General features: G+C 39.4%; 8 protein-coding genes across 17 annotated transcripts; 6 read left to right on the top strand and 2 right to left on the bottom strand.

Moving 5' to 3' along the window:
• The first annotated feature begins 302 nt into the window (after positions 1 to 302).
• LOC143355735 (uncharacterized protein KIAA0513-like) lies at positions 303 to 14,814 on the top strand. 6 transcript variants are annotated; one of them, XM_076790830.1, is made up of 11 exons: positions 303 to 600; positions 1,329 to 1,536; positions 5,277 to 5,548; positions 7,289 to 7,572; positions 7,972 to 8,013; positions 9,841 to 9,942; positions 10,030 to 10,190; positions 10,289 to 10,475; positions 11,671 to 11,893; positions 11,983 to 12,077; positions 12,780 to 14,814. In XM_076790830.1, the coding sequence occupies exons 3-11, from the start codon at positions 5,277 to 5,279 to the stop codon at positions 12,842 to 12,844; spliced, it is 1,431 nt and encodes a 476-aa protein (XP_076646945.1). In that variant the 5' UTR covers positions 303 to 600; positions 1,329 to 1,536; the 3' UTR covers positions 12,845 to 14,814. The 6 variants fall into 6 exon arrangements, with proteins under 6 accessions (XP_076646945.1, XP_076646944.1, XP_076646947.1 ...); XM_076790829.1 differs by having other exon boundaries at positions 5,274 to 5,548; XM_076790831.1 differs by lacking the exon at positions 303 to 600 and adding an exon at positions 680 to 1,151 and having other exon boundaries at positions 5,274 to 5,548.
• A 1,080-nt stretch (positions 14,815 to 15,894) lies between these two features.
• Cct2 (chaperonin containing TCP1 subunit 2) lies at positions 15,895 to 19,315 on the top strand. Its single transcript, XM_076790823.1, has 7 exons — positions 15,895 to 16,051; positions 16,451 to 16,760; positions 17,018 to 17,457; positions 17,540 to 17,617; positions 18,063 to 18,287; positions 18,345 to 18,726; positions 18,803 to 19,315. Exons 1-7 carry the CDS (start codon positions 16,049 to 16,051, stop codon positions 18,973 to 18,975), a joined length of 1,611 nt encoding a protein of 536 aa, XP_076646938.1. The 5' UTR covers positions 15,895 to 16,048; the 3' UTR covers positions 18,976 to 19,315.
• Positions 19,251 to 23,219, bottom strand: LOC143355734 (NADH-cytochrome b5 reductase 3). Of its 3 annotated transcripts, XM_076790825.1 has the most exons (5): positions 23,068 to 23,219; positions 22,951 to 23,000; positions 20,628 to 20,960; positions 20,367 to 20,555; positions 19,251 to 20,171 (listed from the first exon to the last, which is right to left on the bottom strand). In XM_076790825.1, the coding sequence occupies exons 2-5, from the start codon at positions 22,990 to 22,992 to the stop codon at positions 19,788 to 19,790; spliced, it is 948 nt and encodes a 315-aa protein (XP_076646940.1). In that variant the 5' UTR covers positions 22,993 to 23,000; positions 23,068 to 23,219; the 3' UTR covers positions 19,251 to 19,787. The 3 variants fall into 3 exon arrangements, with proteins under 3 accessions (XP_076646940.1, XP_076646939.1, XP_076646941.1); XM_076790824.1 differs by having other exon boundaries at positions 22,951 to 23,217; XM_076790826.1 differs by lacking the exons at positions 22,951 to 23,000; positions 23,068 to 23,219 and adding an exon at positions 21,573 to 21,886.
• Positions 23,220 to 25,204: 1,985 nt separating this feature from the next.
• LOC143355732 (uncharacterized) lies at positions 25,205 to 27,681 on the top strand. Of its 3 annotated transcripts, none has more exons than XM_076790822.1 (5): positions 25,205 to 25,336; positions 26,356 to 26,607; positions 26,850 to 26,984; positions 27,065 to 27,167; positions 27,225 to 27,681. In XM_076790822.1, the coding sequence occupies exons 2-5, from the start codon at positions 26,356 to 26,358 to the stop codon at positions 27,377 to 27,379; spliced, it is 645 nt and encodes a 214-aa protein (XP_076646937.1). In that variant the 5' UTR covers positions 25,205 to 25,336; the 3' UTR covers positions 27,380 to 27,681. The 3 variants fall into 3 exon arrangements, with proteins under 3 accessions (XP_076646937.1, XP_076646935.1, XP_076646936.1); XM_076790820.1 differs by lacking the exon at positions 25,205 to 25,336 and adding an exon at positions 25,375 to 26,241; XM_076790821.1 differs by lacking the exon at positions 25,205 to 25,336 and adding an exon at positions 25,380 to 26,002.
• Apc4 (anaphase-promoting complex subunit 4) lies at positions 27,615 to 30,829 on the bottom strand. Its single transcript, XM_076790819.1, has 6 exons — positions 30,598 to 30,829; positions 30,082 to 30,464; positions 29,686 to 29,886; positions 29,327 to 29,608; positions 28,437 to 29,232; positions 27,615 to 28,172 (listed from the first exon to the last, which is right to left on the bottom strand). The coding sequence occupies exons 1-6, from the start codon at positions 30,701 to 30,703 to the stop codon at positions 27,763 to 27,765; spliced, it is 2,178 nt and encodes a 725-aa protein (XP_076646934.1). The 5' UTR covers positions 30,704 to 30,829; the 3' UTR covers positions 27,615 to 27,762.
• A 1,944-nt stretch (positions 30,830 to 32,773) lies between these two features.
• Positions 32,774 to 48,053, top strand: LOC143355729 (uncharacterized). The gene is made up of 7 exons (XM_076790816.1): positions 32,774 to 32,985; positions 35,919 to 36,009; positions 42,564 to 42,767; positions 42,832 to 42,973; positions 44,116 to 44,315; positions 45,105 to 45,257; positions 46,128 to 48,053. Exons 1-7 carry the CDS (start codon positions 32,952 to 32,954, stop codon positions 47,383 to 47,385), a joined length of 2,082 nt encoding a protein of 693 aa, XP_076646931.1. The 5' UTR covers positions 32,774 to 32,951; the 3' UTR covers positions 47,386 to 48,053.
• Positions 47,415 to 50,889, top strand: LOC143355730 (uncharacterized). The gene is made up of 2 exons (XM_076790817.1): positions 47,415 to 47,561; positions 49,502 to 50,889. Exons 1-2 carry the CDS (start codon positions 47,415 to 47,417, stop codon positions 49,691 to 49,693), a joined length of 339 nt encoding a protein of 112 aa, XP_076646932.1. The 3' UTR covers positions 49,694 to 50,889.
• A 2,280-nt stretch (positions 50,890 to 53,169) lies between these two features.
• On the top strand, positions 53,170 to 54,338 carry LOC143355998 (U11/U12 small nuclear ribonucleoprotein 35 kDa protein). Its single transcript, XM_076791291.1, has 4 exons — positions 53,170 to 53,407; positions 53,589 to 53,804; positions 53,869 to 54,082; positions 54,172 to 54,338. Exons 1-4 carry the CDS (start codon positions 53,405 to 53,407, stop codon positions 54,276 to 54,278), a joined length of 540 nt encoding a protein of 179 aa, XP_076647406.1. The 5' UTR covers positions 53,170 to 53,404; the 3' UTR covers positions 54,279 to 54,338.
• The last annotated feature ends 6,610 nt before the right edge of the window (positions 54,339 to 60,948 follow it).

Below are 60,948 nucleotides of genomic sequence, written 5' to 3'. Positions count from 1 at the left end.
ATCCACTGCTAATGACGCAGGTAAGATGATGCAGGTTCTGGTCCAGGCTAAACATTAGACCAGAGGGCAGCACTATACCGGAGACACTAAAATCCCGGGCGTGAGCACTCTCATTTCCTCTCTGCCCCATATAGTGATCGGTTTACTCCTATACTACGTCTCTGGTGTGACAGAAAACTACATTGGACGATTGGTCTATACACATGCCTTGTTTGTGCTAACTCAAGAATGATTAAGAGGTGGAACCAATGTTATCAAAACCCGACATACTGGCATCGGTGCGTGATTGTCGACCGGTAAAGGTGATATTCTCGTGTGCTATTGTATCGACGAATTTCCAAAGCAGTCAGTGGTAAATCCTTAGAAAGCTGTATTGATCGCGACGGACGCATGCGTGCGGTATAATTGGATCACATGCGGGAGGATAATATGCATCGGACAGACAGCAGTGGAAACAACTGCGCTACATTCACAGTGCACGGTTTGTACTCAAGTGGTTGCGGTGCGAAGAATTGTTCATAGTCAGGCACGTGTCTCAAAGTGATTGTGTCAAAACCGTAGCTGGCTTCCCCAACTGGACCTTCGCTTCACCATTGAACGGTATCTACTTTTGATTGTTACAATAACAAACATATTTTCATTTTGCGACAACATGTAGCCAATATCTTGGAACTGAAACGAAAACATTGAAAAATATACTTTTTCCGGAACGAAACGTCGAAGCTTGATGTCTTTGGAATTTTAAAAATCAAATTCAAAGCTTTATTGTTTCTTTTTTTCCGATTGTATAATATTATGACTTTACTGAAATCAACGTAATATATAAAAAGATGAGTGTTGAATACATAACTGAGTGATAACGAGAACGAGATTGTTAAGGGAAAAGCTTTCCCTTGAAAACAAACGGAATTGCACATCACGTTTCATATATGTATTATGCGAATTGGCAATTGAGTAATGACCAATATGGTGCAGAATAGCACGTTATATGTAAAGCTGCATTGCAGTAATATCCTGGCTGTGTGTACCCGTCATGTTTTCAGTGAAGTCAGTCGATCGTTTGTTAACGATACAATCTCATTCGACGGTTCGACGGAGCTCAATCGTCTCACAATCTGAGTCGCTTTCCATCAGCTGTCATTATCATACAGGTCATCCAGTATTACATTTCTAAAATAGTGCAGCGTAAACACGGTGGAAATGTTTTCGAAGCCCCCAATTGCCCGCACCAGTTGATTTCTTATGGCCTTTCTAAAATATCAGTCTTGCAGAAAAAGTCCAAATATTTGTTAGTATTTCATTAGCACGTTACTTGTCCATATTTTTAGGTGTATGCTGCAGTAGATTGGCTACTATTTTTCGTTATTGTCAAGTTGTATGAGATTTTCATTAATGTGCTTGCGACTGGAATGGTAGAGCCATCGAAGAATATTGACTGGAACATTCATAAAATCGCAGTTAGAATTCCAATAGCCTTGGCATGCTTGTTGCACGATATTGCATCCGCCTCATCGCCACCTCCACAAATGTTCGTGGGTAAGTTAATTTGAAATTCTCGCGGTATCGAACAATGAATGGAGATGTTGGCACGATCGATGATCCACTTTTAGATGTGCCCAACAATTTTTAAAGATATTTTCGCGGAAATTTCACCTTACGGATTTCTCGGAACAATATGTGAAACGCAATGGAACGCGTACACGCGTCCCCAAAGATCATTCAGTTCATTATTATTGCTTTTAATAAAGAGCCCTTAAATACTGGTATTCTGGAATTTCGTAAAATGATTTTTCTAAGAACAGTTTGTATACGCTCCCGTTCTCTGCTCGTAACGTATCGTAGTACCATTGTAAAGTCATTAAATTTATTTGCAAATGCAAATGAAACATATCGAACAATACTTTCCTATTCGATATTTCCATAATAAAAACTCATGTGAAATTATACGTTTACAGTCGGTCCATAGACAAATTCTGAATTTATTTATTTAACATTCTTTAGTATATATTCATTCACATCACGTATATATTTCATACACATAGTCATTCGTTTCTATTATTAACAATTATGCGGGGCTTAATATCGATGCTACGACCGGTGCGGTTTCGGCAATCCAAGTTATCTGGAAAAACATCCGCTTTGTATCGCGTACGCTAATTGCAAAGTCCTCATTCACTTCGTCTACGTGTAACGAACGTATGATAACGATAACGTGGCGGTAGGTAATCGTAGCGAGCGTAACCGCCGGCACAAGTATCAGAAGCTACATCATACAACGCGGATGAAGTTAAAGGAAAAAGATGAAAGTATTTCTTGAGGACTTTACGCGTATTACGGTCAACTATTTCATTTCCTTATTCGTAGGAGCGTTTTTTTTTTTTACAGTGCACGGAACAATGTATAATAGTTTCTTACCACGTTAGTAGTCGCACGGGTATCCCCAGCAATTCCCGAAACCATTTCTGGCTTTACGGCTTCTCCGTATCTCACTGGTAATCGATGTTTTTCACTCTAGTTCCCATTCTATTCAGAAGCTTTCAAGCTGAAGAATACTGTCGATAATTTCTGAAACTCCATCCTCGATAGATCTACCTCCCTTCGCGATAAGGTACCGAATCCGCGATCACTAAAGAAACGCTATCACTGTATTTTGCGCGAAATATCTATACCAGAGCCCGAGAGAGTTCTCGAAGTTTTTAATATAAGCTGCACATTGAAATCTTGGAAACGTGGAACTTTTTCAAAAGAATTCTCGAGATATAAGTTCCGATGAAAGCAGACATAAAAATATGCTGAAAAGTAAATCTGAATGGAAGTAAAAGATTTTCTGCAACAGGATGTAACCGAGAAGGGGGTGATTTTCTACATGAAAAAGACGAATCGAAAATAAAGAATAAACTTTTTCCGTTCGAGGCTTTGTGTTCGAGAAAATCGAGTTTGAAGATCCATCGGGTTCGCGTGCTTTAGTCGGAAGTAGAATTGGTTGATCATGATCAGACGCGTCAGACGATTCCCTGCATTTTCAAACTCGAATTTTTCATTTCGAATTTTGCATTTTCAAACTCGAATTTTTCATTTCGAATTTTGCATTTTCAAACTCACATAGAATCACCCTGTGCACGGTTGTACCAACAATACCCGGACACCCTGTATAACGTGTAAACGCTGCTTGAATTTGCTTGCTGCCAGACACATTATTGATGACCGCAGTATTATGTTTGCTGTTTATACACAACGTTGTCATAACTTTTGTATGCATTACATTTCCGATAACATAAATTATTAGGAATATTGACGCACAAACTTTTGTTACAGAATTCCAGAGACTTTGAATGATATGTATTATTGTAATATATTTTTGTCACGGGCTCCAAATGTCGTGCAACAATGTGTCTAATGTGCACTGTCTAATTATAATAGTACCTCCACGTGCCGACTTATCGTGTTTGAAATATTACATGACTTTCCGTTACGGACATCGAAGCGATAAATTTACAGACTTCAAAGAAAGTTATACAATATTATAGAAACGAGTTTAAAAAAGCCCATTCTTACAAATAGCTGTTAGAATTTAATGAAAAACAATTTCGCAAATTTCGAGACAGTATGGTTATGATTAATATTAGATTATTCGGTAACGTCATTATGCCATCGCATTGACCGTTAATTCGCTTCTCTCTAATTAACAGCAAATGCCATATTCTATTATCTCTCGTATGAGATTGAATAGATATGTCTATAAATACCGCTAGCATTTGCCGATTGCCACTGATAATAAAATTCAATTCCAATACAAAAAATGTTAAATGTTACAAAATGCCACATGTTAAATGTCGAATGTTAACAAAAGCGTCAAGCGCAATCACTAATCTTTCAAATTGGTCCGTGTCTAATTTTGATTGCCTTTTAAATTGACAAGTACACACGCACACACATATCCAAAGATTTTTATATTTAAAAGTGTGCGCAAACGAAGTGTTTAAAAATTCTGTGTGAGATCACAGTATATGTGACTAAATGTTATAAATATTCAGAGTTAGAAATGTTGTTTCAACACCGATATCGATAAAATATTTCGACTTTATATGTATATTAGTGCCTTGTCTCCTTTTCGTACCGCTATCTTTATCGCTCTTCGTACAATGCTTCGATATTCCGCTGGCGCGTGTGCACGTATGTATACCTGCATACATACATATGTATGTATAAACGTCCACAGTGACCTACATTCGATCCCAATGCTAATTTCTGTTCTTATCCGAAATTATTGTCTTCTTCCATTTTGAAAGAAGCGAGTTTTTCCCGTCAAATAATTTTCATCAAATAATTGTTTGAAAAATTCAATAACACTACGTTGGTTTCACAAAGTCGAAAATTCGAGGGCGTTTTTATGTAAGGTTCGGTTTAAAAGAAAACTAAAAAAGGTAAAAAGCTTGCTCGCATGTAAGGGAAGTGAACATAACTGCAAGATATTTTTGGCACCGTTTTGAAAAAATTCTTCCGCTTGATTTAAGCCATCCGATGACGGTTCAAGAATTGCCGCAATTTCACTAGGAACGTTTCGACCGCCCACCCATGTTCAGCCCTGACCGCCTACATAGTGATTACCAGATTTTCTGCATTTCAAGCGATGGCTTGCATTGCGCAGCTTTAAAAATGACGAAGGATTAGAGAACGGCTTTGTTCAATAGCTGAAACCAGAAACGGAATATTTGTTGAATCTGACTAAAGAGTTTTCCACATTTTAAGTACGCAGTTATATTTCTCTATTTTAAAACGAACTTATCGTACAAAATTTTTGTTGCTGTAAACACTAATTTCAAACAAGGCTAATAAAATGAAACCATAAAATGAAACCTTTTTGCCGTGAAATTGTCATTTCTCATGCCACTACTATTAAACAACCATCAAAATAACATTCAGAAATTCATATATAACAAATTATAATTCGCCTGTTGAAATTCAGGCAAATAGAAAAAACATGGACAACTGACGTAAACAGAAAAATTACCATTGTGCAGATAACGATGCTACAAGCCAGCTGAAATGGTTGGAGTTCTGCGAACGTGAAACACTTTTTTCCATTGTTATAAATTTTCCGAAAAGTAACAGCGCTTGCGTAAAACTGACACAGTGTCCTCAGCGCACTCCCACTCTTCCATTAAATGTCTAGTTTATTAATGACTTATTTCCTTGGCTTTATGATGTTTATGAAGCGTGTGCTTATGATGTTGTTGAACTTTGAAGATGCTTATTACACGTGTTTGTTGTAGAAGATGGTAGACGTAACAACGGCTCTACCATCCACCGGTGGAGCGACCCTAATTGGGCGCACCAGAGGTGCACTCAGGTCTGTCAGGTCTGCGTTGGGAGGGAGCGGAGAATATCTCCAGGGTTTGGGAAACAGGATAGGCTCAGCTCTGAGTAGCAGTTTAGAAGAAAGCGAAATTACCACTACCCCGTCGACACCGCCCTCTTCGCCGCAAGCACCACCTCAGACTTCTAAACAGGAGGACCCCCTGGCCAGAAGGAAATTAAGACTCCCCAGGTACATCTCTGTCTAATAACTGTTCTTTTAAATGACTCCAGTCCTGACCAAAAGACCCGATGTTATTCCTATCATATTTCAATGGACATCGCCAACAGCGAAACAAATCAAATTTTCACCCTTTCACTTTGGATAGTAGGTGTCTAACAAATTTCAATTTTTTGTTCTGCGCGATTCAAATAATCAATCAACGATTTTGATTGTATAGATTTAATGTAGATTTGTATAGATTCTCAGGGGCAAAGTGAGCCCTCGCTCGCTTTGAATATTCCCATCGTTGACGCCCCTGTAGATCCAGAATCGCCAGATTAGGGGAATTGACTAGAATTGAAGGGAAAAAGTTACCCCCTGTCTCTCTGCCAGTACCGGATTAGTCACATAACATTGTGACACGGAAGCGTGGGGGAATATTGTCGTAGAAGGGGACGGTAGAGTGGGGAGACAAGTCTTAATCTGGCGTAAACCTAATGCAGTGCTGGGCCCCTCAAACGCCCGCTTCCCCCATCAACCTTTCTTGCGTGCAGCGCGCATCTTCGTGGCTACTCGCGATAGGCGAAGAGCGTCCTTTCTCCATGGTAACGGCCCTTACTAGAAGGGGACAATGGGTGCTACGGTGGGGAGGTTTTGGCTCAATCGAGGCAAATGTACCCACCACTGACCTAATGTTTAGGCCAGAGAGGAAATGAGAGTGCTCACGCCCGGGATTTTAGTGTCCCTGGTGCAGTGCTGCCCCCTAGTCTAATTTTTAGCCTGGACCAGAACCTGCATCATCTTTTTAGCCTGGACCAGAACCTGCATCACCTTTTTAGCCTGGACCAGAACCTGCATCATCTTACCTGCATCATTAGCAGCGGATTCCTAATAATGCCAGAGTGGATGCTACTTCTATGTTAAAAGAGGCTCTTCTATGTAGGCTCTGATCCAGCCTAAAAGATGATGCAGGTTCTAATACAGGCTAAAAAGATGATGCAGGTTCTGGTCCAGACTAAAAAGTTGATGCAGGTTCTGTTCCAGGCTAAAAAGATGATGCAGGTTCTGTTCCAGGCTAAAAAGATGGTGCAGAAAAGTGGGGACACTAAAACCCCGAGCGAGAACATTCTCATTTCCTCTCTGTTTAGGCTTTGATGTGTCGGACGCTACATACTGTGTGCGTCCGCTTTAGTCAATAGAGCAACTAGAGCCGAAAATGCGTGTGATTCCATACCGTAGTCTTTCCACGAGACTTCTTGCGAGGCACGCAGAGTAAATACAACGGTATATTTTCTAGTTACATTATGAAACATGTTCGAACAATGAAGAAAGCGAGACGCCTTTCTCGCATCAATTTTCTCGAGCATTTTTCAATTTATTCGGAATATTAAGGGTCTCGAATCAAATCTAACCACATCGCACGATGCGAATCGACCTTTTTCCTTTGGAAAGACAGAAGGTCTCAATTGAGAAAATAATCATCCACGATGATCATCGAGAATAAAAAAGATGTAAATTCAACTTAATCCTCACTGGGCCTTTTGCAAGACTGTTTCCATTGACAAGCTTTACGGTAATTTATACAAATATAAATCGAATAAAGATGCGAGAAAAATGAATATCTATGTTTATAACGATTTATAATAAAGCGCCGTGAATTTTTTATTTTCAAACTGATTTATAAGTAAAAAAGGAAAAAAAGATTGATCAAACTGCACGGGAAAGAATTTTATTCGGCGGAGTTAATTTTTCACTGTCGTCCGCTGGCAGATTCGGGGCTGGATTATCGTACGAAGACTATGAAGCGATGGCGAGGCACAAATTGGAGCGTCAGGGTAGCGCGAACATGTCGAGATGTTCGCGGAAATACCCGCCGGGCATGACGTACGAGGAAATAGCATCCTCGAGATCAGCCACGAACAAAAAACAGGACAATAAAGTCGAGGAAGATAATAGCCCGGATAGAGACAGCCAGGAGAGCATAGAACCCCTTCAGGAGAAGGATATCAAAGCCACGGGGCCGGATCCATTTGATAAATTAAATTACAAAGCAGGTGAGTAACGAAGTGGATGTTTCATTAAAATGATTAAGAAGATTGCATAACCACTCGGAAAAACATGAGCCAATTTTATCGACGAGGCTCCTCTTTTCCATGTTTTGCGAAATATTCATTGCATACCGGGATCTACGCCCAGAAAAGAAAATATTTAAACGTTTTACAGTAAAAAAAAATGTTAAACTGTACCGAATAGTTTAATGAAACTACGAGATATTTTATTCATTGTAATTCATAGAACGGAAATAAGGTTTGCATCTCTTTTGTGTAAACTTAGGATGATTGGGAACACGTTATTTTTTTTTTATGAAAAAGTTATTTCTCGTCGTTATTTAACGTGAAAGCGATTTTTTATTTTTATAATATAACATATGTCACTGTTTTTTTGTCACAAAGCCAGGGCCCCGAACCGCTATCAGACGGTCGTTTTTCGTTTAGGTAAATGAACGTTGATGTGAATGTATTGTGAACCACAGCAGGCGTCATTCGTATGCCACCAAAATCCTTGTGTCAACCTCTTCCTGCTGCGCTGAGGGAAAAGTTTCATTCGGAATCTCGTCTGCGTGACATTTTCACTCGCGCGTTTTTCATTAGTAGTCGATCGGAATCGATATGCGAAACAGAGATAGCAAAATTCGTGGTACAATCGAAAAAGCTTTATGCTAAAAATACTTCGAGCGAAATTTTTTTTTTCATTTTCAGTTTATTTTAAATGGTCCTTGACGTGACCTTGGCACTTGACGTGTAATTTGCTCCGTATGGAGTTACAATTTTCGAAACATCAAATGTGGGAGATAATGTTAAAAACAATAATAAATCGCAAGCTGATAAAAAGATGCAGAGAAAGCACGTATGTCAAAATATTTGGAGAGAAAGCGTAACAGAAATTGCATTCATTGTAACTGGAACACAGCAAACGTTAAGCAGTAGGTGTAGGATTGCAAGAAATTAGAGGAGTCACACAGGAAAAAGTGGATAATGGGGAAAAAACTCGAGGAAAGTGATAAATTAGTTGAGTCATACTATTTTTTTTTTTCATAGAAAGTAATAAACTGTTATACTGAATTTATAAGAAATTCAGAACTTGAGAAATATTTTATCACAAGAATGTATTACCTACAAACCGAATTCTCACGTGAGAAATGTTTGTTTTATGATAACCACGTTTCTACATTTCCACGAAGAACGTCATCGCTTGTACCTCGAATTTTGGTCACCTTTCTTGCGTGGCCGTGGTAGCTGATATGTCGAAGCTTTCTCTTCAGTGCGGACACAATAGTGTCTATTTAGACTCATGCTGATTGTGTGAAAAATATTTTCCCTTGGTGGAAGGATGCTTTTGAACGCTTTCACGCGAATTCACCCTCTGCGTAAAGATGTTGTTCATACTTTACTGTTCGTTGTTGAGTAATTCCAAGATGTAGTTGGAATTTTGTAAAATCACACGCTTTTTAGTATAATATAGCCAGATAACCGATTAACGTATAAAAAATCCGGCAGATGAACGATTAATAGGTAATAAAATCCACCTGCAACGAAATTATATATTTAGTCAAATTCCTGTATAAAAATTGTTAAAATATTTTCAAGCGAATTGATTGATACAAGCAAATATGCAAAACGAAACATATTTAATTGGTATAATGAAATTCTTTTAGACACAGTCCGAGATAAATAATTGCTCAATTATTATGATAAGTTCGACGATAATTTTTCAAAGAAATCTGTCGGAACGATTCATTGTTTCTAACTTATTCTTAATTATGCTGGAAAAATGTTCACCTATGGATGTTCAGGTTAGAATTGTTCGCTTTAGGATCGCCGCGTACTCGAAATTGTTTAAACTTAAAATGTTGCGCTTTTCTGCAATCCGCCGTGTACCCTAAATTGTTTGAACATAAAATGTTGCGCTTTTATGTAATCCACCGCGTACCCGAAATTGTTTAAACGAAAATACTGCGCTTTTATGCAATCCCCCGTGTACCCCGAATTGTTTAAACGCAAAAATTTGCGCTTTTCTACAATCCACATCTTGAAAATGTGCGATTAGATTCTAAATGTGTTATAGTAGGGTAGCATCACTGTACCCTTCTTGTTTCTGTAGACGTTTCTGCTTAGACGCGTCCTTGGAGGTGTTAAAATAACAATAATGCGATATACCATCCTTTAATGTGATACACGCACCATGTTTGAGTATCGACTAGAAAATTAGTAGATATGCTAGTAGAAATTTAGAAGAGTGTTTCCTGTAGATTGTTATTTCAGATATGCCTTGTAGCAGTGACTCGACGAGCGATCAAGATGGCTACGGACCTAGCACGAGTTTAGATTCGAATATGGACGGTCGTAGAATGTGGCACAGATCAGGTACAGATTATTTTAACGAGTGATTCTCAATTATTACTTCACTTTGAAATAAAAACAGAATGCAACCTTGACCGATTGAAAATTTAGGCTCATCAGGATCAGTTCAATCTTGGGCCTCCAGTTTGTCGGCAGACAGCCAATCGGAAGAAGCTGCCGCGGACTTCATGAAAGCCTTCGTACCTCTTTTGTTCGACGCTCCAAACGCCGTTGAACAAGAACAGAAAGCAAACTTTGGACAAATGGTTCTCGTACGTATCAAGAATCTGAATCGCCGACGCGAAACCAATATCATACGAATAACTTCGATCCAGTTGTAATAAACGACACGTTTCTGAATGTTTTGCAGACAGAGTCTGGTAGAATATGGTTCTCCCGAGTGGTGAACGCGAGAAGAGCCCGCCCTTGCGTCACAGAGGCCTCGTTTTATTCCTTAGCGCAACATTTCGCAGTGGCGCTTTTCGAATGCCACGAGGCTGACGATTTTGCACCAGCGAAAAGTCTTATGAACATGTGCTTCACGTTCTACCACGAAGGTACTAAAATCATTCTTCACTTCCCCACTCTGTTAAACGAAACAAAAGAACTTCTTTCCTTCCTAACAAAAACTGTAGTGATTTTGAGTGTAGGCTGCATATTTTCTACAGTTAACAGTATTCAAAAGTTAGAGACCAGGGGTGACGAACAGTGTCGCCAGATCAGGGGACGGAGCACGAATTGAGGGGAGAAAGTTATAGGTAGAAGGGGAAATTAGAGTGGGGGAAAAAGTCTTGATCTGGCGACACTAGTGATGAACTAGCAGCTCCTGAGCCAGTTGTGGCTCCCATCCCCAGTCTTCTCTCCGGCTTTGCCCCCTCCACTTGGCTGCTGAACGGAAGTGGAAGAGTCAGATATCATGTCCATCACTCTGGCACACGGGTTAGGTCAGAAGTGAGAGAGCTGCTCTCTTCCATAGTGAGAGGACCGTCGCATTGGTAGTGGGCGTTCTTTGGCTCCCATTGGAGAAGAAGTTCGTCACCCCTGTTGTAGACGAAAGAATCGAGTCTTCAGAAATTTCTATCTCGATAATGTCGTCCGAGTCGTCGTCTTGATGGTTACGAATTTCTTCATAAAATGTAAAGCTTTGTAGTTTGCAATTTATATTTTTACGAAAACGTTTATAGGATTGATTAGAAAATTTTATAGGATCGAATAGAATTCGTTTAATTCTGGAAGGTCTGATCTACTGTCCGTGCCTCACGAGAAGCCCTCATTCGCTCCGCCTATCCCCCCCACCGTGGACAAGACGTGCCCCATCCATTTTGACCAATCAGCTCCGCATTCCTTTCACAGGACTTCTTGCGAGGCATGCACAATACTGGTCCGTGCTTCGCAAGAAGTCTCAAGGGACGGCACAAGGGCAAAAGGGATCCTCGCTCGCTCCAGTGTTTTGGCTGTGACGTCACACAGTACATAGTATGTGCGACCGCTTTAGCCAACAGAGTAGCTAGAACTGAAAATACGTGTGAAACGGGGCGTGGCCCTTCCACTCTGACCAATCCTTTCATGGGACTTCTCGTGTGGAACGCTGAGTGCTGTAATCAGTTTTCCAATTTGGAAAATGAATTTTAGTCTGCGTATTTACCGTCAAATAGAAAGAGCAGCGGAGTAGGATAAACATAAACGTAGAGTCAACGCAGCGTGGCATTTAACGTGTTAATTGCAATTCAATTTAATGTTTCTTGTGGAAAGTCGAAGTACCAGGCCTAGAACCATACCGAGAATATTTGTATACGCATCTGCGAGTGCAACCGATTTGGACATCGATGAGATTTTGGACGGCAGCATTTTTCGACGCAGTGCAATGCGAAAGAGCTTCGAAACCAGTTCCCCCAAGACCTAAATCTCTAGATCAGGAAGCCATCGCTGCCGAAGATCGCAGGTTCCAGGCTAACATCGTGTTCGGTCAATTAGGGTAGATACACTTGTTAGAGCACAGTTTAGAATTTTGTTGGTGTTCCTACTTTCTGTAGTTTTAATTTTTAATTGGTTGGATTTTTTTAGAACATTCACGTGTAATATGCACGCATTCGGCCTGTCACGAACTCTGTGCTTAGAATTTCTTAGGAAGCAGTGTGTAATTGCTAATTTAACGAAAGGTAAGACCCTCACTCAATACGTGTTCGAAAATATTTATCTGTGCATCTGTGTCGCGACAATTTTTCATCAAAATTTATTTAAACATTACACACGACTTCACAAGTTCTCTTTACGTATACGTACTTTTTGTCATTTCTTTAGAATTAGTGCAGCTAACAGAAAGCAACTACTTTAACAATCTAGAGATAATTGTATATGTTAATTTTCCCTTTAAAATAATTCGTTCTATTTCGTACCATATGTATGAATTTTTCTTGATGTAGTTAAATGTGAGTAGCAAAATTCGAACTCGTTCAGCACTTTTAAAATGGTGTAGTAAATACGAGAATATTTTAATATTTTTCCTTGATAACTATTTGCTATGAATATTAGTGAATGTATTCTAAGAAACATGTGCAAGTAGAAGTTCTGAGATCACGATCATTATTATGAAAACTAATGAAATATGAGTATGAATATTGAAATATAAAACTAAAATAAATATAAATAAAGTTTCTCGAAGATTTACCAACATTTTAACATTGTTTTAAAGCGTTTTCTGAAGATACTTTAATTTTTCTTAAATACTTAGGTGTTTCTATTTATGTATACCATCTGGAGCAACCGATTAGTGTATAATGACATAATACAGGTCTCATGAAATTAGTATATTATTTTCAAACTACGTCGTTCTACACAGAGTTTTTTTTTTTATTTTACAGACCAGGAGAAAATGTTACGTGACAACATAGAGAGAATGTATAACGAAACTGAACCTTGGCGGTAGTTTCGTTCGATCGTGTTCCTACAACTTATGGAAATAATTTATGCAAATGATGTCCAGCGTTTCAATTGCGATTTGCGGACACCATCGATGCGGAGTCAATTACTATGTAACTCCAATGGCAAGGGAAACGTTCGATTCTGAAAAGAAAAATGTCAATTTCATCGAGTAATAACAGTCAAAATAAGAATGAAACAATACGAATTATAACTTTGAGTTTGAAGTACAAGGTGGTTCCTAACGTTACTTGTATAGAATTATGGAAGTTTTATTGAAAGTAGAATCTTTAACAAATTGTAAAAGTTGTTTCATGATTTTCACTCGCTTTCATACCACTTTTCATAAGAGTGAATTCAACTGATTTACTTTGTTCAAGAAACTTTATTGATCTTTTAGTGAAATCCCCTGAATTCGAGCCACGTTATAAGTAAACGAAATTTAAGGAATTTTGAAGTAACAATTCTGGAATAATAAGAATTGATAACAATATTCAGATAAATGACAACACTTCCATGTCCCGAATTTACGTAAATTATAAGTATAAACGGACAATAAATTGCGCGAAATGAAGCCGTATTATTGGTAACTGTTTCATAGAAATCGGTGATAAAGTATGTATATTTCTGTATCAGCGATAAATAAGACGAATGCTTCACTAATCACTGCTAATTGTTTCTGCGATATCACGATTTATGATTCTCGACGAATAACGGATAATTAGAAGCCAAATTTACAATTTAAAATTAACATTTCAATAAATTTTTTAAGATCGGGTAGCGTCTAGATTGTCTAGATAGATTACAAAATACCAGGGGCCTCTTGCATAATTGAGTCAATATTATTTGTTACATAGTATACTTAAAAACGTTTGAAAGTCCTTTCAAATTTTCAAGATCACATACGGAAAGAAAATGTAGAAGCTGACTTGTATATTGCATATTTATTAATGCTGTGAAATTTTATTTTATTATGTAATAGGCCTTCAAGAATAGTTTGCAGATGAATATTTATTAACAAAGTCACAATATTACATTCTACTAAAATGGTTTTACAAATATCTGAATTAAATTACCCAATTTTATTACAGATACTAATTTTATCATTTACGGAAATCCTACTACAATTTCATAAAATTACAACAGAGCATTGTAAAGCTACATAATACGCCTATCGTGAGAAGCAAAAGTGTTCGTATGGAATGAATGTGAAAATAAATTTTTACAGTAACATGGGAGAACTTACAAAATGCTGTGACTGAGCTTGTACCTGTAGACATTGTACATGTATTCGATATTGTGCAATATTAAAGATTACTCTATTTGGTGTGGTTCAAAAAGATTTCCAAACATTACTATAATTACGCAATTAGTAAAAATAACTAGAATACATAAAATGAAATAATCCAAAATTGTATTTAACATGCCACGTATGCACTTGCATAGTTCTGATATAATGTATAGTGATCTACAGCCCTGTACTAAAATTTCTACTGTCTTTACAACTTCAATTTCCAGGCGAAATTGTTATTGAAAGTGCATCGCATCTATCAGACATTAATGACATATTGTTAAACGCACTCCTACTACAAATATTTATGTAAAAATGTTCAAGTCGTGTACGCAATAACTTCTCCAAGTTAATGTACATTCCATATTGTTATTAATATAAGAAACTATATTTTTTTATTTCCATGATCCTTCTATACGAATACTTTTCTTAGCTAAGCATATTCTGTGATCACTGTAGCGTCGTTCTTTTGTAAACATTTATTAGCAGCATACATTGAATAAACTTTCTTTTGCAACAGTCATGTAAATAAACAAACAACGCGTGTATATTCAAAGACATATCACTGAATCAAAAAATACGGAGCTGTATGTACCTTATTTTGTATATCAGTCTGCACGTCATTCAAAGATTGTTAGTAAACAAAGAGAATCATCAATAAACTTCTTGACCATAAAAATTGTAATTTTTGGACCAAGAAAAGGTGTGTTTCGGTTAATAATTGAAAGGACCTTACCAAAATGGTGAAGGTGGTCCCAGGGTGAACAAGGAAAGCAATGAAGGCCCACCTTCGCTCATTCCGAGCTAGTCTAAAGTAAATTCAGACACAATTCAATTAAATACGCAAATTTCACTGATAAATTTATTATTTCTGGCTGTTTAATGTATATAACAATTTCTTTTGGTAATGGTATCAACAAGCAATCCCTTGACCATCTTGCCATCTAATTTTTTAGTAAAAATACCTAATAGAACTCGAGATATAGAATAACTTTTAAGCCATGAATATTCGCACGCATTAATTTATCGTACGCAATTCACTGTAAAATTTATTATTTCTGGCTGTGTAATGATTATAACAACTTCTTTTCCCAATGATGTCGACAAGCACTCCTTTGACCATGTTGCCACCTAATTTTTTAGTGAAGGTAGGTAATAGAATTCAAGGTACAGAATAACTTGTAAACCATGAACATTCTCACGGTATTTCATGTCGTGCGACACGAAAAAGCATAAGATGAGGTGACTGAAATGGTCTATTCTTACATCTCGTCTGTGATATTAGTTCCACAATATTAGTTCCGACCGATACGGTAGGATGTGACACAAAAATAGAGCCTCTAGAGCTTCTAGAGATTGATTATCTCTGCTACGATCCAGTGTGCTGTTTTACCTACAAATACAGATTTGAATAATTCGTAATACTTCTTTTAAATAGTAGCTATTAAATCATCGTTTAAACAAATCCTGCATCGAGAGTGAATTTCATGTTTACGAGTGTGTGATAGTTTAATGTTCGATAGAGAATAGTTATCTATCAATTCGTGTAGTTGTTCCTTCAACGAGCCTTAAAAGGAATTCAATTTAGAGTCGCAAGCGACGTGTGTTGTAGCAATAGCGCCATCTACGTTGCGAAAGAAGGTTCTCGCAGTTTTTTCTGAAACTCTATTATGAATGGTATATTCCATTTCCTCCAAGTCCGAAGCTATTATCTGATTTGCTACGAACAATTCACGTCTATCCGTTTAACCAATAAAGGAGAGCTCCAACGGAAAACGAGCACAGAAAATATATTCTGAATGTTGTAGATGGAAGCGCCATCTGCAAAACTATAATTCCTTGTAATTGTGCTTTGCTGTAGAGTTGAAGTAACGTTATTCTCGAAGAAATTGTGTCCGATCGTTTTAACAGTGATTTAGAATGGTAATTAATTGATTTTGATATTCTAGTGTGCATACTAAATGGGTACCGTATTAGTATCATCAGAAATTTATATAATTACTCGTAAACTTTCATCGCCCGGTTTCGTATCTGAAGGTGTGACAAATGGCGCACGTGTGTCATTAATCGGACTTTTTTCATTTCTTATATTGATTTCAAACACCAAACGATTATTTTCTGAAAGTCACGGATTCATTACATTCGTGGTTATTAATTTATCGATTTCATGTATGGTTAGGTTAAATATGAACTTTTACATAAAGTAAACTTTGTTAAGGGACAATGCGTCTAGAAACGTTTTGAATGCACGCTATGAATCAATGTACACGCTGAATTTTCATTTGAAGTATATTAATGATCAATTTTAATGTTGTTACGCAGGTGTCCTTGAATCCTGTTAGGATCCTCAAGAATGAGGCGGAGGAAGAAAAGGCAGAAATTGCCAGGCTAAGTTTATTCGTGGGAGCAATCGCTCTCGGTGATTTGGTCAAATCCACGCTTGGACCAAAAGGTATGGATAAGATATTGGTGGCGCACGGTCGATCTGCGGGACAGGTACAAGTCACCAATGATGGAGCAACCATTCTCAAAAGCGTGGGTGTGGACAACCCAGCTGCCAAAATTCTGGTTGATATGTCTCGCGTACAAGACGACGAATTTGGCGATGGGACTACATCTGTAACAGTCCTTGGTTTGTATATTATTAACACATTGATTACCAATGAGCCCCACATAGTCACCGGTACTTGTTGAAAGTTTACGTTTTCGTATTGGAATTGTCAGTAGCATCCTTTGAGTGGACTTTGTGTGTGTGGCACCGAAAATTAAAAAGTAGTATATTATTGAAGTGTTGCCTCTTAGCAGTAGTGTTCAAGCTAAAGAAGCTTTGGTATCAAACGTTCACCCAGCCAGATCCAGTTAAATAAAATGCCTTAATTCTTATTTCAGCTTCCGAATTGTTAAGGGAGGCAGAGAAATTAATCGATCAGAAGATTCATCCGCAAACTATCATTTCTGGCTGGAGGAAAGCCACTGAGGCAGCTCGAGAAGCTTTATCCAGCATCGCGGTAGACTATTCTAATTCTCAGCATCATGTACGTTTTCACGAGGAGTTACTGAATATCGCGCGTACAACTCTGAGCTCGAAAATTTTGGCTCAACACAAAGAACACTTCGGCTATCTCGCATTGGAAGCTGTGCTGAGTCTCAAGGGATCAGGCAATTTGTCGGCCATCCAAATAATCAAAAAGCGTGGAGGATCTCTGGCGAAGTCTGATCTAGTTAATGGATTTTTGTTGGACAAAAAACCAGGAATGCACCAACCACCAAAAATGGTCGATGCTAAGATACTCATAGCCAACACACCTATGGACACGGATAAAATCAAAGTGCGTTGAGATGGCACAAATACAAGCCTACGATAATGAGACTTTTTGATGGGTTGCAACTAACATGCGTACTTGTTTACAGGTATTTGGATCCAGGGTTCGAGTTGATTCAATGGCGAAAATCGCAGAATTGGAGGCAGCAGAGAAAGAGAAGATGAAGGTAATTATACTGGATGAGTCACTTAACTGTACCACCTATATTTATTGGTAACCTACTTATTGTATCAAAAGATGTTTTAAACAAAAGTTGTTAGACATTAACTAGTAAATACTATGTAATAATTAGTATTTTTATATTTCACTTTTTAATCGAGACAAAAGGGCGATCTTAATTTTTTGTTTCATAACGTGTAATATTTAAATGTGCAATTTGAAAGAGTAATCGAGTATTAAGGTATATGGGGTGAATACTCTCTCGATTCACATATTTAAATATCCCATATTATAATACAATTTATTTGATATGAAGGAACTTCTGTTTAAAATTTTTTCTTATGCAACGAGCAGGTTATGAGTAATCTCAGGTGGTACAGTTTAGTACTCCAGTACTGCTCAAAATAGTTTTAACATTACTAATAATTACATAACAATTATGTTTAATTTAGGACAAAGTTGACAAGATCTTAAAGCACGGCTGCAACGTGTTCATCAACAGACAATTAATTTACAATTACCCTGAACAATTGTTTGCCGATGCTGGTATTATGGCGATCGAACATGCCGACTTCGACGGTATTGAGAGATTAGCTCTGGTTACTGGCGGAGAAATTGTTAGCACTTTCGATAGCCCTGAAACGGTACAGCTTGGACATTGTGGTCTCATCGAACAGGTACGTCTTTAAATTGCCTTATTATGATGGGCCGATTTTAAAGTGCCATTTTTCCAGGTAATGATAGGCGAAGATACGCTGCTGAAATTCTCCAATGTTGCTTTGGGAGAAGCTTGTACGATAGTGATAAGAGGCGCCACGCAACAAATTCTTGACGAGGCAGAGAGATCTTTGCACGATGCTTTGTGCGTGTTAACGGCCACCATTCGCGATTCTAAAATCGTTTATGGTGGAGGATGCAGCGAGATGGCAATGGCTTGCGCCGTGATGAAAGCAGCGGCTAAAACTAGTGGGAAAGAAGCGATCGCGATGGAATCGTTTGCTCGAGCTTTACAACAATTACCAACCGTTATTGCCGACAATGCTGGTTACGATTCAGCTCAACTAGTTAGCAAACTCCGGGCTCTGCATAATTCCGGCGAGAAGACAATGGGTCTCGGTAAGTTTGTATCTTAGAATCCTGTAAACCTAGTGTTAAACTATAGAACGATAAGTGAAAATATGATTTCTTATAGATATGGAGAAAGGACAAGTCGGGTGCATGAAACGACTAGGCATCACCGAATCCTGGATCGTGAAGAGGCAAGTTTTACTTAGCGCGGCGGAAGCAGCGGAAATGATTTTACGCGTGGATGATATTTTACGAGCAGCGCCCAGAAAACGCGTCAAGGACACTGGACGTTGTTAATCGTGCAAACGTAATAATTTTTCTTCATTGCTTTAATCTTGTTTGCACCGCTTATTCGTGACATTAATTTTCTAATCAGATGGTCGAAAACTTGATTTCAAGTATCATCCACTACGTCAATAAATATCTAGATTAATTGTGCATTTATGAATATCAATATGCTGATTCTTCGAGTTTTTTCAAATAATGTATGTTGTTGTCATTTTATACCGCGTGAAATCTTTGTAACGCTGGTTGGATAAAGTACGTAGAGGGATTCGTAAAACAATGAGGACGACTTGTGATCATCATTTTTTTATAACAATACAACAGGTTTAACATCAATAAATGCTTTAACCTACGTAGCGTTTATTTCACTAACCTCTGCACTGGCGACGTATCTTATAAAAAATTAAAAATATTTAATCGGTAGTTATTAAAAACTGCATTCATAGAAAATATGGAATTACAAAGATCTAAAAATTACTGTCTTTAATCTGTAACGCATTATTGTTGTTTTTTTTTTTGTGGACAACTATAGATATTATCATTGATTGTTATTTCACGTTAATACGAATTCTAAATGGAAAATAATTTAAATGAATCTAACCGTTCGAAATACTGTCACGAATCTTGTCATGTGCAAAATATTATTATGCAAGTAGCCACATAAATATTTGAAGTGGCACCACGTATCTAACACGCGATTTACATGAAACGGTGAAATGCATTTTTTTAAATGCTTTCGGGCATATTGTTCAACAAAGGGACCTACTAATAAGCCGACAAATGCAGTCTACAGTTATGTGCAACGAAAGAGCAATTTGTTGCTTTTAATATGCAAATCGCAATTTTGGATCGTATCCAAGTTTGTCGAGGTTCGGATTGCAAGCGAAATTAATCATTGGCGGTGGACCACACATAAGTACGAGAGTATCAGACGATGGCGGGAACATGTGTTTTTCTATCATTTCTGCATTTATGTGTCCTGTACTGTAGGCCCAATTTTCGCCACTGGTATCCAGCGTATACCAGACCTTCAATTTATCCGGATGGTCCTTCGCGATTTCGTCTAACTCATTTCGCAACAATATGTCTTTTTCTGTTTGATTCGCAAAGAGCAAGGAACATTGAGTCTCGTCTGTGGTGTCTTTTACTATAGCACGAATCAATTGCAGCATTGGTGTGATTCCTGTACCACCAGCTAGCATTACGACCTGCGAAATTATTTATTTTTAATTTATATTTATATCTTGAACTTTATGAACATTAGAGGTGTGTGCGAAGCCCGAAATGTCGGGTCGGAACGGGTCAAAAATTTTAGGATTTTCAGATATGTCGGGATTCCCGAGAATTTTCGGGTTCTCGCACACCTCTAATGAACATGAAATACATTAGCGTAACTTTGTTACCTTTTTAACGTTATATTCTGCGGGTGGGTCTTTCCTCAAAATTTTTATGGAAAACTTCCCATGTCCCTTATAGACAAGTCTACCAGATGGTCCCCTAAAATCTACTGTCTCCCCAATTTTCAGATTCTCCAAAAACTGAGACAACTTTCCTCCCTCGGGAAATTTCGGGTGCACACTTTTGAAGTACACCTTGAAACAAATTTTTGTTTAGTATCAAAATTGTAGAATTTGTAAATGATCGGTTGCTATCTCTCTACTCACTTTAATCACAAGATCTACAAAACCATGATCATCATCACTGGAGACAGGCGTATAAGAACGTATAACAACTTCACCGTCAATCTTTGCTGTTAAATGTACATGTTGACCAATTGGCAGTCCTAGAATATGATCTGGCGTTGGCAAGCCAAATCTAAACTTTCTTGTATCGTGGCTTATTATCTCTTTTTCAACTAGTGGTAGACTATATTTAACAACTGGATCAACCAGTAGATGAGGAGATTTCTTTTTCTTGTCATTGCTCCAACATTTATAGAATTTCACCGCTAATCCTATTGCTACTATAGTTCCTACAGCAGCTAATGCTGGCAGCACCTAAGAAAACAATAAATTTTTCAATTGATAACAAAAAAGAATCTCTAAATACGTTACAAAATAAATATAGTATAAATCTAATCAGCTTCAATCGTGTAACGTTCTTGTGAAATTTATTGTCACTTTATGATTTACTATCATATGATTATTGTAGCTGCACCTTTGACCTAAGATACATGGCTCTATCTGCAATAATATTCTAAACAAGTTGCTTAGAACTTCAAATATCAATAACAGGTGTAAAATGAAAATTTGTTTTCTTAGAATTGTCGTATAAAATCACGAATTCCAAGATGAAGTGGGACATCAATTTTCATTGAAATTAGAATAGCAAAATGTGTGTGTCAATTTTCAAGTACTATCGGGGTCTCTTTCGCAACGTAGCTGTCTCGTGTGAACATTCAAAGAATGCAAGAAAAGTACAGTATAATGTTAAATAATAATACATTCGTCTGCGACTTAGAAAAGAGGTTAATCATAGACACAACGTAAGAATCTCATTAATCGAATTTGCAAAGACAACAATCACTTGTATCGACGATTAATTGAAAAACAATGCCTGGTATGGTTTCGTATTTAGCTGTCTTTTTTCCGTAATTCTAATTGACTCACCAGCATTCGCAGGTTTGGCATCGTTGATCGGATAGCACGTGTTTAGGATATTCGCGAAAGAATGCTGACAACGGGGCTAAGGTCGCAATCGTACGATGGATAAGTGAGTATGTGTAAGTAAAAAAAGAAATACTTCGCGGAAAGAATGATCAACACTCCCGACTGTAAGCGATTTGTTGAGGAAGATAAAAGCAGAAACGGTTGCCGGCTTGGAAATAATTTTTCTGCACACCTCCCGAGAAATCACCGGTTTCTACATGGGGTCAGACAGAAGACACTACCCTTTAAAATAGATTATACTTCCCTCGATCTGAGAACGGTTCTACTATTCCAGAGTATTTATAGCTATATTACCGGCAGTATTACGCACGCGGGATAAATGTGTTCTGTGCAAATTTTGAACAATTCAAATCTTACGCATTCTTACGTAATTATATGGGCAAATAAATTTTTAGAAACTGGTATAATTCACCAGACATTAACTTACAATTTCGTCTTGATTTTAATACTTATTTTTACCAAATTGGTAAATGGAAATCAATTTAAATAAAAGTTTAAATCTCATCTGTATACACATTAAATAATTACTATCAACGTAAATTTGAATAGACCCGCGGAGGCCTCAATCAATTGTATTATATTATGTACATTGTAATTCACCCAGTGTAGGTGCGTCTATGGGAGCGCACACAGTCAATCAAATGTGTAATAACTGGTTAACCTGTTAGCTACTTGTTAACCTTTGTACAATTCCAAAACTAATAATGAAAATATTTTATAGAATGTACCCTGATTATTTTAGCGCAACAAATAGATCTACAGTAAAGCTTTATTTGGTTCTCACCGATAAATATAATTTGATGGTTTAAATAGTGTCAATATATTTGGTCGTTTACCAAAATTGTTTCGTGAATTGAACTTTTAGATTGTTCAATGCATTTTCATTACACGGAAACAATCAAAATTTCATTTCCGGTGGTCGAAGCAATTAATCGATAGCCATCGAATTACATTCTACATAGTTTCACATAATTATAAGGTCGACCTGTGGATCCATTGTTAAACGCGTAACATTAGTGAATAAATTTGTATAAATTCAGGTTTGCCGTCGGCCTTCCGTTTCCCACCTAATTGATGAGATGTGTATTTACACTTTGTTGGACAAAAATCAATCGAAATTACTTAATGGACCATTGTTTCAAGAGTGAATTTTTAGACACCCGGTACAACTGTTTATGTTATCGCTAGTGTTTTAAAATTATATAAGACACATATATCGCTTCTTTTATTACGGAATAATAACGTTTATATACTTCAATGAATACAGATAAATAGGCAATAAAATTACTTCGATTCGTCATTGTAAAAATATACGCACGTGTAAGTCTGAGGATGCTGTGTTGCTTGTCGGTGTAGACATAATCGACACTATAATATTTATATACGGTTATTTTTACAATAATTGGGGACTTGCCACTAGATAACCACCTGTTACCTTGCTTGATTCAAAAAGGTTTAATACTACTAATATTAAAACGTTCAATGCTCCGGATCTTACGCTACGCCTTATTTAACATCACAGAAAAATTTTTCGACGAGCACACGGATTCAAATCTACTGCCTAACTGGACGATGATTTGCTTGACATTTTACTATCGGGTGACAAGGACGTCAGAGAGACACACGTAATCTTTCCTTCCATTGACCAACAATTTTTGTGTTTAGACCGAACGCACAATATTGCGAATATTATAGAACATTACAATATACAAAATCAATTTTCAAATTTAAAAAGAAATTTACGGTTATTATAAATTAATTTCTATTTAACGTAATTTTTCAATGCGGCATTATCGAAATAAAGAATTGGGTACAAAAATAGTAATAAATCATACACAATCTCTCTGATAACAGAAAATTGATAAAATTAGTCAAGAATTTTTATGACAGACTTGACGATTACATTACATTACATTACATTACATTACATTACATTACATTACATTATACAATACATGAGCTCTGACAATATATATTTATGTAAATACATTATATTTTAAACCTTGAAAGGCCTGGAAAATTACAGCTGACGCGTATGTTAAATTACAGCTGAAACAGGAAATATGGTGAAAGGAAAAATAGTGTAAATAATTTATGCTGATGTGAATATTTGTAAAACCGAACGATGTATTTGATGATTCTTGATATAACGTTTATTATTACCACTTATTACATATTTACGCGCTTACATAATATAGCCTCTCTAACGTCGCGTTTGGCGATTTCTCTGGCGTCACGTTTTCTAACCCCCACCAGAGAGGAAATGAGTGCTCATGCTCGGGGTTTTGGTGTCCCCACTTTTCTGCATCTTTTAAGCCTGGAACAGAACCTGCATCATCTTTTTAGCCTGGAACAGAACCTGCATCAACTTTTTAGCCTGGATAAGAACCCACATAGAAGAGCCTCTTTTAATATAGAAGTAGCATCCACTCTGGCATTAGTAGGAATTCGCTGCTAATGATGCAGGTAAAATGAGACTTTGTCTTTGATTGCGGGAGCAGCACTATCACAATAACGAGTCATTAGCCAATCAGGATAAAGACAATTTTGCTCTAACACCCTTAACATCGCGCAAAGTCTCCTGAATCGCGAGACGTTAGAGAGGTAAAACTGTATGTACTCTTCTTCATAGCAAGCACCATCTTCAGATTGTCACTGTCAATACATATGTCCTAAACTGGGCAACGATGGTAGAGGTTAGGTATACGAAGTGTTGATGTAAACAGATCGGCGAGTTTGCAATATGATTATATAGTTCTACGGTCACGTTTTGCCTCATGATTTTTGATGCATTTAATTTTACACTCCAATGGCAGTTGTGCATCGTGTATTATTTACATGGTTTTACCTCTTAGTATTTCTGGCCCTACTTAATATGAAACTTGAACAGAAAATACAATGGAACTGGTTCATAGTTTTCATCCCAATGTGGTTTTTTGACCTCGTTCTGCTCGGTAACGGAGTTTTCTTTATAATTTCCCATTGTAAGAATGGGCGTGTTCGTAATGTATATTGCGAAGTAAGTTGCATGTCAATAAATAAATTGAAAGCAGAACATGAACTATTTACTTGACATATTTATTCAGTTTCATCAAGAAGTAACTTATTATTAAATATTTGCTATCGTTTGTGTAATTTGCTTTTGAAGCTTTTACAAAAACAAAAACACTTCTAATCATTGTGTACAATTTATATCAAATAATTGCAATAGTTTGTATATAGATGAAAGAACACTTTCATTAACAAGAATGAATGTAATAAATTTAGTTTGTTAATTGATATAGTATACTCTGTTATGAATACATAATTTATAAATGCATAAATATCCTTCGAGTGCAGCATGTAAAGTCAAAAGTTTAAGCAATTTAATACAAATGATTCTGATGAATCTGGATGTCAGTTACATTTTATGAAAGTTGAATATAGTTTCCTTTTAGGTATGGTACACAACAGCTGTATTTTTGAAATTAAGTGTTGAGATTTTGATATGTGTCAAATTGGAAGTACCTCATTGGTTCCTACCAGCGAAAGTTGTCCTGGCGCCGTTTTGGATTCTTCTTTCGACATTGGCAGTTTACGTATTTGTTCAGTTGATACAGATACATCGGTTTTGATGGGGACCCAATTCTAGTTGACTCAGCCAGTGAATGATTACAAATTTATCTTACTCCATTTAAACTTAATTTTATATTGCCATTAGTTGTGTAAGTTGTATTCATAATACTATATATCTTTGGTAAAGCTAATTTATATATTGTCTATGTCTCTGATAAATAGATGAACTATTTTGATTATAAAACTAACATTCAAGACTGCTTGATTAATTACTTATACAGATATACTTGAAAATAAAAGAATAACACATTGTTACATTTTGTATCTGGAATATGTATGTTATGTAATGATAAAAGGATTGAATGTATACAAATATCGCCTTGATACTGGGTTTTACCTTACATATCAATGTTTGATCAGCAGTCAAACTATATAGGATAGTTACAGATGGTATGGTAGTCACAAGATGCCAGTCTGGCTTACTATAAATACACTATTGCACAAGGATGAATAGGACAAAGATATAAATAAGTAACTCTGAGGCAGTTTCATTATCAAAGCTTTTCTCACTAGTTCCTAAGACTGTCTTCCTTTGCAAACAGTGTTTCTAATGCTTAACAGTAATTTCTGATAAGTGCATTTAGGTATTGTAGTACAAAAACAGTGAGGGGTCGTTCAGATATATATATATGTTCTCAGTTATGCAATATGGTTCATTGACAAGTGACTGCTGTCTGCATTCTTCGTAGAGTAATTGTTCTAGCAACCATCTGTCACGCTTACTGTTCTATGATACAGAATTTTTTACCTTAAAGGTGACTGGAATTAGAATATAATTGTTGTACAATATGACACGCTAACAGCACCAAACACATTGCCAGTATAGTTGACGGTAGAACAAGTTTAGTCGTGCAATCCTAAAGTACTTACATTTTCCACAAGATACTAAGTTTCTTTAATATAATACTCGCGTGAAAATAAAAATATTTAAAGCGTAAAGTGTGTGGCTGTACATGTCGCATTTAGAAGTGTATACAGAAGTAACATGCAACAGGTAGAAAAATCAAGAATTATAAAATAAAAGTCTTGTCTGATGTCTATTAACGTCATAAATCTTGTTAGATATTTACATTATTAACTTTTCAACTGGTATGATTTTCTTTTTCAGATGAACGTAATATTTTCCTCGTTAATTTTTTTACTACTTTTATTACCAAAACATGGAATTGTCAGCGGCACAATTACGGTCACGGAAGTTCCAGCCGGCCACTTAGCTGAACTTCCGTGTTTAAGCAGCGATGATCATCATCGTTTTATGTTCTGGCAACTTACTGATGACAAACAGATTATTGGACCTGGAAATTCTATGGACGAACATAAATACAACTATGAGGTGCTAACCGGAACGCTTTATATTAGGGTAAGCAACAATTCCAATTAACTCTAGCTTTATAGGGCACGTTTTAATATTCTTAATTTACTTCTTTGCTACATATTATTAAAAAAATGGCTAAAAATTTGGGTAGACACATTCTCGTTATTTTTATAAAATAATGTAAAATTGTCACTTTTAGTGCTTCATAAAGCTAGTGCTAACAAGTTCATGTAAGCATACTCTGTTCGAAAAGTAATTTTCAAGTTTAATGAATTCTTCTTAAACAGGGTGTATCAACAGCTGAATCAGGTTTTTACAAATGCATTTCAAAAGGTATATACGACCATTCTTCCTTCAACATTCATGTTGTTGAATTAGTTGTTAAGAAAGATTGGGAAGATGTTTGGGAAAACGACTTCGAGGTACACTCAAATATTTCAAAACCAATAGAAGCAAGTATGTAGTGTAAAGTCACTACTTTAAATGACTTCTTTTTTTGTAGACAAACTTGTTACGAGGCATGGCTGCTGTTATGGTAGTAGTTGTTGCCATAGCAGTTGTTCTTTTCATCATCACGAAAAGAAGACAAACTCGCAGATTTTTCGGTATGTATTATGATTGAATATAGCGAACTGACTCAGTAAAATTATTATTGCTAACAGATTTGGAGGATTCGAGAGAAAATTCCCCTGCAAAGTACACACCAAGTACCAGCGCTCGTCCTAATGTGCCAATACCAATATCAGAAGAAGGTGGCTTTGACAATTCAGCTCTTGATGTCGACTTCCCAAGAGTGTTTAAACAACTGCAGAAATGAACAGCAATTTAGTGATACAGTATTACCTTAGAGCAGAATGCTACAGAGCGCTAACAAGGGAATACTGTCCACGTTGTACAAAACAACTTTTTTTATAGTAGTTTATAACGTATTATATAAAAAAAAAAATACACGAAGACATAATCTCTTCATGTACGAATGCATCGAACTTTTCATTGTGCTATCGAAAAGAGCAAGGCACGAATCTCTTAAAGACATAATTGTAATTAACATCTTTTAGATTAAAGTTACTGTATATTGTTGTATATTATACATATAAATAATTAAATTGTTTACACAAATTCCGTGATTTCACAAATTAATATTTTAACAAGTGTAAGAAAATAATATCAATTTTATTCGAACTAGGAGACATACTGCTTTCATTGAGAAGTACTTGGTGTTGCTTCGTGCGTGGCATTTAACATACTGTCGTTAGCTCCATCTTCTTCGTCTTCTTCATCTTCCTCTTCTTCCGGCTCGACTTCAGTTTCTAACAATCTTATTTTTCTATTGCTTTCGCTCAAAACAGCAGCCACTTTCCGAGCCCCGCTGACTGCTAGTCGCCTAACAGAAATGCCTTGAAATGGCCGTGGCCAATTATTGCTTATGAGATCGGACAGGCTAATTGGATTCTTATCTTGATTGCCAAAAATTCGAGAATGGTTGAGTGGTAATTGTACTAGAAACGACGCTTGGCTATGTTTGTTGAGGACTAACAGACTGAGATACTCTTGCGTGTAGAACTGTAGATCCACTATAGTACCATCCATGTAAGTTTTCGAATACGGTTCTGAAATAAATTATGCTTCGTTATAAAAGTAAAATATTTTACACACGTTCATAATCGGACTGTGGATTCTATGCATTTATGGCAAAAATGAGACGTTGCAATTGAAAACAGGACAAACATTACGAGAATTTAGGAGCCTCCACTATTTTCAACCTTTTAAAGTCATTAAAGAACTTTTTATTTGGCTTCTATTTGTAGTAATTGATCTAGACAATTTTTATTTCGCATAAAGATCCGCAGTCTATGTATAGTGCGTCAACGTACCCGTTCGATGATCCACGTCTATCGTGCCCAATCTAAAGTTGAGCGAAATCGGCTCCGTAGATGAAGACTCAACTTTGAATAATCGTAATATCTTGTGATCAATGTCGCAAGTCGCTACCAACAAGCCATAATTGCTTGTTGCGATTTGAGAAGACGTGAACGCTATTGACGGCGCCAATGGGATAGTCGAGGTAGTGAAATGATCGACCAAGCCTTGATAAGCCTCTCCGAAGACGTTATGTATAGCGGTAATCAATTTCGCATGAGACTGCAGTAATGAGAAATTAAGATCTTGTTTCACGATCAGTGGGTGATCGCGAAGGCAATGATTTTCGTCGAGCATAGCTGCCCATTCGCTTCCCTCGGGAGTTAAACACGTCTGCAGATTCTCGCGTCGTAAATATTGACCTAATTTTTCTAAATTCACTCCTTTTCTGCCGCCAACACCTGGCTCAGTCTTATCGAAGCCACGCAAAAATTCGGCTATAAACGTTAACTCTTGTTGACTAACTCGACTCACTTCGGACGGTATTCTTTCGTCTGTTAGTCTCAAAATGACCACGTACAACCATCTGAAGAACGCTTTGTAGTCTCTCATACTGTGGTCTATTACTTGCTGTATTTCTGACGACTTTGCTAGGAAAGCTTCCGATGCATGAAGAGCATTTGTTATGATACTTTCATCCGTTAGTCCCAATAGTTCATAGGGACCGCCTAGTCTCACCATACCTCTCATTTCAGCCAATTGATACACCAATGCCATCCCAACGCTGGTTAAGTTTTTTAAGACTAATTTCTGTAACATAATTCACTTTTTATTGTAATTTTTGGAGGTGTGCGAGAATGGTCACCTTTAATCATTTTTAATCAATAATTTCTATGTTTTGTACCTGAATATTACTGTAGCACATTTCAATGCTATGTCCCAGCTTTTTCAATCCCTTTTCAGTGAGATCTCGCAACAGAAAATTTTCCAAATTTTGCGTTGGTATGCCAATCATTAACAGTTCCAAAAAATCAGCTGCAACCCCGCCAGGTGGATTTGTTTCAGCGTATCGTGCTAGCTTTTCGTCCATCTCTAACAGAATCGTTTCCCATGCTTCAGAGATGGCCATTAACGTGCGCGAAAGATAGTCCATCAAGTATTCTATGTTAGCTTGAGCTTGTGCTACCTCACATTGAAATAGAAACTTTGTAGAGTGTTTGTTACATTTGGTGATACAATAATAAACTATATTATGCAAAGAACCTTTAAGAATGCTATGTTCTGCTCCAGCAGTGGACACCATAATCTGTTCACTTTAATGCCACTGTTGTCTTTCCATGTAATCCACATTGGTTTGTACGATCCACCACTAATTTCTAATACTCGACCATGACCCACTGTAATTGTGCCACAGTAGAACATTCCAAATACAAACATCGTAACGTTTCCATCATCTAAACCAAGCTATGAAAAATGAGAGAATAAAATGAGAAAGTGGAGTGAGAAAATAGAATATAAGAATATTATTATAAGAGAAATTGTAAAGCCGGAAGGCCGTTTGAAGCCGAAAGGCAAGAACTAAATACAAGTAAATAAATAATAAATAGTAGCCATTTTTCCACTGTTTTCTAAGATTAATGCAATTTCAAATAAACTTACAAAAAGTATATCTAAGGTTTGGAATAAGGATTCCTTGCGCTCAGGTTCCTGACCGAAGCTTCTATTTAAACTTGGTAAAGGCGGGAGATATTCTCCAGTTGGTAGCATATTTGCTTTGTTTCCACTTGACGAACTATCATTTACCAGATTCATGAGAGGCAACCACGTTATGCATGTAATCTCGTTATGGAAACTCAGTTTTGTTTTATGTATAATGTTCTTGTTTTCAATATCCACAAGGCACACAATTTTGGAGTTCTCGTAGGAAACAGCTAGAAGTTTGCCGTCTGGTCTCCATGCTAAGTTAACTATGGTATCGGTTTCTTCTAGAGGACTTAGTAGCCATACTCTCTGCCATGTTAATCTATGAAGAGTAACTTCTCCTAAAATGATTTTATTAGAGGGTCAAACGATTTGATACGATCGGGAAATATATTTGAGATTCAAAAGGTGTTTGTTACAATAAGTAATATTCGTTATTGAATACATGACATTTGAATTGTTTGAAGAACTAACCTTTCACGTTCGCAATTGCCAGAAGATCCATTTTTGGCGACCATTGCATTTTGGTTACTTCAGCTGGAAGCTGTCGCTCCTCTAACTGTCTCATGCTGCCTGCCATTCTTTCTGTTTTTATGAAACTTTAAAGCACAGAAGCATCTCAATAGAGATGGTAATTTTTAGGTTATGTTTCCCTGTAGCGTCGTGCTTTTCACATATGCATGCAAGTATCTATGGAGTATACATACTCATAAATATGTATACATGTAAATACAGTACTAACAACTATACACGCATCATATCAATTATATGTTGAAAAACTACTTCGAAATTACAACGAAAATATTTTCAAATCAAGTAAATTGTTAATTTCGAATGATTAGGTTTATTTTCGGCACTTTCCACTCTTCATTTCTGTTTATTACTGCTATCGATGAAATTAACGTATTTTTAAGAAACGTAGTATTTTGAATGAATGGTTTTCTTGAACTCGACAAATTTATGCGGAATGCAGAAGGAATGCGACGCTCAAATAAATTGCCTAACCGCAGCCAGAAACAATTCTGTGAATATCGAAGCAGGAGACTACAAATTAAAAATAAACGCCGTTGCTGGCATTTTAGATTGAACGGAATGAATCGAAATTGCATTAATATAAAAATATAGAAACATATTTGAATGTTTTATGTATATCAGACACAACAAATTTTATATTCAATAGTACATACACATGTAACGTATACATGGGGGAAAGGTGGATAGTCCTGGACAGTTAAATGAAACATAAAAAAAAATAATGAATTATAATCCAATCGTTTTACAGAATATGAACGTAAGAATATGAACATTGTCTTCAACCACTCAAGAGTAAACTTGTAGCCCTGGACATAATTTTCTTTGCTACTTTGTTTAACATTCAGAAACAACATGTCCGAACATTGTTCACGCGTTCAATCTCCTAATCTCGGTGTTCTAGAATGAACAGTGGCTGTATTCATCTATTTTTGTTATAGCTGATCAAAAATATTGTTCAAAATTAGGGCCACTGAAGGAACCGTCCTTTGAGGTGCCTGAAAATGCTGAAATGAAAATAAAGGCTATAGCCGGTTTTGGGGGCCAAATCGGCCCTGGAAGGGATTTTATTCCAATTTGCGCCATTCGATAGCCTACCAAAAAAGATACCTTTCAGCCAAGTTTTAGCCCTATAGCTCATCTGTAAGGGTAGTTACAGAGGAAAAACGAAAATCCAGTTTTTGGCTCATTTTCCCCATTTAATGACAATTTAAAATTCTGAAAAAAATCTGACACATTTCGGACACCAAACCTTTCGAGCGCAAAGGATTGCCGGTCTAAAAAATTGCACGACGCCCTTTCAAAACTGGGTCGAGTCGAACCCAGGCACCGTCATGGAAGATCGAACCATGCTCCTAGACCCGGTGTTCTAGAATCAACAGTGGCTGTATTCATCTATGTTTGATATATCTGATAAAAAATATTATTCAAAATTAGGACCACCGAAGGAACCGTCCTTCGAGGTGCATTGTAAGCAAACTACCGAAAATGCTGAAATAAATTTCGAGCGCAAAGGATTACCAGTCTAAAAAATGGCACGACGCTCTTTCAAAACTGGGTCGAGTCGAACCCAGGCACCGTCATGGAAGATCGAACCATGCTCCTAGACCCGGTGTTCTAGAGCCGGCATCGGTTCGCGAGGGCCGTGGTAAGCGTTAAAACTGGTTCACCCTAAAACCTGAATAACCGTGGACGCCTCGGCAGCGGTCCACGTGGTTCTCAACCGGGTTTCGGGATCGCCTCGTGTCGACGCGTCGCGACGCCGGGCGTCCTCCAGTCGGCTTCGAGCGAGGTCGAAGGGAGTCTATCGTCGATCCATAGTCGATATCGAGGCCGCGGATGGAGCGGCTCAAGAGACACATAGACACAGAGACGGTGAGAGAAAGACAGAGAAGAAGAAGAAGAAGAAGAAGAAGAAGAAGAAGAGGAAGAGAGAAACGAAGCCGATCGAAGGTTGGTCGCAAAGTTGGAGCAGGCGAGGCGAGGAGCAAGGTGCGGTTCGAAGAAGAACGCCACTGGCCACGTGACCCGCCACCAGAATCCGCGGCGTCCGCCGAAAATCTAAATCCGTCCGAGCCGAGAAGAAGAGGCACCCGAACACGTCGGCCACCGGGACTCGCCGCGAACGCGATAGTCAATAATCGTCTTCAGGGTCCACCGGATCGGCCGGTGATCGTCGCGATCGGCCCGAGATCGAGATCAACCGCGATAGTGATCGCGACTTCCGCGTACATACACCCTCTCCCCGATTGGTGAACGGAAGATCCTGATCTTGCAAGGCTCACGGCGCCAGGAGGATGATTCGCGTTGATGAGACCGACCCGGTCGGCGGTAAGGGACTCGTCCTGGGGACTTCGTCATGTTTCCATGTCCTACAACGTTAGACCGTGGATCCCGGAAGGGTGGTTCGAGGACGCTAGGACTAGGAGGAGCTGATGTGGATATTTGTCTGTTAGGATATTTGAGTGGTGCTAGCGAAAGGGGTCAACAGAGGTTGCTGGTACCAATCTTGTCTTCTGATCTTTCATTCTTGTGCTATGTGGTAGACCACAGAGGACATTTTCCTGCGGCCACGTTCTTCTCTTTGGATTCAGTGAAGTTGACTATTAGGATATTTGGGCGTTAATGGGGTCGAGAGAGGTTGCTCGCACCAATGTTGTATTTTGCTTAGATCTTTCATTCTTGTGCTATGTGGTAGATCACAGAGGACATTTTCCTGCGGCCACGTTCTTCTCTTTGGATTCAGTGAAGTTGACTATTAGGATATTTGGGCGTTAATGGGGTCAAGAGAGGTCGCTGGCACCAATGTTGTCTTTTGCTCAGATTTTTGGTTCTTGTATTATGTGTGATACATCACAGAGGACATTTTCCTGCAGCCGCGTTCTTCGCTTTGGATTCAGTGAAGTTGACTATTAGGATACTTTGGCGTTAATGGGGTCAAGAGAGGTCGCTGGCACCAATGTTGTCCTCTGCTTAGATTTTTGTGCTACATGGTAGATCATTGAGAACATTTTCTTGTAGCCGCGTTCTTCTCTTTGAAACCGTCTATTGTTTTTGGTAGTTGCACGCGAAAGGGGTCAACAGAGGTTGCTGGTCCCACTGTTGTCTTTCTCTTAGGTCATTATGACAGATCACAGAGTATATTTTCTTTCATGTTCTTCTTCTCCGTTTCGGATTATCCGTGTCTTATCTGTTGCACATGTGTGCAAGTAAAAAGAAATAGTTTTCTGCCGACAATCTTCTTACTCCGATCCTTTTTCTGCTGTGCGATGTGATAAATCTTAGATTACGTTTCCTGTCGCCGTGTTCTTCTTCTGTGAATCGCGCCAGTGTTCAGTGGAGTCGTCTATTAGTATATTTGGGTGGTGCACGCGAAAGGGGTCAAGAGAGTTTGTTGCTACCGTTGTTTTCGGTTTCTTGGACCTCAGTTTCCTAGGTGGAGGGTGGGGGGGGGGTGGGTGGAGAGTATTGTAAAATACTGTAGATTATTGAGAATATGTTGGCGTGTTCACCTTCTTGGATTCGGATCAATTGTGTTTCGTAAAGTTATCCGTTGCATGTTGAAATTGCAATTGCTGATTGCAATATATTACCGATCTAATCAATTCGGTTTATATATCTCGCACAGATGTGTTTCTCGTCGTTTCGGCTCGGAACGCGACGACAACACACATTTGAATAGAGCCGGGGGGTCTCGATGATTTCATTCCCGACACGGGGGAGTGCTCGATCGTGGTTTTTCTTTAAATAAATTCGCCGCGGGGTGATTCACTGGAATCCGGGTCGATGACGGGCACGTTCGACCGAACACTTGGCGTGTTCGAACAGTTCGAGCAGGTCCCCCGGTTTCGTTGTTTCAACTGGAGGTCGCCGTTCCGCCAGCTGTCCCGTACAAAAGGGTGAAATGAGGTCGCGGCCGGCGCGAAATGATGCGCTCGACGAAACGCGAGAAGCTTCCGCCTTTTCGACGGCAATTTAACGCGAAGATCTACCAGCTCGAAGCACGTAGTTTTTCTCAACCAGTTAACTGTTCCGACCTCTTTGAAAAATGCGTACCTGAATTGAGTCTTAAATATTGCCATTTCTTCGCGACGAGTATACTCGTCAAAAACAGCCAACTGGTTAACAGGACCGAAACGGAAAGCCTCCAAGTTACATTCATCGCTATCCCGAGGAATCTTACGCAAAATGTTCACGAATCGACGGGAACAAAGTAATCCTAATTCACGTTGTTCGAATCTCCCCGGTACACTTGTACATGTCCGATGGGAGACAATAATTGGCACCGGTCGCAGACGCATCATTCCCGAATGATTCTTCCGCGTCTCGAAGCGGAAGACGCATCGTTCCCCTGTCGAAGGCAGACGGAAAAGAGAAAAATCGCTAAATATACACGGCCGAGACAATTCCGTCTCTGTTCATGTTTAGCTTCAAGTACGTCAGACATCTTTCGTTGGCGTGGTTCCCTCGTACAGGATCGCCGAAAAATAGACGATTAACAAGGTGTTTGATTACGGAGCCGGTGTCGCCGCGTAAAATGTCCACGTGTGCTGCGAATCGCGATCGAACGCCACCGGAAATCACCGCCTGTAAACGGAAACGAGTCGAGTTTCAGCGCGATCAGCTTCCATTCCCATCGACTATCTTTTCTTGCCGAGTGGCACGGTTCTACCCGATTCTCGAATCGCGATCCGAAATTTTTACGAATGTTTTTTCTTCATATTCTTACGCGTGCAGCGCGTTAGAAAAATGGGAAAAGGATATGCACTGAACATCCTCTAAAAATTTCAAGTGGACTGGTCGACTTGAAAAATGTGGTTAAACACGAGTTCAGAGATTAATTTAGCAATTATATGAAAATTTGTGTATCTACGAGTAATCCTTGTTCCTCTTCAAAAAATTGTTGCGAGAGATTCTAGCTTTCTTTGCAATTCCGAATGAACTATCCTCTTCACGTCTCGGGAGCTTGCAAATGTCTTTGTTGGGTAACTAATAGGTAATTTCAGCGATTGGAATATACGTGGTACATTTTCGAATCCTTCATTAAATATACAGATAGCCGAAACTGCTGTAGTTTGGACTGAACTGGCCATGAGCTAAATTAAATGGTCCGAATGCTGAGGACTTTCTATGAAAGATGATATATTGGGTGATCCTATGAAATATCGTCTACTATTCTAATTTATGGAAACGTTCCTATCGTGTTTTGACCACGCAGTTTTAATGAAAACGAACTTGACGAGAGTATTCGATTTATTTTCCAGAGATCGAGCCGAGCTTTCCCTATCGAGATGTGACCATTCGGCGAGGCATCGATTTCAAGGATCACTATAACATCCAGTCTGAGATTGGCCGGTGAGCGATCAATTTTTCTGACATTATGTTTTGAAAGCACTGGAATCGGCGGAGAGGGCAAATTTTAAAATAATCAGCGAATAATGATATAAATTGTATATTCTGCTTATGCTGGGACCATTTTGACTACGAATGTACATAATTGACACAGATAAAGTTGTAAAAGCAACTTTTACTATTTTCTCTGCGATTCCGACAAATTGCATTCTTTCAAAATTAATTTGTCACGTCATAAATAGTAAATAATTCCAGCTAAATTCGAGAAGACTGGAACGGTGCTCAGAATCTACTTTTCATTTCAATGGATAAATTATTTCACAATAACAAGGGCAATCCAGACAAAGTACTTTAAAAAGTGGAAGAAAGATTGACGAAAAAATTTCGTAGATGGACCCAAGTGTTGGTATAAGTATAGTCGTCAAAAGTGACCGTCTTCCGAGCGTTAATTGCGGTCGACCAATTGGCGAGATTCGCGTCGTCGCGAAATAACGCGGAAAATTCGCACGATGGCATTCCGCGACTGACGTATTTACGTACGTGCGACGCAAGCCCTGGGGATGGTTGTTTATGCACGACCGAGCTCGATCATTGCAAATATCGCGGCGAGCCGCAGCGCAGGGCTGGCCATGCTGTTTCTGCATTTGACACGATATGCTTGCTAGCGTTGCGCAATGATTATACAAGTTGCTCCGATACTTTGATACGTAACCTTAAAGGACCGGGAATAATAATAACAATAACGCCGATAATAATCTCGATTCCGATGCACGCATTAATCGCGCAATAAATTGTGAACCAGCGCAGGAAAGATTGCCAAATAAAAACGCCATTGGCAAGAGTACCGCGTTAAAAATTCAGAACAGAACTATACTAAAATAAAAGGATTTCGTTTCACCTACTCATTTTTGCCATGAACCTATCGAACGTACGGCCCGCTAATTATTAGACTGCGGATTTTATGCGTTTATAATAAAAATGAGTTAATCTACGTGCATAGGAAAAAGTTGTTTACAATTATGTTCGCAACAACATGTTCCAAGGTCATTGAAAGAGTATCCCTCTATTCCGAATAATTGCTCAACTTATTAAGGTGATTAGAGAAGAAGGGAAGCTGTTCCTTGCAATTGGCAAAGAGAATTTCGCACACTCTGTTAATCTACCATTTAGTCATCCACAAAAGTCATCGCTCGGAGAATGACAAGCCGGAAGATCAATCGAGTAGAGGCTTCAGTGCGAGTTGGAAGTTGATGATTATGTTTTTAGCATCGGGAATGCGGATAGTAGATCTTCCGACTCGACAAAGGGGAAGGGAAAGTTTTGGAACCTTGACGTGTTTATACCTTCCGGCGAACGTAGTATTCTCGTCTTGTTTACATCGTAGTCTTTCGGTTACTATGCGCGGCCGCCATTGTGAATGAGTCTTGGACTTGAATGATCCCGCACGAGGCAGCTGTCCCTGATGAGTCTACAGAATAAGCCACCACCCGTTTTTTGGATCGAGTTTTACTTTCCTCCCCCAATTTGTTAGCGTAAACGATATTTTTTTTTACGTAATCACGCTGTACAGAGTGTATTGAAAATCATGGTACAAGTGGCCGTGTACCGATCATGTGTACCTACATGTACGAGATGATTGCAAGATTGCGAATATTATGCGGTCATGACAGAAGTGAGTTGATCAAATGCGAAACGGTGAAAACATTTCAAAATACAGTTGTATTGTCTTCGACTTTACAACGAAGATAACAAGAAATGTTTACATCGCTCCTACATTTTGCAATCAATGCAGACAACTTTTATTTCGCACGAAAATCCGCAGTCTACTTATAAGGATCAATGAATACCGTTTCTATTAATTTAAAAAAAATATTTGTCCACTGTATTTAGTGAATACTAAAGATTTCTTGATAGTTCCCGAATCGCGCCATGCGATAATCGCACCTGTCGATCAAGGGCAACCATTGAGAATCGATCGGTTCACTAATAGTTTGTCATTGACATTCGGATCTGACTTTTGGCATCAGTCCAATCGTCAATACCTTTGTTCGTGCTTCTGACGCACGATAGCTATTGTGCCTCAGCATTCTCCTCTCAATTAAAAATAAAAATCCTGCGCATCGCATTAATCCGCGAATGTGTCTTGTGAACAACAAACGAACTGGTAAACGAATTCTTCTAACATTTCCAAAAAGATATCTCGCGAGCGAAAGCCGTCCGACGGTAAAAGGTTGTTCTGACCGATGACCTTGACAACATATCTCAAGGTCATTGAAATCGATCAGGATCCCGCTATTCCGAATAATTACTGTACCGAAATGTTAATTTTTATTTTGCATAAAAATCTGCAGTCTAGGGATAAAAAATTATTAAAATTACATCTTGCAAGAAATGCGTAAATCTTTTTGACGTTGCGGCGAGGTGTAGAAGTCGTGTAAATGTAACTTTCGAATTGAGAATTCATTGATTTAGTGTGAAATTATACATTAGTATCAAATGCCATAATCACGTGAACGCTCACGGTGTTTGGGAGCGTCTGTTCCGGCAGCCGGAAGGTCAACAAGCGGAATAACAGAGTAGAATAGCAGGATAACCGATGCCAATAGTAAACCCGGCACACGTATCACCGGTTTAGAATGAAAATTCCACACCGGTTAAGATTTCGCGGAGAGCCAACGGTTCATTCATGTTCGAGGATTCGACGGAAACGCCTCCAGCCGTGAATCATCGGCGTTAAACGGATTCGAACAGGTCGATTTTCAAACACCCACACCTGCTCCTGAATCACTCGCCATCCTCCCGGTATGTCGACGGGCTCCGCAATTCCATTAAATCATTAAATCATGTTTTCCAATTAAACCGTCGCGGTCCTCCGCCAATCATATTCCCGTGTTGGCCGACGTCCATCGGTCGCGGATTCCGCGTTAGTCACGCGCGGGACAATTGCGATCCGGGCTGCGGTTTTTCAAAAATATCGCAACACGAACCAGCAGCAATTTTCCTAAAACACGTTCAGTTGATAGCGCTGTCTTTGAGCTATATTTTCTGAAAGTCTCATTTCAATACTTACGACATACAAGGTTATATACAGTGATTTCTTTATATATGTCGCCAAGGCTTGGAAGATAAACGTCGCGGAATTATCCCCACTACCGCGGGGTATACCCCGCGAGGGACCACGAAGCTAGAGAGGCCTCGGACGCCGAGGAGTGTAAACATAACACGACTCGGGTATGTCTCCTGGACGATAAACTGCAAATTGACAATGCTCGACAAAGAATTGCAATGGGAAGTTTTACCGCATCCCCCCTGACTCACCGGATATTGCTCCCTTTGACTATCATTTTTCAGATCTCTGGAGCATTATTTAAGAAATAGAACATTCTGTAGAAGATGCAAGGAGGCACCTTAGATTTTTGTGACAAAAACTAATGAAATCATTTTTTCGTTGAAATGATTCGATGGTAATAATCTCCCTATTTTTCCCATATTCTACAAAGTTTCAGCTTTAATTTAAACAAAAATTTCATCGCTTTACCTCACTTCTATCGAAAGTTCTTTGATTTTGAATCTTTTCAGATCTCTGGAGCATTATTTAAGAAATAAAACATTCACTTCTACAGAATTAATATAGAGTCATATTTTGCTTCGCGAATCCTGGATTCCTATAAGAGGATTGAAAATTTGCAGGAAAGATGGCGAACTGTCCTTGAAAATGATGGAGATTATACAATAAATTAAGAAATGAAAACCTGAATTTACTGCAAAGTTTGTTTTAGATTTCAAAATAATTGATTACTTATGGGTCCCTGTAATATTAATGAAAATCGCGGACCAATCAGAGGGCGGCTTCAGAGGGCGGACTCTTGCTCGGCCAATGGCAACGCCATGGTCAGCGGGACCTGTCGCCGAGCAGGAATCCGCTGGTTCGCTGCAAAATTCGTCTCGTTAATTTCTGCAAATTGAAACGAGAGATCCGTCGCGTCGTTCCGACGGATCAGGTTGTTCTGACGTTCGCGATAACGTCGGAATGCGGACCGCATTCCACCGTAATCAAGGTCTCCGTCTCTGCGTGTCTATAAATAATGCATTTTTCGAAGTGACTGGCGCTCGCAGCTCGAGACGCTCGACGCCGAGCGTCGGGACGCTCTTGACACGCGGTCCTGATCGAACGTCGGCACGCGCACCTCGCCCAACACCCGTTTGCACCCTAAAATCCGTTCTGCCAACACTAATCCGAGGAAGTGACAAATTCAGAAAATGTTAAAGAAATTCTCGAGTGAATCGAGTTGGATTTTTCTCCAAGATCGGTTTATGAAACTGCATCTAAATAAACAAATTATCATGTGCCAAGCAGAATTAATTGACACCACGGATTAGTGTTCTCTAACTTGATTGCGTTCTGATTGGTCCGTGTTTTTCATTTAATAACTCTTGAACAAAGCCGCGGAGAAAATTTTTGCAACGGAAAAAGTTATTGCAAATGAGCTCGGGAGTCACCTCTTTCAAGGAAGTACATTTTTGGGACGCTCCGTAGATCTTCGATGAATGATTTCGGCGGACGAGTGGCTAATTAAGCATAAGGACGAATCGATTAGTTAGATATTAAATAGAACGATGAAGGGACGTCGCTGCACGGTTACGCTGGCAGATGTTCCGTTTTGATAATTCGTTCCGGCGACCCTGTTGTCTATGGTATGCTCTACTAACTCACTGACTCACTAACTTGGCGCGGTGACAGCCCCGATACAGGTTTCACCGTTGCGTTCTAGCAGGCCAACGCGAGGCAGTTTGGCACTTCCTCCAGCTTTTGTCGCTGTTCGCGGCCATTTTTTCTTGTCCATGAAAATTCCTCTCGCCAAGGTTGCAGACTGGCGTCGGCCGAAATTTATCGTTCGAGACGATACCCGGCTTGCAGCACATCCGCGCGAGTGGAAAAGGAACGAATCGAAGGTGCTCTAACGTTTGCAAAATCGTGTCCCGTGTCGCGATATTTAGAACGGAATTCGAACGGCGAAAAGGTTTCGGCATTTTCCATGTTGCACGCACGTTCCTTGGCACAACAGAACAGATCCGAGTCGGAGTTTGTGCAGCTGTGCAGATTTGATCGTGTTAATCTTAGATGGAGCTTGTATTGTTGCAATACACCGATCGTCGTATTGTGCGCCTCGAATTCCGCTGCGGAAGACACGCGATCCTTCTTCTATCTCTCGTCGACGACGACTCGAATCTCTCACTTTTGTCAGCTGCTCCAGCAGCGTTTACATCGGTCATCAAGGGATGAAACTGTTCAAATTTTCAGTTAGTTATGAAGTAAATTATTGAACTAAACGCAATTTTATTTTACATGATCATTTCCCCTTCGAACCATTTTAACAAGTCAAGAATAATATAACAACGTCATTCGATTCTTCTAATGTCTCTACAAGTTCGTATTCGACCAATCCATTTTTCTAATAAATCCATAAACTTGCAAAAATAATTTGCAGGTTATTGCGTATGGAAATTTTTAACAGTGACGTTAGAGAAACACAACTTTTTTCTAAGTAAATAACAGGCATAACAATTTAAAGACGCAACAATTTAAAAGCCAAGTTGCTCATTTATTAATAATTTCAGCACCACCGCGTCTTCCAAGGTGTTCAATCAAACGGCCATTAACGCCAGTCGTTACTGTAACGTTCGTAAAAGTCAAAATCAAACGCGAAACATCACGTCTATGCACTGACTCATTGTAATATAATGTAAGCAGATTGCCACAAGTTTGTTGAGCAGAATTGTAGTTCGTAGGAGGAGTTGGACAAGATATTGGCTTGAAAAATTGGAGTTGAAAGGAGGAACTAAAAATAATCAGCGGTAACTGAAGAACAGGTCTCGTAATAGCCTTTTTTGGAATAAGAAGAGACTTGAACTGTACCATAGACCAATGACGCACCTTTTAGAGCAGTGGGAGGAGTCGGGACCGCCCATTAGCCCCCACTCTCGCTCGCGCGTGCGCGCTGCGGGCCTTAGCTCCGCCCCTATAATATGAATTTCCAAATTCTTTAACACATTCCCTGCATTTTCAAGAAGGTACACTTCATAGAATCTGATAAATGTGTAAAGGAACCTATTTTCTCGTTCCCTACAGCTTGCAAAGCATTTGGTCCAATTTCTATAATAATTGGGTTTAAGACCACTGAATAACAAAAGTTGACAGAACGTTTAAAAAGTAATGTGTATTACTATTTCGTTAAATTTGATAAGCGGCACAATTATTTCCTCGAAATAATGAAAAGTGGTCGTTCGATAAGCATACATTTTGGGGCTTCAGCCACAACCTACTCCAGAAAACGGCTACTTCCACGAAGCGATCGTTCGATAAGCCCTATTTTCGGGGCTCTAGCTCCTCTCTGGAGCCACCAATAGAGGGAGCCACTCATGTGATATGACATTAGGCGCGTGTCTAACGGTCACCTATCGAACGACCATTCAGAACCTCTTTATTCCCGATAAGTGACCGCGGATCGGATCAAATCGGTATAATTTCGATGAAACGTGATCGTTATCATTTCCAGAGGTAAATTTGGCACCGTTTATCGATGCAAGGAGAAAACAAGCGGGCTGATGCTCGCCGTGAAGGTGGTGAACACCGCGAAGAAGGAGGACAGGCGGTCGGTCGAACGAGAAGTCGAGATTATGAGGAGGCTGCAACATCCCAGACTGATTCAACTGTACGACGCCATCGACACTGGGAAACAGATATACGTTATTTTAGAACTGTAAGCTCTTAATGACCCTACCATGCTAGATCCACCGGGTCACAGACTATTTTCGTGTTTCAAGGATCGAAGGTGGCGAACTCTTCGAGAGGGTGATCGACGAGGATTTTGTGTTGACTGAACGCAGTTGTGCTGTCTTCATGCGACAGATCTGCGAGGGCATCGAGTTCATTCATCACCAGAACATACTGCACCTCGACCTGAAGGTAAACACTTTCGATCTTGTTCCACTTTAACCCTCACTCTCGTTTACTATTTTTAGGTCTTTTTAGACCCAGAGATTATTTTGTAATATACAGGGTCTTTCATCTAACTCGAGCCTAAGGTCGCGTGAAGGTCATAATATTACAGGTCGTTCGATTCGTCTTGACCTCGGCTATCATATAGCGATAATAAAAATATATCATTCCATTAAAAAAATCTTCGATGACCTTGAAATCTCAAAAAATATAACCTTGAACAAATTTGTTTTCCTCTGCAATTTTTTTCCATCATAAAAAACAAGTGAGATATTTTAGATGCTCGAGGTAGGTGAAACACCCTGTATACGAGAGTGGGGTTTTTAAAAACATTTATAAAATGGTCCTTTGCCAATCCTCACCACAATTTATACATTCCACATTTGTTGTTTTTCTTGGAACCGCGATTTCTGGGTCGAGAAAGACCCGCCGAAGACCGTGCCAATGTGTTAAAGAGTAACGTAAAATGTAGTGATTTATTACTACACTGCGGATTTCTATACAAAATAAAAATGCTCCAAATTCATCACGAAAAATGGAATTTGGGTAAAAATGTATTTCTTCTTTCAATAATGTCGACGAGTCGAAAATGACGTAGCAAAATTCTGCAATTTTTCTAGCGTCTTTACAGTTTCGTTTTTCACTTTTAACCATAAATGCATAAAATTCAGTGATCAGGGGAAAAATAGTTGAATTGTGTCTCAGTGCAGTGACTTGACGGCAAACGAGTATTCCTCTGACAGGATTGTTTTCCGAATTATAGAGAATTATGTGCGCCAGTGAAATAAGTGATGGTAACATCACATTAACCGATCAAGAAATTGTAAACAGGAAGATCAAGTTGAAAGTTGCCAAGAGTCGATAGGATTAACCTATCGTTTTTGGCAGCGATGGTTGTTCGCGCCTCGTCCAAAGCTTGATAATGGACATATAGTGCGAGATATAGTAAGCTTTGATTTACGTGCGTTAATTAAGTCGAATTTTCAATGAGATCTTACTCTCCCAATTAACAATGAAATTGTCGACCGAACGTAACAATTAGCCGCGAACGTCGTTGAAGATTTTTGAATTTTTGCTTTTTTGTTCAAGAACAATTTTTCCGTTTGCAGCCGGAGAATATTCTGTGCTTGACCAAGGAGGGAAACAGGATTAAAATCATAGACTTCGGCCTGGCGAGGGAGTACGACCCGAAGAAGAAGCTGCAGGTTCTATTTGGCACGCCTGAGTTCGTTGCACCGGAAGTCGTAAATTTCGATCAGATTGGTTACGGTACCGACATGTGGAGTATAGGCGTCATATGTTACGTGTTGTAAGTTTACCCCCGACTTCCACCTATTTGTTTAAAAACACGTGATCTCCATTACCCGCCTTTTTTTCTTTGCAAATTCACCGTTTTATGGTCGGCGATCTTTACTCGTTCTCGATCATTCAATTTTTCAAACTTCCTAAGAAAATGTATCCTTGACATGCATACACAAAATTCTAAATTCCACAAACGTTTTTACCGTTTTATGTAAAATTCTCCTAAATTCTTCTAATACTTCCACTGTTTCATATTTGCGGATTTTTATGCAAAATAAAAATTATCTGTTTAATTCCAAGGCATAGAAGCTATATAGACACGTATTCTTTTCTCTTAATAATTTTATAGGATTGAAAACAATGCGACGGTATCTTTAAATTCTTTAAACGCGTTTACTGCATTCAAACTATTCATTTTTGTCATAAATGCATAAAATCCGCAGTCTGGTGACCATAAATACAACAAGGTGTATCATTAAAGTAAAATTAAGACTATTTCATATTTTAAGATAAAAAGTAATTATCCAAAGTACGCTTTGCACACATTTGCATCATAAGGAAATATGAAAAGAAGAGGCCTTTATCACCAAACTTTCTTTTTATTATATTTAAGCACAAAAATTACTAAGAGTAAAAGAACTTCATATTTCAGCATTATAAGAAAAAATAAATAGAGTATATATACGCTGATGATGCAAATGGGTTAAAATGCAAGAAAAATTGGTGTTCTGAAGTTTCGAATTAGCGAATAATTATGGGACAGCGATAAAATTGTTGCCGATGCTCTGATTTGCAGATTGTCCGGATTGTCTCCGTTCATGGGCGACACGGACATCGAGACAATGGCGAACGTGACCATCGCGAAGTACGATTTCGACCACGACGCTTTCACGAACATCTCCGAGGACGCGAAGGACTTCATCCGGTGCCTCCTGATCAAAGACAAAGAGTACGTATCGCTTGTTATTCTCGATCAGCCGCGACATTGCGCGGCGCAAAGGTGATTTGTGCAAAAATATCCGCGCGGCTAGTACGTCACCGATGTTGCGACACCGATCGACGGCTGTCGGCGGGCTTCTTTTTGCACAAGATTAATGGACGATGGATTTTTGCACGATGGCGAACGGCTCGGATAACGGACGGAACGCTTTAACAACGGGTTCTACGCATTGATGACAAAACCGGGTAACTTCGAATGATACGAAGATCAAAGAAATCCGAGTGGAAACAACGAGATTGAGTCAATTGTTCGTTATCCGAGCCATCGCGTCCACGTTTGCGACTCTTTCGCGTTGATTCTTCGACTTTCTCTCTCTCCCTTTGTGCCCGACTAATCCCCAAGCATGCTTTCTTCATCCCCAACATTTGCTCGCTCCCCGCTCGAATCGAAACGAACTGGCAAGCCAATTGCAAAACGAGATAAAAAAGAAAAGAAAAACGGAAATCCTCGCAGACCTCCAAAGTTCGAAGTGTCAAAAGTGCGACTAGAGACTAGAGAGCTCTCTTAGCGACTCGAAACTCCCGGTAGAAATTTGCGACTCCGTGAAATGTGGGAGAAAAACCGCAAAAAGACGAAGGCGGATGGATCGAAAGCGAAACGGCCGGACGATCGATCGTGTTTCATCGGTAAATCGGTTCCGCCATATCTATGCGCACCCTGCACGCCCTCCACCTCACCATCCGCATTCACACTTAGAGACAGCACAAAGACACAAGGCTGGCAAGCGAAAATCAAAACCAAAAAAATAAGAGAGAGAGAAAGCAAGAAAGATATGTGAGAGAAACATGGCGGTGCTCACGAGGCAGCTGAATCTTTCAGAAAACGAATGTCGTCCGCGCAGTGCAGGGGGCACCGTTGGCTGGCGAGAAGGCCGAGCAAGCAGCTGGCTGATCAGATACCAACATTCAAACCTGAACCGGTGAAGCAGATCCAGCAGATCCCGCAGATCTCGAGGCTGCTGGCTAACAACAATCTAGAGGAGCTGGACGTGACCAAGGACAACCTGAGGCTGTTCGTCGAGCGCTGGAGAGAGCACCCTCACAGCCCATACATGATCGAATTGTCTCAGTTAGCTGCCCCGAAGAGCAACGATCTCGAGGAACTGGTGTCCCTGCAGGGTCAGAGTCCGTCTCCCTGTGCCAGCATCTGCAGCACACCATCGGAGACGACGGAGACTCCGCCTCAAGACAGCCAAGGTTACCTGACAGTGCCATCGTTCAGCTTCGAAAGAAGAGCTTCCGAAGGGGTCTCGTCAGAGAAGTCTCGCAGCGATCCAGCTAGCCAGATAGTCCTCGCGGAGGAGATCATTAAGCTGTCCGAACATCTGAGATCCATAGCGATGGGGACCTGTCTGAAGAGCAACGATCAACCGGATAATAAGAAACCCGGTGAGAAAGAGGAGAAGGTCAAGCGCAATGGTGTCCATCCGAGGAACAACGGAGTGGTACAGGATGGTTCACAGTCTAACGAGATCACGCAGAAATTGTCAAGTATAATGAGACACAGGAGGCTGAACGGGACCACGTTCCACAGCAGCCGCAGCTTCGATAGGTATTCAGAGACGACAGCTGCGAACGTGTTCGCGCCGTTCAAGAAGTCGAAGAACGAAGGTAGGAGCTCGGCGATGAAGGATGAGATGACGGGCCAGGAAGAGGGGGCGGCTAAGAGTCTCGGTTCCGAGTCGGAGAGTTCGGCCAGTTTCGGGAGGAGCAGGATACTCAGCGATGGTGAGATCGATCTGACGCCACCCTGGAGGCGTCCCAGGGTGAAACATGTTTTCGGGGAGACCAGCAGAGACGTTCCCAGGATCTCCGAGCTCCAGGATGTTCATAAGAGCTTGAACCTGGACGAACCGACCAGCACCAAGGATCTGCTGCTACATTTGCTGGAGGAGTGGGACGAGGTTGCTACCAGGCCTTCTGGCGTAGGCAGGAAATCGGTCAGCGCCGATTGGTGCGGCGAGCAATCGGTCGCCAGGAAGACCATGAATTCTTTGGCAGAGTATTTTCAGTCGAAACAACAGAAATCGAGCTCTTCCAGCGCCACCACTGCTGCCCCCAGCTCGATACATCGTTGAGGAAGTTTCCGGACGGGGTTCCGGACTGAATGAAGCTTGCGACTGCGGATGATTCGTTGAGTTCTCGGAACGTGTGGGAGCGTTTAGGTTTTCTGATCGGAGTTCTGGCAAGGTTTCAGGGTTGGAGACTGTGGGAACGGGTTCGGCGTCGAGTCCCGTTGCGTTTGAATATCGAGGTTCGAATGAAGCTGTTTGGATGAGTGTTCGTCTACGGATTCTCTTTGGTTCGTGAACGTTGTTAGGAGAACGGTTTTCGGAAGTGTGACGAGGGTGAAATGTGGAATCTTTGCTTTTCCTCTGGTTCGTCGATATCTTTTTGAAAAGCGGATTTTAGAAACCGTGACAAGGATTGATTTTGATTGATCTTGTTTGCGACGGTCGTGAAATGTGGATCGTGTGGATATTTTTCTGGATTGAAGAGAAGGGCGTGGGATGATTGTTGGTTGAATTTCGACTGACACATCGAGAATCAGTTTTGGTCGTTGTGTATTATAAATGTGCATGCGTGGATGTATGTATTGTTTCTATTCTAAGCTAAATTATGTAACAGTCACGTGTGCGAGACGATCTCTCGTACGAATCGTATCGGGATCACATGTCTGTGCATGTATTATTGTTTTACTGTATTATTTATATTATATATTTAATATAAAAGACCATGAAACGTGTGTTGTCTACTGTTTTATTTCGCAACGTCCTTCTGTAGCTAATCGACTTGGGAACGAGAAGTTGCATTTACTATGATCCGAGTGTGAAATGTCCGAGTCGAACGAATGCACGTTTGAGAACTTGAGGAAGCCTAAATCTAATAATCCAAGTTTGAGGATTAAAGATTGAGAAATTAAAGCTTCGAGCTTGAGAATTTCCAAATCCATGGATTCAATAATTAAAAAAATGTTCGAACCTAAAGATTCGAGCTCGAGGATTTCCGAATCCAAGCACTAAATAATTTTAAGAATTTTTGGACTTAAAGATTTGAATTTCAGGATTTCCAAATCCGAGGTCTCAATAATTTAATAAATGTTTGAACCTAAAGGTTCGAGCTCGAGGATTTCCAAATCCAAGCACTAAATAATTTTAAGAATTTTTGGACTTAAAGATTTGAATTTCAGGATTTCCAAATCCGAGGTCTCAATAATTAAAAAAATTTTTTCTCGGTGAAATTCCTAGCTCGAGGATTTCCAAATCCAAGGACTGAATAATTTAAAACATTTTTGAACATAAAGATTTAAGCTTGAGAATGTCTAAATCCAAGGATTCAATAATTTTAAGGATTTCTAAACTTGAAGACCTCCAATCCTCAGCTTCGATCCTTGAGTTTATTAATCTTCAGGTTTCGATCTCGAATCGTTTCGATTTGGTCCTCCGTCCCTGCTATTTCAATTTAAGTATATCGACTCTAAATTGTTCTAATTTAATTGCATTTTTAAATCGAGCTACGAGTGAACTAACAATCCTGCAAGTCTAACACGTCCAAAAAGAATTGAAGTACTCTATCTCAAAGTTCCTAAATCTGTTTTGGTCCACAGTTCCCTTCTTCAAACTTTTCATTTTTGTTCACCCCGTTTGAATAATACGTGTATCTGTAATATCAGAATTTTTTAGTTGTACATGTCATGTTTTAATCTTACAAGGTTACAAATCTTACACAAATTTTACAAAGTTACATCTTCACGAATCGTTTGATCTCTTTAATCCTTGCGGAACGATTCCCGAACCCAGTAATTTAAAAATATCATTCAATTATAGTTGATACAATAACGATGGACGATTTTAAACGACAACTTTTATACTGACTTGGGTCAGACTGAATTATTTATTGATCGAAATAGGAACAATCACAACCCGAGAGATCAAGCAGTAAATAAATAAACAAATTGAGCCATTATCGTTGCACCAGCTCAATAGTTTATGCTGGTAAAATTAAATTAATAATTGTTCCATCAGACACAATGAAAAGATCGATATATGCGGTCAAAATGATTAAAAAATCTGTCCTTGAGTTCTCCAAGGGTTAAAGAATGAAAAGTGCAGCTTCTAACCGAATCGTGCAAATGAAACAAAAGCTGACTGAAACGAGGACTTACCATCAACTTCGATGATTGTTCTGCTTCAGGAAAAGACCATCAGCAGGTCAACTGATAGAGCACCAATGGCTGGAGGCTGCTCTGGAGAACCCGATCTGCAAAGACCGGTTGAAGCGTTATGTGATCAAGAAGAGATGGGTCAAAGCGGTGAACACCATACTCGCGTTGAAACGCATGGGCGCCCACCTAGATTTAGAATTAGTTTGATAATCTATTCTTAGTTGGTGAGAATGAACGTTTCGGCTAGACACGTTTGACGAGCACGTTAGAACAATTTCTAAGCGAGACGCTATAAATCCGCGAAGAGCTTCGGCCAAACACTTAAACGATTTCAAGTATTATTATCTTCCACTATGTATACCGCTGTTTTAACGAAACCGCTCGGTAAAAAGGCTTGCATCGTGTTGTTTTCCTTGTTCTTTTAGCGAGTAGGTTGTTTTGTATTTTGACGCGCAGCGATTTGCAAAGGTTTTTCGTGGAGGACGAAACACAGTGCCTCGATTTATGCGCACTATAACGTGCATCAGTATTATGAGATTGGCACTGCCGGGCCGGTAAAAATAATTCCAAAGCTGCAGTTGCCTCGGAATGTAAGCTAACGATCGCAATTTCTGATGAAATGATTGAAATGATTTTTCTACAAATTGTTCTTTCCTCATCGGTTTATTGTTCGACCAGGCTGTTTAAATTTTTATTCAAACCATTTCAGCGTCGTAAGTTTGTTTATGTGTACATTAATTGATTTCAACAGAAATTGTGATAGCATTTTCCGAGGCGACTGTAGATCGACGGTGAACTACCGTAGAGTCTTGTTGTTTTGTAATCGGGTAGATTATAACTTATTTAGCGTGTTATTTTCTGAAAGGATACCGACGTATACTTCCGCTTCGCGTTCTAATATTTTACTGACAATCGCGACTAGAATGATTAACGCGAACACAGTCGTTCACACTGTGCAGCGAAACGCGTGGTTTGAACTCTAGTAATCGGTTAGATAGGTGTGTACACGATTATTTATAAGTATCGTAAGAGAAGAGCACCGATTTATGCGAATGATCATCGAAACAGTGAATTTTGATTAGACTGCGGATTTCTATGAATTTACGAAGAGTAAGAGACTAGAAAAATCGGAGAATATTGTTATGTTGTTTTCGATCCATCAAAATTATTAGTTACTCCTAACGATCGATGTAGAATATTTTTATTTTGCATGAAGATCCGCAGTCTATTCACTGTTAACCACTTGAAATTAATAACTGATTTCGATCTCATGGACCCCAAGAAATATTCTCATCCAAAATGAGTCTTCTCATTGAAAATTGTACAAATTTTGATAAAATGAAGCTCCTTTGAGCGAACAATTTGCTAAGCTCGTAAACAAACATATTTTGTAAATAAATATAGTTTTAACAAATGATTTTTAAGCTACGTTCGTTCATTATAGTTTTCGTTCCCTGGATGAAGTCATTAATGTATTCATAATTTTTAGAATAATCATCTTCTGCTGTTTAAAGTAGTAACTCGAATAACTTCTAGTTCATGTCTCCAATTATATCGAAGTTTCGGAGTCTCTTTTGGTTTATGGCCGCCGTTGCGCTTCCGCTCGTGGTCGCAATTGCGGTTTCCATTACAATTTTGCTTTTTACCGCGGCACTAAATAGAGTTCGTCGTTACGACGTTGACCTCGATTTAAAAAAACCCGTGAAATTTGTCTTTTGCAAGTTGACTTTTTCTAACATCTTCTCTCTGATCTCTTTTATGGATTCGTTGTGAAGAGTTCAAACGGAACATACTAAATATTTTCTTCTTCTCCATTGATTGTTTTCAAAGTCGAAGTGAAATTCTGTAATTGTTTCGTTTCATTCTCTTATGTACATTTTAACCATTAGAGAAAATGTAGATAGGCCAAGGTGGATCAAGGTAGCACCGTGGAGTCTTCGTTCGCATCCAAGGTAGGCCACAGTAGCTCTGGAGGGCACCTGATGAACATTATGTTTGTAAGATACCTGGTCAATACCAAAGTAGGTCAAGGTAGGTCAAAGTAGACCTAGATAGGCCAAGTTGGTTCTAGGAGACCCTTGTTCCACCCTAATGTAGGTATCTTTGTAAAACCCCTAATCAATCCCAAGGTAGGTCAAGGTAAGCCATGGTAGCTGTGGGAGACTTCTAGTAAGGTAAGACAAGGTATTTTTGTAAAACCCCTGGTCAATCTCAAAATAGGTAAATGTAGGTCAAGATGCACAAAGGTAGGCCAAGGTAGATCAAGGTAGCTCTGAAAAGGCTTTGTTCCAGCCCAAGGCAGACCACGGTAGCTCTGAAGAAACGCCATTACTACTTTTCCTTCCAAGGACACAAGCTTCTGCCTACATTTGGTCCAAATTAGACTACTCACCCGCACAGCTGACGACAGCTCCGCCAGTCAAAGTGTCAAGGGGTCAAATACGATTGTTAACGAAGATCAGTCGCAATTATACAAATTAGTATCCATTTATTATTTCCAATTCATCGAATGATTGACATTTTGATTTGGTTCCTATCTCTTGCAACTGATGCTGAACATTTTGATTTTGCATAAAGATCCGCAGTCTACCGATGATAGTTTTAGCGTGCCACTCTCGCCTATAGTGAGTGGAAGCGGTCACGATCGTGGAGGGGTGTAGACAGCAGACAACAGGTGGAACTATAGCTATTAATATATTGTGGAAGATCGCGCGTCGCCGTGCTCCGCTCGACACTGTAGAAGACTTTATTTAAAGGCACGACTGGTATTTACATAATACAAATTCCGATCGCATGCGGCCCTCGTAAATCCGCGATTCGTGCGCCCCCCTTCAGGAATTTCGAGTACGAACGCGTATAATTTCGCTCGCGGTGGCGTCAAACACGACCTTTCGGTATTTATTACGGCCATTACAGATGCTCGGACTCGCAGATACGTTGTCGTCCCACGTCCAAGAAATGCCGAGTGCAAATTGACCGTGATCCGGTCGTACGCGCAATTAACTTCTCCCAAACGAGGGACCGTTCTATAACGAGGCTGAGGACTTTCCGCGTTTATGGCAAACTTCGCAACTGCTTCGATACGAATCTGTGCAGACGGTACAGGAATTTTAGACCAGTACTACCGAGCCCTAAACGACACTTATGTATATTCCTTTATAATAATAACAGAATTGAACTTATTCAGATTTCATTGGATTTTTAGGTAAAGGACCCAATCATTGTGGAGTTACCAGGTAAATGGATCATTGCAATTTGTGGTCGCAGAAATGATTTATGATTCAATATAATAGATAAGTTCAAATAGAGAAATCAATTTGTTGTTTCTAATCATTTTAAATTAGGATTAATTAGTGGTGATAAACCATAATCATCCAATGTATTCTTCTGTGTTCGTGTGGCTCTCGAGCCTCATTCTCATTATCACTTTCGTGTTGCGCTCAACGTTACCGATGATTCATGAATCTGGGAATATTAGTGAGAATCGAGTATCTTGTATACTCTATTTCTACTACGAATGTTACGGGATCTATCAAATATGCCCATTTATGAATTATGTTGTATGACAGAAAAATACATTGGGTGATTTGATTTCTATGCTTTGACCTAGCGACACAAGAAAACCACTGATTTTTAACAATGTCGGTATTGCAAATCGCGATACAACTTTTCTAATCTTTGAAACGATTTCTAACAATCTTCTGTAGATAGCAGCACTAAACAGTAAACACATTTTTCTCAATGTTTTCCAATATGTCATACGAGGAATCTCCTAATCATGTTACAAGTTATTTAACTTTTAAAACTGTTGTACAATAGTGTAAACATTAAACATTGAAATATTTTCAGTTGCCAAATTGCCAGTTGCCAAAGTATCGTGTGATAGTTGAAAATTATTATTCCCAACTATTTATAACCTCATTCTGATAAAGATGGTAAGTAAACACTGTTTATTTAAAAATCAATAATTTCTCACAAATTTTAATGCACTTTAAACACAATATGATAATTTGTTTTTTTTCGGAGAATGCGAAGTATGGAACGTGTAAATATTCTCTAAAGTGTTATCAAGTAGAATTAAGGTTATATTTACATGAATGTTTGTTTGAATTTCAGGCAGATCCATTACAGAATTGGAGTCCGTATGCCAAAGAATACGATCCTCTGAAAGCTGGCAGTATCGATGGAACAGACACAGAGCCGCACGATAAAGCTGTCAGCCGTGCGATACAGGCACACTACGAACCACCGCATGGATTAAAATCCAAATCGGAAAGAACATTATTTGTTGCTAGATTTGGTCCAAAGATTACTAAATACGATTTGAAAGATGTATGGATTTCCTGTTCCAAACAGTCAATAATATCTCATGCATATTAAACATTAACAAATTTAGTTTTTCTGTAGGTATGGGGATGTTTTATCGGCGAAAGTTATAGTTGACGTAGTAACCGGCGTGTCCCAAGGTTATGGATTCGTAGAAATGAGAAGCGAAGATGAAGCTAGAAGAGCAGTGAGACGTAGCGTGGATACCACTTTAAGAGGCTACAAAGTTTTTGTCGATTACGAATGCAGTCGCACCATGAAAGGCTGGAAACCAAGGAGACTTGGTGCGTCATACTCTAAACCACTTGAAAAAGTGTTAGTTATTAATTATGAATTATATTTACAGTGACTGTAATTTTTATTTATTATTTAGGTGGCGGTTTTGGTGGCAAGAAAGAATCTGGACAGCTGAGATTCGGTGGAAGAGACAGACCTTTCAAGAAACCAATTGTACCGAATATTATCAGACACCATAAATGAAATGCATTCAGTAATTTTAATTATTGTAAATAAGAACAAATAAAATTAAATATTTTGAAATTGTTCTAAGACTAAATCACAAATCTTTAAGTATATATAAGTTTTATAAGAGATAATTTATAGAAAATGTAATTGAAAAGATATTGCTTCATCTTAGAGGTTTTATTCCAATAAAGATGAAAATTTTGTTGCAATTTTTAATCATTTTTGTTTATGCTGAGTTTGAAAAGATATTACATCAATAAAATCCGTAATTTGAATATTACAACATAATTTGCAATTAGTAATTTACTTTTGCTGATTTATTGAGTATTTAGTTTACTGAACGCTAATAGAACAATTTGAAATTACCCTAACAATATCATTGTACTGCACCTGTACCCGCTGAAAGCGGAACACGTGAACCGTTTTAATTTTGAATGTGATCCAATACAAATATTCAAGACCCGTATTTTCTCATGCGTCCTCTAAGCAGAAACGGAGTGACTTCTGTATACATATTATGAAACAGAGAATTGTTAGCGCACCACCTTCGTCCCGTACTAGAAATAATCTTTGTTGCAAAAACAGCATTTTAATCGTAAAATCGTTACAGCTTGTAAAAAGTCGCCGTTTCAAAGTACATATATACAATAAATTTTCTTGAACCAATGAAACCCTATTTTTTTGTTCATACCAGGCGCTTTTCGGGAAATCGTACGAGTAAAAAATATTTTATCGTTCTTTTTTTACTCGGGTTATATTTGAATTTTATCGATGAACACCTTCTAAAGTTTCCGCTACTGATGTCATTCAGAAGAAATTTATTTTTTTTTCCCTCGGGTTGCGTAAATTTTGGCCGATGCCAAATCGTCTTGGTGACTTATTTTCTCGACTCGGTTTTCTATATTTACAAAACACGTCCGAAATGAAAAAGTCTTTCGGAAATAAAGCTTAAGAAAACATATTCTAATTATATGTAAAACAAGCAGACAGGTTTGTTCGAGGGGAAAGATTATTTTATAGTGCCGATCTTTTGCAATTGAACGACCCACAAAATTGTTCTCAGATCATATAAAATTTTTATTAAACACAATGTATTTTCCTTAATTTAACTTTTGCCTTGAGCTCTTTGGCGTATAGTTCTATTTTGTAGGAGAAATAAGCGCAGCCAATTGATTGAAAAATATGGAATAAAAAAAGAAATGGCGTCGAATTAAACGTGCAATATTTTGTAACAGGAAATTAACATAAAACTTTACTTTTCGACAAAGATCTAGTATTTATCTCGCGGATCGTAATTCTATCTGTCCGGAAGAACTCGTTAACTCCATCATCGAACCATTTCGAGATACCCAAGACCGTAGCTATTTCCGTTAGCCGCAGTCAACAATTTAACTCGTTTTCTCCGAAATTAATTAAAGCATCAGCGGTTAATGACTTTCAACGAGGTACCAGCAACACACAGAGGGATACCATAACTGATTTGATTTCATTAACGGGACCTAGTTTCATTTTGATCGAACCAACGTTACAGCTATTAAAATTCACTGTTATAGCTTGTTTCCTTCGTTGATCGGTTACGAAATTATCCGGCTGATGTTGCTCGAAATTAACGGCATTAAACGACGATGTTCTTCGAAAATATATTCTGAGGAAGCGAAAGTTGTAATAATTAACAGCGTACTTTTTTGGCGTCATTATAGTTGTTTTTCTGAGAATTGCAGTGAGGGGGGACGAGGGCAAGGGAGCAAGTCAGTAAAATGGCAAGGCAGTAAAAAGGCAAGGCAGTAAGAAGTCGAGACGGTGAGGGAGCGAGATAGTAAGGGGGCAAGAGACTAAGGGGGGAAGAGATTAAGGGGGCAAGACACTAAGGGGGCAAGAGAATATGGGGGCAAGAGACTAAGGGGATAAGAGACTAAGGGGGCAAGAGAGTAAGGGTGCAAGAGAATAAGGGGGCAAGAGAGTAAGGGTGCAAGAGAGTAAGGGGGCAAGAGAATAAGGGGGCAAGAGAGTAAGGGGGCAAGAGCATAAGGGGGCAAGAGAGAAAGGGTGCAAGAGAATATGGGGGCAAGAGAATAAGGGAGCAAGAGACTAAGGGGGTAAGAGACTAAGGGGGTAAGAGACTAAGGGAACAAGAGAGTAAGGGGGCAAGAGAATATGGGGGCAAGAGACTGAGGGGACAAGAGAGAAAGGAACCAATACAGTAAGGGGGCAAGAGATTAGGGGGCATAGAAACAAGGGGACAAGGGAGTAAGGGGGCAAGAGAGTAAAGAGCGAAGAGAGTGGGGAGAGGCAAGACAATAAGGGGGCAAGGCAACAAGGGGTACAGAAACAAGGGGGCAAGGGAGTAAGGGGCAAGAAAGGAAACAAGAGGGTAAGGGCCAAGGGGGTGAGGAGTTAAGACAGTAAGGGGGTAAGAGGGTGAGGAGGCAAGACAGTAAGGGGGCAAGCGAGTATGGTACATACAAGCAAGGGATAAAAGGAACAGGGGATTAGGGGATAAGGGAGATAAGGTGGGAAGGGGGTACGGGGGTAAAGGGGCGAACCTAGAAGGGGGAAGCTAGAAGCGATTAATCTACGATCGCGTTTGTGATCTCGGTAGCCAAGGTGTCGGAGGTTTCTGGCGCGGTGTGAGCCGACGTCGTCAGCGTCGTGGAACTTTATACTGTAGCGTCGCGGCGCCCTCTCTGCGGCGCGACCCCCTCCATATAAGGAGCCGCCTCGTGGTCCGGCGTCGGCCACGCGGCCGAAGTTTCAGCCTCCAGGCTGCCTCTGATAAGGTAGCCTCCTTCCTCGACGGCTCGCAGCCGCCTCCGGCATCGCCAAGGTCTCAAGGAGAGCCAACCCACATTCGTTTATCGCGGCTCCTATTTCGTCGCCTCTTCGACGTCGTCTTGCGTCGCGACGCCTCGCCTTGCCTCGCCCTCGCCACACCAAAACCCTAGGCATCGGGCTCTCTCTCGGACGCTGCTCCCGTTTCCACAACACAACCCCGTGGCTTTTTTTATTCACGGACACAGCTGCCGCGGATGCCACCAAACCTCTCCCACGCTCGCAAACATCGCCCAACGAGATTTCCCGCGAGGATTTACCCAGTGCAGCCGCCGAGTCTCTTTTGCGAGTCCATTCATATTCGCCCTTTTCGCGCATTGTTCACCGCTCACCGCGGTGAAATGGACCGTGCTTAATGGATTTTACCGGGAATGTTAAAGTTCCGATTTACAGTCGCCTCGGGAGCCGAGTTAACGATTTCCTGCTGTGATTCGACCTTCTAGAAGTCAGCAACGTCTGCGAAATTAATTAACCCCTTGCGTCGTTAGAGCGCGGAATAAAATTCGATTTTTCTGTCACCGATGTTTAACACTAGAACTACCGAGCCAGTCAAAATGACTGGTTCCTAATTGTTTCTTTATTACTGAAATGATAAAAATGTTTTCATCGGAAACGTTTGACTGAACTTCTTTATTGGAGCACACGTTAGAATGAAAATAGTATGAGGTTTGAATAGATGTAGTTTTGTCGTTATTACAAAGCAATATACATCAGTCGTATTTATTACTAGTTCTAGGGTTAATCATTAGACGAAATATAGACACGCAGTCGATACAAATTTTCTTGCTTTTTCACTGAAAATGATGAGCGATCCTAGGAAGTATAAATGTCATATTCTTTGATATACTGGCGATTATTATAGTAACTACGGTAAGACAAAGCAGCATCGGTGACGGTAGAATGGCGTCATCGGCCGTTTACCGCGACAATTCGCATGACGCCGCAGTCGCGTCACCCGTCGTTATAATGCTAACGATTTCGCGCGACCATGTGCGTTCGGTTCTGCGCAACGCTGGTTACTGTCTAGCATAAAGCGATTACCGACAATTCTGGTACGTGTCTTCCTTAATTTATCTTTTGTTATTTAATTACTTATTTGCGTGCCTCGGGTGGGCTTAACCCTCTCCGGTTCACACTGGTGCAGATAGCATGCCGGTGACACCGAAAGATTATGGTCGATTAATTTGTCACCATTCCTAATTAACGATGCTCGGCGGAAAATCGTTTCTTGACATGCCTTAACAGCCTGACCCACGAATGAATTCATTCGATTATTTTGAAATTTCATGTACAGCGTCACGTGTCGCGTGACTCTCTCTCTCTATCACTAATACACTGAAGATTTTCATGCAAAATAAAAATTTTCCGAACTGCACAAGAATTTATTTCTTTTCTGAATAATTTTCATGAGTTGAAAGTAATACAACAGCATTTTTAAATTCTTGCAATGTTTCCACTGTTTTGTATTTGATCTAAACATTTAATTCTTTTCTGAATAAATTTCATGAATTAAAAGTAATACAACAGCATTTTTTAATTCTTTGAATGTTTCCACTGTTTTGTATTTGACCTAGACATTTATTTCTTTTCTGGATAATTTTCATGAATTAAAACTAGTACAACAGCATTTTTAAATTCTTTGAATGTTTCCACTGTTTTGTATCTGATCTAGACATTTATTTATTTTCTGAACAGTTTTCATGAACTAAAAGTAATACAAAAGCATTTTTAAATTCTTTGAATGTTTCCACTGTTTTGTATTTGATCTAGACATTTATTTCTTTTCTGAATAAATTTCATGAATTAAAAGTAATACAACAGTATTTTTTAATTCTTTGAATGTTTCCACTGTTTTGTATCTGATCTAGACATTTATTTCTTTTCTGAATAAATTTCATGAATTAAAAGTAATACAACAGCATTTTTTAATTCTTTGAATGTTTCCACTGTTTTGTATCTGATCTAGACATTTATTTATTTTCTGAACAGTTTTCATGAACTGAAAGTAATAGAACAGCATTTTTAAATTCTTTGAATGTTTCCACTGTTTTGTATTAGATAGACATATATTTCTTTTCTGAACAGTTTTCATGAATTAAAAGTAATACAACAGCATTTTTAAATTCTTTGAATGTTTCCACTGTTTTGTATTTGATCTAGACATACATATATTTCTTTTCTGAACAGTTTTCATGAATTAAAAGTAACACAACAGCATTTTAAAATTCTTTGTGTCTTTCCACTATTTTGTATTTATTGATTTCTGCCATAAATGCATAAAATTCGCAGAAAAACAGTTTGGTTTCGCAAGAATAATTGATAAAATTGCGCAAGACTTGTCTGGCATGCAGAGAACGACATGAACAAAATTTCGATTACATTGAACGGTGTTGTCGTTTCGAGTGTCGCGGATAAGTGTCGATTAAAGGAACCGCGTCGAGCAAGTTGTTGTCATTGCTGCCGCGCGGGTATATTTAGTGCGTCGTCGACGGCGGTGGTAGGGTGGATAAACTTAAATGCGAAATGGCCACAGGGCAGATGTAATCTAGCTGTATCAGCATCGGAAATAACCGAGAGCCGATCTGCCGCGTTTGCCACCGGGTTCTCTTACGCGCGTAACAATCGCATTTCGAATTTCCGAAGGCACAAAAGTTGGCTGGCCGAGGCTCGCGTTCGCGGTGCGTTCACCTGCTCCACTTCGACCGTAATTAGGTTACCGGAGTAAGATAAACAAAGATGGTGCGAGCCCGTTGCCTCGCACCGCAGAAAAGACGGTCCCCGTTGCGTCCCGTCGGGTGCGCACACCCGTGAACAAAATTTTAATTAAACCTCGAGAGTTCATCAGCTTCGAAGGAACCTCAACTTTTTATCGCGTTACGCGCATGACGCTCACGGGACTTCGGTTTTACGATCCAGCGAGATCCAGCGAGATCAGCGATCTCGTCGACGGCGAATGGCCACTGATACTCGCTAAGATTCACGATCATCCCCCCCCCCGGAACTTTTAATTAAACTGTAAATGCCTTCGGACGATTTAGCTTGCTCTAACAGAATTTATTCGAGACAGGACGAAGTCGTTTGGGGAAGATGAAACAGAAATTGAATAAGAATCATGTTCCCGATAAAATATAGAGAATCGCTGCTTGGGAAATTCCGGTTTTCCGAAAATCAATGTTTACGTAAACACCTATCCTGCCGGTTAGGAGATCGCAGACGCAAGATCTCATCTTTTACGATCCTCCGGATCGGGCTGTCTTATCGCGGATTCTGCAGGAGTACCCCTCTCGAGGGTTCAGAGGAAATTTCCGAAAACGTGCGGGGTTGGAAATCGAGGATTCGATTTTTTCGAAATTTCCGGCTCCGGTATTCGCGATAACCGGGGGTCAGGAGATTTTCTAGCCGGCGACCGTTAAAAATACACCTCAGTTTTCCTCGTTCCTTTGCGCCGCGCGCGCCGCGCCGGAAGGGAAACAAAAACGAAATGTGAAAAGGTTCGCGAGCGGCTGATACACTGCCGAATAAACTGCTATTTCCGAGTAGCTAAAATTACACTCGCAGCCTGGATAAAGCTTCTCGTCTAATGGAGGGGGAAGGGAATTCGGCTAAAATCCTCCGTGAGCTTGACATCCTTTGTCTCCCCCCGAAAACTGCTGGAGACAACCCAGATCGTCGCGGATGAATAGCGTTTGGAAAAATCGAACGGAAGAATACCCTTTCTCATTCAAGCATAAATGCAATAAGTGACGATAGACATTGCCGCAAAAATGTCCCGAATTTACTGAAAGTAAGATTCCATTTGATCTTGCTCTCTTAAAATTCGTCTACCAAAATTGCAAATGTTATGAAACATATAGAA

The sequence above is a fragment of the Halictus rubicundus genome, chromosome 7, assembly GCF_050948215.1.
Source record: "Halictus rubicundus isolate RS-2024b chromosome 7, iyHalRubi1_principal, whole genome shotgun sequence".
NCBI classification, from domain to species: domain Eukaryota; kingdom Metazoa; phylum Arthropoda; class Insecta; order Hymenoptera; family Halictidae; genus Halictus; species Halictus rubicundus.
Note: the sequence above shows the minus strand (reverse complement) of the source record. Positions and strands in the feature narration are given on the sequence as shown.

What these genes read in the sequence shown, in the direction of transcription:
- LOC143355735 (XM_076790832.1), top strand. Translation starts at nt 5,277, where the DNA reads ATGGTAGACGTAACAACGGCTCTACCATCCACCGGTGGAGCGACCCTA. An exon ending in TAGAATGTGGCACAGATCAG is followed by an intron (nt 9,943 to 10,029) that starts GTACAGATTATT and finishes TTGAAAATTTAG; the next exon opens with GCTCATCAGGATCAGTTCAA. An exon ending in ACTTTGGACAAATGGTTCTC is followed by an intron (nt 10,191 to 10,288) that starts GTACGTATCAAG and finishes AATGTTTTGCAG; the next exon opens with ACAGAGTCTGGTAGAATATG.
- Cct2 (XM_076790823.1), top strand. An exon ending in CAGAGAAAGAGAAGATGAAG is followed by an intron (nt 17,618 to 18,062) that starts GTAATTATACTG and finishes TGTTTAATTTAG; the next exon opens with GACAAAGTTGACAAGATCTT. An exon ending in ATTGTGGTCTCATCGAACAG is followed by an intron (nt 18,288 to 18,344) that starts GTACGTCTTTAA and finishes CCATTTTTCCAG; the next exon opens with GTAATGATAGGCGAAGATAC.
- LOC143355734 (XM_076790825.1), bottom strand. Translation starts at nt 22,992, where the DNA reads ATGTCTACACCGACAAGCAACACAGCATCCTCAGACTTACAC. An exon ending in TTGTAGATCTTGTGATTAAA is followed by an intron (nt 20,556 to 20,627) that starts GTGAGTAGAGAG and finishes ATTTGTTTCAAG; the next exon opens with GTGTACTTCAAAAGTGTGCA. An exon ending in CAGAATATAACGTTAAAAAG is followed by an intron (nt 20,172 to 20,366) that starts GTAACAAAGTTA and finishes ATAATTTCGCAG; the next exon opens with GTCGTAATGCTAGCTGGTGG.
- LOC143355732 (XM_076790820.1), top strand. An exon ending in TTTGGGAAAACGACTTCGAG is followed by an intron (nt 26,985 to 27,064) that starts GTACACTCAAAT and finishes CTTTTTTTGTAG; the next exon opens with ACAAACTTGTTACGAGGCAT. An exon ending in ACAAACTCGCAGATTTTTCG is followed by an intron (nt 27,168 to 27,224) that starts GTATGTATTATG and finishes TATTGCTAACAG; the next exon opens with ATTTGGAGGATTCGAGAGAA.
- Apc4 (XM_076790819.1), bottom strand. Translation starts at nt 30,703, where the DNA reads ATGGCAGGCAGCATGAGACAGTTAGAGGAGCGACAGCTTCCAGCTGAA. An exon ending in AAACCTTAGATATACTTTTT is followed by an intron (nt 29,887 to 30,081) that starts GTAAGTTTATTT and finishes CATTTTTCATAG; the next exon opens with CTTGGTTTAGATGATGGAAA. An exon ending in AGACGTGGATCATCGAACGG is followed by an intron (nt 28,173 to 28,436) that starts GTACGTTGACGC and finishes AATTTATTTCAG; the next exon opens with AACCGTATTCGAAAACTTAC.
- LOC143355729 (XM_076790816.1), top strand. Translation starts at nt 32,952, where the DNA reads ATGATTCGCGTTGATGAGACCGACCCGGTCGGCG. An exon ending in ATCCAGTCTGAGATTGGCCG is followed by an intron (nt 36,010 to 42,563) that starts GTGAGCGATCAA and finishes TATCATTTCCAG; the next exon opens with AGGTAAATTTGGCACCGTTT. An exon ending in CTCCTGATCAAAGACAAAGA is followed by an intron (nt 45,258 to 46,127) that starts GTACGTATCGCT and finishes TGAATCTTTCAG; the next exon opens with AAAACGAATGTCGTCCGCGC.
- LOC143355730 (XM_076790817.1), top strand. Translation starts at nt 47,415, where the DNA reads ATGAAGCTTGCGACTGCGGATGATTCGTTGAGTTCTCGGAACGTGTGG. An exon ending in CGTTGCGTTTGAATATCGAG is followed by an intron (nt 47,562 to 49,501) that starts GTTCGAATGAAG and finishes GTTCTGCTTCAG; the next exon opens with GAAAAGACCATCAGCAGGTC.
- LOC143355998 (XM_076791291.1), top strand. An exon ending in CTAAATACGATTTGAAAGAT is followed by an intron (nt 53,805 to 53,868) that starts GTATGGATTTCC and finishes TAACAAATTTAG; the next exon opens with TTTTTCTGTAGGTATGGGGA. An exon ending in CTGGAAACCAAGGAGACTTG is followed by an intron (nt 54,083 to 54,171) that starts GTGCGTCATACT and finishes TTTATTATTTAG; the next exon opens with GTGGCGGTTTTGGTGGCAAG.